This window comes from Gavia stellata, chromosome 21 (assembly GCF_030936135.1).
Source record: "Gavia stellata isolate bGavSte3 chromosome 21, bGavSte3.hap2, whole genome shotgun sequence".
Classification (NCBI taxonomy): Eukaryota; Metazoa; Chordata; class Aves; order Gaviiformes; family Gaviidae; genus Gavia; species Gavia stellata.
Genome location: NC_082614.1, coordinates 9,946,311 through 10,018,399, shown reverse-complemented (window position 1 = coordinate 10,018,399; position 72,089 = coordinate 9,946,311). Strand labels below are relative to the sequence as shown.

The 72,089-nt window shown below is 36.9% G+C and overlaps 1 protein-coding gene across 3 annotated transcripts; it reads left to right on the top strand.

Annotated features, from left to right (window-relative positions):
- Positions 1-13,362: 13,362 nt before the first annotated feature.
- Positions 13,363-63,306, top strand: SFSWAP (splicing factor SWAP). 3 transcript variants are annotated; one of them, XM_059827658.1, is made up of 19 exons: positions 13,363-13,713; positions 16,155-16,324; positions 16,864-17,001; positions 20,132-20,217; positions 24,318-24,543; positions 25,003-25,118; positions 25,971-26,106; positions 28,746-28,983; positions 29,300-29,431; positions 29,798-29,891; positions 32,198-32,375; positions 34,914-35,147; positions 36,714-36,904; positions 48,155-48,420; positions 54,664-54,819; positions 56,143-56,268; positions 59,709-59,879; positions 60,477-60,549; positions 62,877-63,306. In XM_059827658.1, the coding sequence occupies exons 1-19, from the start codon at positions 13,454-13,456 to the stop codon at positions 62,940-62,942; spliced, it is 3,057 nt and encodes a 1,018-aa protein (XP_059683641.1). In that variant the 5' UTR covers positions 13,363-13,453; the 3' UTR covers positions 62,943-63,306. The 3 variants fall into 3 exon arrangements, with proteins under 3 accessions (XP_059683641.1, XP_059683642.1, XP_059683643.1); XM_059827659.1 differs by lacking the exon at positions 54,664-54,819; XM_059827660.1 differs by lacking the exons at positions 13,363-13,713; positions 54,664-54,819 and having other exon boundaries at positions 16,261-16,277.
- Positions 63,307-72,089: the final 8,783 nt, after the last annotated feature.

The following is a 72,089-nucleotide window of genomic DNA, read 5'->3' as shown; positions in this document are numbered from 1 at the left end:
ATAATCCCACATAAAGTACTACAAAATTACAGCAGAATTTCTCTAACATAACAGTTGAGGGAAAAAAAAATCTGTTAACAGTTGGCAGCTACTGTACACGGCTTCCCATTTTTCTGGAAATCCAGCCAAGTTTTCTTCCTCACCATGCAGGGGATTAAAGCCATCATGCTAGAAAGCATGTATTACCAAACACTTAGGAAGAAACAAACATTCGTAGGATTTCTATGCTAAATACAGAACATGTACTAAAACCAAGTATTTGTTTCACGTGGGTAATGTAGAGAATCAATATGAAAGTTTAAACTTTTTTTTTGTTTAGCTAATTCCCGAGCAGTTTCCCAGTGAACTTTAAAAAGGATGAAGCACTGCATTGCGGTAAATACAGTGAAATTTAGAGAAGCATCTTAAACACTCAACCTCACAGGTTAGTTATCAAATTCCATATGCTTTTTCCTCTTCCCAAATATCTAACTTCTGCCCTTCTCTACTCAGGAAAGAGGAGTGAAAACCCCACAGTCCAATGTGCAATGTATATATTAATTCAGTTTGGCTGCTAACAGGCCATTTGCCAAGAAGGCATAAATAAAGTCTCAGGAATATTGCAGCCTGCTGTTCAGACCAGCAGAACTTTCTGGGCACACAGCATGTGAAAAATAGCATAGGAGACCTAAATTTTACTTTTGGACATATAGGAAACTATGATAGAGGATAATCCCTTTTCTGTAGTCTTAGAAGACAGATTTTTTCCTTCTACCATCACTGCACCGAACACGAAATCATCAGTGCCATTGACCTTCTCATTAGCTTCTGCTGGTAGCCCTAAATATTTTTCAGCATCAAATTATTCTGTAACATCTAAATACGCAATATATTCCAATTACAGGACTTCACTGAGCTGTTCAGTCCTTCTGAAATCACTGAGCTCCACTGCCCTTTTCTTAAAGTCGGCCAAAAGGAGTATCAGGGAGTTTATTTTCCCTTTAGCCTGAAGTGGAGCATTGGCACATGGTAGAGGCTCACAGGATATTCAGGCAATTTTGCCAACAGGTGCTTTTCAAAGGCTTCTAACAGCAAGAATGTATGACTCGCACAGCAAAACATTTTACCATTTTCAAACGCCACTGTAAAATTCTAAGTTGTGCTTCTTCCAAAACCTAGGGGTATTACTACCCCAAAAAAATTTTAGTATAAAAAAAGGTTGTCCCATGCCCCTGTCTAAACCACTTTTCTGGTAACAAAGATTCAGGCTGAAAATTTATGCAGGAGTGGAAAATTTCATGCCCAACACTTAAAGCTTGATAGTGTGATGGTTTTGGAAGCTGAAAATTATTTTTCAGGAGAAATTTTTAGGCAGCTTTAAAAGAACAGCTACAAGGCCAATTTAACACTTTTTATTTGTTTTGGAATTTTGGCCAGATCTGAAGTTATTTGTACTCAGATTGTACTCAGGCTCCTCTCAGCAACACCTCAATAACATCAGAGATTTTTGCCTAAGGAAGGAACAAGGTAAAAATGCCAGAATAACTGCACAGAAAGTAATTAAACCCCACACTGCAGTCTCACACTAAGTAGTTGCACTTTGCTCATTCAATACACTGAATCATTTGGGAATTTAATTTTTATTTATTGTGAGTGGGCTTCATCACATCTGCATAAGATATGCTCTTACAGGAGCAAGTGGGTTGTACTGGATTTATAGTAGAAAAACACAAAGACCAGCAAAGGAAAGATGCATTTTAAGACTTTGTGTGTGTGTGTGTGTGTGTGTGTGAATAAACTGCTTATAAAGAAAGACTAAGATCAGATGCAGTGTGGAACTGATGTTGGAAGGGGGATGAAAAGGTTATCATTTTCTGTGTCTTGTGAGATGATCAGGTCTCAGAGAAAGAATAAACTTACCAGACTTCAAAAAAGTCATTAGAGAAGATTATCATACATGAGAAAATCAGAGTGGAGTCATTTCTGGTATTACATTTCTGGCAGCTTGCATTTTAAGACTCATAATAGAAAAAAGTCTTCCTTTGGGATAACAAAGCCTATTTTTTTGCTGAGCATAAACCTTTGAAAAACACTAATAAAATTAGTAATAAAAACACCAAAGAAGTGAACTTTGGGGAAGTCACATCAAGAACACGTTGCTGTGGGGAGAAAGGAAAGTGCTCCTTCACTAGCCTGCCATGACAGAAGCATCACAGGAGAAGTCTTAAATAATCATGCTCAGATTACACATTTGGTAAAGATTTGTGTGGTCAGATCCTGTCTAATGGCAAAACTCTGTGCACTGGTTTCTTAGATAAAGTACTTCTGCAGACAGCTATCCATTTGAGAACACAATGGTATTTGCTTCTTGCATTTCCGAAACACTCTGTTAGACCTTCTCAAGCTTCTTATTGCAGTAACGGTGCCCATGGAAAACAAGGAAAACAACACTGAAGTGCTCCAAGTGAGTGTTTCTGACACGGTTGAAAGTCTGAGTTTCTTTTAATAAGCACTGTTTCTTTTTCCAAACAAATCAGCAGTAACTAGGTAGGAATAAGAGAGTCACCTATAGATTTTTTGTAGTTGTGAGGACTAAGACTGGAAACAAAGCACTCTATTCCTAGACCACATTCCAAAATCACACTGACATTTTGCAGATACAATTAGGCCAATAATTAATTAATGTAGCATGATCCAGAAACAAATCTTATAAAGCCAGCAGGTTGTCAGGAGTCACCCAGAAACCAAACAACCAAAAAAGGGAGAAGCATCTGTGCCCTGCTGCAGTACAAAGATGATCCCATTCCGTCTCTGTTAAATCATGTAGCTTTTCTGAGCACAGTAAATTTGGGTTCCTTCAGCTTTGCTAAGAAAAAGCTAGGTCTGACAGCATTACGGTCATTTTCCAGTGTGGGTTCACTGGTGTCTGAGCGCAAAATGAAGATTTTACCTTTGGAGGTGTTCTAGGATTTCTCTAATCCTGATGTCCTGTTTACACAAATTGGTATAAACTTACGTTTGAGACATCTGGTCTGCTGTCAAAGTTTTCCCATGAAGGCTTTCAAAGCTTTTTAGTCAGCTTCTGTGTTTTAAAAGAAAATATTTTCCAAGTCTTCAGCTTAATGTTTGCATCTTACTTAAAGTTTGCATCTAGTAGTTCTGTGCTGTGCCTAGTTCTTGCCTCTAACCCTCAGTTCAATGATCAAGACTGTCTGATGTTCATTTAGCTCAAACTCGGTCTGTTCCCTAGTCTCCACACTCAAACCAAAGTTCAGTGATCAATTTTCACAAGTCAAACATGGGCGATTATTAATACAGTGTAATCCCTGACAGCCTTCCTCTAGCACTCCTTGCCAAGGCCCTTTAAATCTGCTCTCAGATTATGAGAGCAAGGCAGTCGTACCCTCATGTACATGCAGGTACACACCCATACATGCTATTTAAAATTAAAAGCTTTTCATTGATCCACTTCTTGACAGAAGCGTACAAATGTGATTCACATAGCTGTATTATTGTCCGTCTTGCTCAATGAAATACCACTACTCTTTTGAAGACTGTCATCTCGTCTGCTGGCAAGCATGAGTTCCCAGGAAATGCAACAGGGAGAGAGTAACAAATTGCACTGAAAAGATGGAAAAAACATGAGGACACTTCAAGCAGCGTCAGCTTCCTGCATAACATGTAATTTAAGAAGCCTTGGTAATAAAGAGCAACGCAACCCAAGCTAAAATGCTGGAGAACAAGCAAAACGGTGGCTACAGAGGAAAACTTAAAAATGAACAAAATCCACGTTTTGAGTTTACAGCAGCATAGTCCCCACTATCTAACCATCACTGCCTGCATCCCTAAAGGAGAGACAGACCCTCTTGAAATTATTGGGATCATGTATTCCTCACACTCAGTATGTGTCAGTGGCAAAGATGCATGGCTTCACAGGATCATTCAGGTTAGAAGGGTCATCAGCCCAACCTCCTGTTCAAAGCAGGGTTGCTGTGAAGTCAGACCAGATTACTGAAGGCTTAAGCCAAATCCTTGGGCTGGGTATTGTATGTCTTTCAGATTTTTTTTATGCGAAGATACTTCCCCTTCCACAAATTGAATTTCTGGAAACTGCATGAAGTGAAGCTTGAATAAATCAACTTGTCTGTAAAGTGCCCTGGAAAATAAGAAGTTTGCTATGAAATACCAACCTTGAGCCTCAGGCGGGAGTTCATTACTCCAGATTTTAGGGATCATTGTGTGTAGCTGATTCTATTTTTCCGTGCTTTTATCATTAGGACAAAGATATAAAGCAGTTTTACAATGTAGTGTGTTATGTGCGTAATTAACATTCTCATTTCAGTTTGCATGTTATTGTTGTCCATCCTAACTTGAGTTCCCATCACCAAAATATTGCTGCTTATGCCATAAATTAGATCTCTAAGACATTAATCCTATTTCCCAAGACATATCAAACACCTATATGATGTTATTGCTTTATTTTCCTTTGAAACATGAACCAGCTGCCTGATCCAATATTTCAAACTCTTAAGTTCTTATACAAAAGCCACCAAGGTATTGAATGTAAATTACTTCTACTGGAAGGAACTTCAGGAATGACTGACTGCTGAGCAGCATTTATTTCCTTTCCATGTTAACGTATTTAGGTGTGCTCTCCTTCAGTCTGACACCTATTTAACATGGTAAGATATGACCAAGACTGTGCAGATCAGAACAGAAGCAATACAATGATAATTACTGAGTCTTTCTGCCTTAGGTCCACAGCAGTAGAAACTCTTGGGCTTACTTAAGAAAATAACACAAAGTGATCTTTAACACACATATTGCTTGTAAAGTTTTTCTTTGACCCATCAGCTTATTCAAGAACCACAATGCCAGTGTAATCGAGTTATTCTGAGATGTGATTTAATGTCTTCAGCACAAGTGTACTCCCATAAAAAATGTGAATGAATAAAGATTTAGGATTGCAAACAGTAACAAGCCAAGAAGAAAACATTACCAAAAGTCTTATCCTACAAGTGGATCAGCACAGGCACACAGACTTGCCTGAACAGCTGTACAGATACATAGACCATTTTGGCTGTGTAGAGGCAGATACTAGGCTGAGATCTTTGTCTTTGAAGTTTTTCTGTATTATAAAGCCTACAAAAATAGGAAAAACATCACAAGGCTTGGATTGCTTGTATGCTGAGACTTCAGCTTATCATGCAGATCAATATTGTCTCTTTACTGTATGTGCTTTCCTTTTATGTCAAAACTGCACACAGTAGGGAGATAGCAAATACGCCTTGTCTGTGTGTCTTTACTAATCATACCAGATTTTATTAACTTACTCAGCACTATGAAGCATTTGTTTTGGTTTCTCCTGTACAGGCAAGTTGTATTAACTGAAATGTCTTAGGCAGTTCAGACTTTCAAGCTAAGAAAACCATAACCATTGCATTAGGCAGAGAGGCATCTTTGTAAAGTATCAAGAGATCTTGGAGCAGTTTGCTTCCAGATTTGGTATCTCAGGTTTTTCCCCTCAGACCAATAATGTTCTGAACCTTGCACATAGAATTATACATTACGAAAAGCAGTATCAAAAAAGAAAGAAGCTGTGGGAATTGACATCAATAGAGGAAGACAGCACAACAGGCACAACTCTGAAAAAGAGTCAATGAATTTTAGAATAATAAATTCTAATATAGGATGTCTCTTTCATCACTTAATTAGCATTTTCTACTCTGATGTGTCCCAGATTGAACTATTTGAAATAAATCATTGGATCCAAGTACACATGTTTAAGTACAGGTATCTTTTCCAATTTCATCCACCTTCAGAAATGGATGTTATTATTTCAATCATATATAGCAGAAGTTAAGGTATTTAAGCACACTTCAATGAACAGTGGCAGTGAGCTTTTTTTTATTTTGGATTCCAGTCTTAGATATTGTCATTATGGAAACACTAACAATTTATACGCAGGAGATCCACCATGAAGGGACAACAGCTCCACTGGCTTCCCATGTCTCTCATTTGATCCCAGCCAATGTGTGAATTGGAAAGACAAGAGTTTTGCAAGGGATGATGGCAAGTTGCACTAGAGAAAAAACACATGAAGAAAGTGGCAAGTTACATATGGCTTTACACTGACTGATTTGAAGGTGCAGTGTGTAGCACACTCCGAAAGCACCAGCTGTTGAGTATAAAACACTTGACACTGCTGAGACATTTGGAAGCCAAACATCGAACACTGAAAGAGAAACTTAAGGGTTTTTCATCCAAGAAAATCTGAAGCCTTAGAGGGAAGAATTAATTGGATTTGATTACTTAAACTGGCAATATCAATATGAAGGCACTTCAGCCTTCTTATCCAGCATTTCTGTGAATCATGCAGCCTTACAAAAGACAGTGTTGCTGGAGGTCTTTGCACAATAGTCAGCTTCAAGATGCAAAGAGCCATAAGCAGCAGGCTATTGTCCCTCTGTGCCATGCGGCACTGGGTTAACATGTCTGTCAGTGACTGCTTTCACTCCTGACAAGCTATTAGTCAGCTACATAACTGATAGGTCAACTGTAGTCTGCTTTGATTCATAAGCTGTCTACCCAAAAGGTACCATTTTTTAAAGTTCTATTCTGACTCAGAAATGTTTATTTCAAGAAGCATTTTTAAAATGTTTTAGACTTAGAAATTTTGCTGCAGTAAAAAAGCATGTATGAAATACCACAGTTACAGCAGCTGCTTATTAAGGACCTCACACAAACAAACTTTTAGTCCTAAGCCCATATGATTACATTATTTCATGCACACTATCAAGGGCTTGATAGCAACATTTCTGCCTACAGGCTTGCTAGGCAAGCTGTCCATGTACCAGTTGTTCCTGCAGTCCAGGCAGACTCCATCAGCAGTTCTGAATGTAAACCTTTCAGAAGAAAACTTCTTTCCTCTTCACCCACACACAAGGTGCAGAGATGTTGATTTCTATTTGAGAACAATCAACATTACAGCTCAACCTAGTCAAACTTAATTTTCTATCAAACCGTAGCAAATTACAATTGTATTCACAGCTCACATCCTACAATATGAGACTGAACGTTCTGCTTTCCATTATGGATCAACAAAACCCCCAGTGACGTGAATGGCAGTCTAGCAAGCAGATGACTGGCTGCACAGATGGACTAATAGACTTAAGAAATTGCTATTTTTGAAAATTCACAGGAATTAGAAAGTAATTGTGAGGCAAACAACAACTAAAAAATCTTAACTAAAAGATAGTAAAGCATACTCCAATCTGTTCACAGACAGTTCCAACAAAGGGGGGAAAAAAATTGGTTGTTTATTTTGTCTTTTTACACATTCCTGTGTCTCTTCTTATGGGTTAAAGGAACCAATGAATTAAGTTTATTGACATTCAGTTACCAGCATTAAAAAAAAAACAAGATCACCACCCAGTACAGCCCCCGCAATGGGAGGCTTAAGAGCTCCTCTGATGTCTCCTACCTATGAAGCTTTTCAACATGTTATCTTGAATGACTAATCTTTGGTAAAGCATTTAAAAATTAGGTGTAAATAAAATTAAAATCTTCAAAAAATACTCTGTAGAACAGAAGATCACAGAACATTAAAGGAGCTAATAAACAATACAAACTGCTGCTGCTCCACCTTTTTCCTCCAGGAATGATTAGTAGTCTACCCAGCCCAAATCTTTAGTAATTATTTCCACCCAGGAGTGCAGTATTGATTTCTCTAAAGAACAGAGAGGGCCAGGAGTGCTTTAGCATCACTTGAGAGAGAAGCCTCAAAAAAGCAGTGGCTGCTGAAGAACATTTACTTCATTTGCAAAAAACCTGAATTGTCAGAGCCATGAAGTTTGCAAGTAAGCCCTTCCCTAGCTTCTATGTTCATTTTATCATATAAAATGACAGCCATTAATAATCCGTATTTCCTTGCTGTTATTAGCAATAAGCCTCACAATCCATTAAAGCTACTGAATCTGTCTTGGGTTCTTTAAGCATGCTACTATTATAAATAAATAACAGTGGCTTTAATACAGGGTTACACAAGGGCAGACTTTGACCTTTTGTTATCTGTATATTCCCAATGACGTAACGTACAAAAAAAAAAAAAAAAGCAGAAAGCATTTATTTCTTTGTGTATCAAATGGGGTTCTCTTCAAGCAGCAGATCAATGATCATCAAGGTTGAGTTAGGAATGCTATCATACCGTTAGACAAATGGTACCGCTCATAGGAAAAATAAGTTTATTTTCTTTATGCAGTAAACCTGCTCTGCTATGACCTTCTCTTCTTTTGCAGAGAGGATTCCTCTTAATGGCTAAGTGGACATTAAATACAATTGGCCAGACCATAACACTGGCTTGGCTGCTTTGTTGCATGAAGAATTCAGTGTAAAACCTCCTTGCCATGACAGACATGCCATCAACTTTGAAGGTTGCTCTTAAACACATCAGTGCTGTCTACAAAGTAGCAGTTCATTTTGATTACTTTATCTGCAAGACAGAACATTACTTAAAAAACAAAACCAAAGCAATGTAAGTTACTATCCAGTGATACTATGCTTTGCAAACAAAACCACAACATATTCCTTATGGAACTTCTGTCATGGATTTCCACAGTAACAACAAAAGCAAATCTATGATGAAAGCTGAATGTAAAGAATTTGGTTAATTATAAACTGGTTATATTTTAAGACTATTTCTCTACGAATCTTTCGTGCAGTAACAGAAATTGCTTGTTGCACACTTTAACTGAAAATGTCTCATACACAAGCACTTTTTTGGGGAAAAACTGTAAGAAAACAAAGCTACTGCTCTAAGAGAATTCAAGAGCAAACCCAACATTGATTGTTAGTGCTACTCGTAAGCTTTAATTTACCCTTTTCAAGCACACAGTAATAAAACGCTTTATAAAATACAACAGTGAAGATGGTTTTGAATAAAGAAAAGAGAAAGCAAAAGGAAGGGGAAAGGGACAAGCTTTCTGTATTGTTTTCTGTTTGTATTTAAGTGCATCTTTGCTTCTTACAACCACTCTCCAGAAAGGAGTCCTCTGGCCTAAAGACAGTAACCAAATAAATTGGTCATAGAAATTGGCAAGCTGTGAAATACACACACACAAAAACCCAAAACAAAACAAAAGAAAACAACCCTACCAGAGGATACATGGCATATCTGTGGAACTTGCCAGAATAAGAAAGGTGGTCAATAGATAAAACCACTGTGCTAAAAAGAAGAGAGGGGGTTTTACCTCTATTTTTCGAAGAGAGAGAGGTAAATAGAATCTTTATACAATTCATACAAGAGGTAAGTATCTCTCTGGATATAAAGTGAGCAACTAAGCTATGAATTATAGCAAGCTTATAATTAAAAAGAGCTGGAAATCCTTAACCACTACTCTGCACCCAGTCATTAATGCAGTCAGTTACACACTGCAATCATTAACATACCCATAAATTGTTTACCTAGCTACTGTTATGCAGCAATTCTGTATTTAAAATGTGATTCCAATTCAATTGGATTGGAATTACCATATGTTTTATATGTGGATGCTACAGTAATGGCAGAAGTAACAATAAAATCTGCTCAAAAACTCATGATAATTTAGAGAATATCTTCTTTAAGAGAATAATTATGTACAATTTCAGTGTTCAAGGAAACCTCGCAGGTTCTGTGCATCCTTCCCTAAAGCACACGGCAGCTCTTTTGTTACAAGATACTGCTGAGGTAGAATAAAGAAGTTTGACGGCAGTGCAGGTTCATGCCAAGTTCCATAATGATCAAATGATGACCAAGAAAAAAAAACCTGAGATCTTGGCTCCAGCCTGACTAAGCAGAGCATTTTCTACAACAATAACAAACCTACTTCAATAGTTTGAGAGTGCTAATGTCAAGATCAATATTATGATACGCAAGCTTTCTATTTTTCCTGTAAAAAACATTGTGCTTGTGTTGATCAAGAAAACCCTTTATGGTAGCGCTCTCATACAGTTTTGCCCCCTTATAACCAATACAGAAGACTACAAGCCTGTTCTTTGAATTTATACCAAATACCACTCCCAAATTATAGCTTCTTTATTACTGAAAAATTGCAAGTGTTTCTGTACCGAACTGCTTACCCATCCTGTGCTTTGCTTTCTGCAGGTGTCTAACTCCAGAGTTTCAGATTTCCATGTGCACGGAATAACATTTGACGCGTTCTTTTGGTATACCGAAAATTCCTTTGTATCACTGAAACATGATATAAATCGTATTTTTCTTTAGAATCAGCACTTTTCTTTCAAACCTACTTCAGAACTGAAAAATAATGCACTATTCTACACTTTTAGCTAAAGATAAACTGCAAAACAACACTAGATGACTACAACTACACTTCCATTAAGACAGAGAAAAAAAGACTGGTATTGGCCTAGGAAAGGAAGGCTTGTTTTTACTTGCTTTATTCTTGCTTTCCTACCCACAGCAAAATGAAAATAGAAAAAGTGAGAGGGAGAGAGATGAATTTTGTAAATTTTTCCTGTTACAGCTAGCCACTCTTCATCACAGCTGGGACTATTCAAGGGTCTGAATGAAAGAACATGGGCACCCTACCATATAAAGACCTTAAAACAGAAGCCTATAGTAATTTCAGAGTATTTTTTTCTTATTAGCAGATATTAAAGTTGGATGTGTCTTTAAATGTGGGAAAAAAGCACACCCTATATTATGATTAGCACGAAGTTTCCTTCCCAATGATGATGTACACTAAAAAACATGAAAAAAATGGAAAAAAGATTACTTTTTTACACATACTGGGAAAAAAGAATATTAACTGTCCAAAGGGAGGGATAGATGCTTTTTTATCACAATGCAAATTCGTAATTCACTATGACATGCTCTTTAAACACATTAAAGATCCCTGCATGTAGCCTGCTCATGTTCCTACTTCTTTTCCTCAGGTACTCAGTAATCTGAAAATAACTGTTGTGCTGTAGTCCTGTTGCTCCAGAAACCTCTTTTAATCTCTCTTCTGTTTGCAGGCTAATTACATGTGAACAAATAGCCTAGAACATCACATGCTGTAATAAACAGCAAGATGCTGCCCCAGGCCTCAGATTTCATTTTGTCCCTTCTCAAAAATAGACATGCGGCTCCCCTTTTCCATTTCTTTACATTATTTTCAAACTACCAAACTAACACAAATTAGTTTTTAGTCTTATCCCCTCCTGTTCTTAATAATTCAGTGGGAATATTACAACAGCTGGTTCTTTATTGTTCCTGGGTGTTCTGGTCACCTCTTGGTTCTTCTACAAATGGCTCAGCTGGCTGGAAAATTGCTGTTTGTTCACCTTTATCCATTTCACTATTAAAGAGACCATTAAAATACTCACTCCATCTTTCTGTAATTGCATTCTTTGTAACCAAGATTTCCATTTTTGTCCTTTGTCTGACTCATGCACAGTTCATGTCCTTGTCTCAAATGCCGATATGCCAGTAAAATGGTCTGAAGTTATTTTATTGCACTGCCACTTCAACTGCACAGAGCCATTTTTGTGCCATACCATCTTTTTGCTGAATCATTTGCATTACCAGAAAACCTATGGAATTCGCAAAATCCTTGCCACATATCAACGTTCAATTGCTTTCTTATACTCCCCGCCAAAAAAATGTTTGTTTTTTTCTTGGACTTCTTTCTATTGTTTTCTCCTGTGCTGTTATTCACTCCAAATGTTTCCCAACTCATGTACAATTGTTGCGCAATGTTCAAGCGTGTTCCCACCTGTCTCCTTGGTGTTCAGGTCTGTATTTTGTTTCTTAAAGGTGAGTGTTACACTTAGAACTTCTCTCTTCATTAAAACAACTCAAGAACTATTCTCTTCTTTAAAACAACTCAGTCGTTATTTTTATAAAATAATAAGATACATCTGAGGCATCTAACTTTAGCAGATTTGTTCACTGATAGCTTTGAAATATCAGCTAATTACTGGTTACTTCCACATATTCATTGCAAAGGATACAGATGTTAGCTTTAGTAGATTTTTAACCATCTTTTCTAGGACAGGAAATGGCAGGTGGAACCATATATGCATCACAATTACCTAAAAGCAGCATTATAAAGTTTACTCAGATTTGTAGTTCACTTTGAAAGATACTGTGGAAACCCCATGTATTATTGTTTTCAATTTCAACTTCAGATGAATAAAGCAGCATCCAAGGAAGTTTCTAGAGTCCTCCTTCAGTGAGTTTACATGGTAGCAGGTATTTCTAAATGCTGACACAAGCTACCCATCTCTTCTCCTGTGCTCACGCAGTGCTTTTCTCACACTATTTTACATGTTTCATTCCTTTGTGTACAATGATGCCAGTAAGTCGCTCACACAGGAAAACCCCGGCAGTTCTGCCTATATTCATGGGCATCCAGAACCTCTCCTAACAAAGGCGATGAATTAGTTTCCACTGTGAATTGCAAAACACGATGTGCTTCATTACAAAATTTTATTACAACATACGCAAAATGTTTCTTCATACTTTCTGAAGTGTGACAAAAATAAGAATCCTGAGGTAAAAAGTATTGAAAATTTCAGCCCAGATTACACAATTTTAGCAAAAATAGTCTAATTTATCATTTTTTTCCAAAAATCTTCCTCAGCGCCACAGCCTTTGCCCTCCCCGCCGTGGCTTCCAGGCCCACTTTCCCCTTGAACTTCCCATGCGCAGCCTGAGGTGAATCCCCGCTTTCTGCTTCACCTTCCCACAACTCTGCCCCTTGTGAGAGCCGCCCACCCCGACACATGTTCTGCCGAGCCCCGTGTCCCTCAGTCTCCCCATTTCCTTTGGCTCTATCACTGCCCATCCCGCCGATGACTCCCCGTCGTCAGTCCCCCGTGGGGCTCCTCAGCCGGGTGACAGACACCGGGAGACACGGCTCCCTGTTCCGTGCAGGGCCTCCGCGACCTCCCTCGTTCTCTTGTTAAACTCTGTGTACGCATTTCAGCTGAGGCATACCACATCCAAACCCCATCCCGCCAGCCCCAGGGCCGCGGCAAGACGCGAACAGCCCCGCTCAGACACGCCGAGCGCCTCAGAGCAGTCGCCCCCGCCCGCCCCGCCCCAGCGCCCCCGCCGCTCCTCCCCCTCCCTTGGTGCCGCACTTTCGTCACGCCCGCGGCGTCCGAGTCCCCGCCTGGCAATCGGCCATTGTCGCCAGACGCTGCGCTTCCCCGCCGGTGGCGCGGAGCCGCGCCGCGCCGCGCCCCGTTTCCCTGCGATTTCACACTCAGGCTGCCAAAACCGACGGCGAATCTGCATGCTGTCGGAAGCCAGCCTAGCCTCTGCTCTGCCAGCGGAAGCGGAAGAGTCGCCATTTTGTTTCGGGTGATGGCGACTGTGGTGCTCTGGAGCTGGGAAGTTTAGTGCGGGCCCGGCCTTCGCGGGGACTCGCTTCTCGGACAGTCGTTGTTACTGCGAGTTTCCTCCTCCTCGCTGCATCCCCTGGTGATGTACGGGGGGGTCGGAGGTTCTCGACGGACTGCAGAAGAAGCAGGCCCGCCGCCCCTAATGTTGTTGTCAGGCGGGGGAGCGGTCCCCGGGCCCCCCGGAGGAGGTGGAGGAGGAGGTGGAGGTGGGAATAGCCGTGTGGAGCTGCTGGTGTTCGGCTATGCCTGCAAGCTGTTTCGAGATGATGAGAAGGCTCAGTACCAGGAGCAGGGGCGACACCTTATTCCTTGGATGGGAGACCCCAAGATCATGATCGATAGGTCGGTGTAACACAACCCCCAGACTCTGCTGCGAGATCTCCTGTTATAGCCTCTTTGTGTTCCCCCCCCCCCCCCCTTATGCTGTGGGCAAGTGAGGGCGGGGGATGAGCAAAGGGCTCACTCTGGCAGATGTGTGGGGCTCTTCTTCACTGGCAGAATTGGAGGGCAGCTCCTCCTGGTAGACTGCTTCGAGTGCTGCTTTTGTAACGCTGCAGGGCCGCCCCCCCGGCAGTGGGAACTTGGGGTTCCCTGCTCTGGCAGTGTTGGGAGGTTCCCCTTCTTCTGACAGTCAGTGTGCATTGGGTCTTTCTGCTCCACTTCTTCGGGTACGGTTTACAGGGTGGAGTGGAGTGTGGGAATGATCTGTTCCTTTTCAATGCAAACCACAAACATCATCTTTTCTCACTTGGAAACCAAGGGAGCCTTATTGGACGGGAATACTTATTAGGCACTTTATATGTTCTGTAAGCAAGGAGGGTGCAGGGTGGGGAGTAGAAAGGTATTTATACACTTTAGGGGAAATGGGGTTTTCTTATTTCTCCTGCGTAATCTGGCTGCAGGCTATTGCTAGGATACCCAAAAAGCAGTTCTTGGCCTAATTACTTTTTCTTTGTGCCATGACTCACTGTGTTAGGCAGAATGGCTTTGGTTTTGGGTGCTTGCTTTTCAAGTTTTATGTCGGGGTGACTTTTTTTGGTTGTTTTGCAGACTCATGGCCAGAGTAATAGAATCTGCTTTGATGTTTGTTCTGGTCTCTTAAGTTATTTCAGCAGTGCAGGGTGGGATTTAGAAACAAATTCATTCAGAGTGAATTTTCTGAATATTTTCCTGGAGAGAGGGAAAATGGGAGGTCAGGTTGGGTATATCTGAGTGGAGCACTGAAAGTACAATTTAAGAGTTGTGGCTGACCCTGAAAACCTCAGTGGGAAAGATGGAAAGATTTTGGTTTGAAAAGGATCACATGACATACTATAGATATTTGTTCCCTCAATTTCATCATTGCTTTGGTGCTATACATGATTTTTCTTGTTTTGGCTTGGAAAATTATCGGTAAGGTCTTTTAATTTTCTTCCATAAGACTGGAGAAAAAAAGAAATGCCCTTGCACTACTTTGGGGTTTACTCCATTAATGATTTTTATGATTGAAATTAATTTGTTAAATCAGAATAAACACGAAGACATGAAAAAACAACCATGAATGTTTGTAGCTATGTTTAATTTCTTACTTATGTGAGAAGTGTTATGATGCACACTTCAGATCACTTTTGTGACAGATTTCATTAGTAGGTGGAGGCCATTTTTGTGGTCCTGTGTAATAGTAACCCAGTTTACAGGCGTTACAGAAATTGTTGGGAGCAAAAACTGAGTATGTGCATGTATGTACATATAATACCGAAAAATCTAAATAACATACATTTGTAAGTTAAGGTAGCTTGCAATTACTAATCTTACAAACTCCTTTGGAAGCTGAGATTCTTTCTATCTCCAGCAGCTGGAAGTCTTCATTTTCACCATTTTGAGAAAAGCACATTGCTATGAGAAGATATGAGTTGAAGTTTGCCTGTGGACAGAGCTTGTTTAACCAGACCTACGTGTTTCATTAACTTTTTGCTATAAGAATATTTACTTTCTTTGTTTTTGGTCTAGCAAGTTGGCACAAGTCAAGAGTTGTGTGTGGGAAGACACCTCAGCGGAGTCGAGTTTTACTGTCACTTTACTTTTCAATCAGTTTCTCTTACTGATGCGTAAACATTATCCCAATGCAGTGGTTTTCCTGCAAATAAAATTATTTCTGCTTAGTAGAAAGGAACTGTACGTCATTGATCTTTGCCGTTTTTACGGTGAACCTCCTTAAATTGCATGTATATGTTACTGTTCCTATGTATGTGTGTCTCTCTATCACATAACCCAGAACTTATTTCCTCAGCCAAATGGCTAGGGGCCGAGCCTAGCCATGATTTTACCTCCAATGGACGCAAGTTTCTATGGTGAAGATATCTCCTGAGAGTTCGGGACTAGCAGAAAGAAGCGAGGAAATTTCGACCGTTTGGTTCTTACGGATAGGTATTTATGTATTCGGGTTTGTGTGAATGTAAGCTATTTGACTTTCCAGAAAAACGTATTTTGCAAGTGACATTGATTGGTTGGTTGAAGCACGTACGGTAAGAGCTGTTAAGGAAATGGATCCCACTTAAACTATTAAAGGATACCTTTGCCTTTAATTGTAATAATTTATTAGTTTATTTGAGAGGAATTTAGACTATTAAACAAATTTTCGATAGTTGGTGACAAATGATTAGCAAAATTAAACGTAACTTCTAAAAGGAAATATGCTTTAACGTTTAAGTATTTTTTTTTCATTTTTAATGGGTAAGTATTTAAGTAGTCGCATAAACCCAAGCCCTAAGTTTTTTGCATTGACCAGCTGTTTCATCTTGCAGGTACGATGGGCGTGGTCACCTACATGACCTTTCTGAATATGATGCTGAATATTCCACGTGGAACAGAGATTATCAGTTGTCTGAAGAGGAAGCTAGAATAGAGGCCCTCTGTGATGAAGAGAGGTATTTAGCCTTGCATACGGACTTGCTTGAGGAGGAGGCGAGGCAAGGTATTGCTCAAGGAAACTTCCTGAGTTTAGCATATGTTTAAATAAATAATTATGAAATTAAATTTACTCCTAATTTTATACTCTCTTTTTCTGATGTTATCTTGACAGCACCCAGTGGATTCGAAAAACGGGAGTCTTTGCGTATGTGAGAGGACCTCAGGATAGTTTAAATATAGATCCACACAGAAATTGCCCAGATTCTGAGGGCAGACTGGGATTTCAGACCCAAAAAACCCCCAAAATAAACACATTCTGCTTCATTTTTAGTCTTGTATAAAGGAAATTCTGTGCTTTTGTATGCATAATTACATTAGAATGTTTTAACCCACAGCCTTTATCTCTTCAGGAAGAAATAAATGATCAGCATATGTACGTGCTGTGTTTTTCTATTCAGTTTTTAATGAAAGCTAAAATGATTAGGTGAAAACTTCTCATTTAAAAACTAAAGTAAGAAATACTACCTTTTTTGTTTTTTTTTTTTTTTAATAAATTAGCTTTTAAGTATGTTCTAATGATTGGTAATTGCATTTTTGTTCAAGAGGAGGAATATAAAAGACTGAGTGAAGCTTTGGCAGAGGATGGTACCTATAATGCAGTGGGATTCCGATATGGCAGTGATTATTATGACCCTTCAGAACCCACTGAGGAGGAGGAGCATCAGCCTGCAAAACAAAGAGGTAAGGGGTAAAAATAGCAAGCGTTAATTGAGAGGAAGAACGTAACACCTCTGTGTCTCTCACTTGCAGTTGAAGGTTGAAAATGTGTGTTTCATTAAAATACAAGTAAAAAAATCTCAAAGCATTTCAGCAAAGTCTTTATGGAACTGTGTTACTGAGTTTTTGCAAACTTCGCTTTTGATGTGCTTAAATGTTTTCCTGCTACAGCACAGTCAATACTACAGTAGTCAGGATAGGAAATTTAATTCTGCTGTCTTGCAGATTCTTATTCAGAAAAAACTAGTAATTCATCACATGACTGTCTGTTAACACTATGTTTCTTGGTCAAGAAGGAAGAGATCATTGCAAGCAGAGAGAGAATAGTAATTAACGAGAATATTTTTTTTTAAGTTTGGATTTTGTCATCTTAATTATTATAAACGAGTCTGTCTTCAACCTAGTGTGCCCCTCTCTGCAATCTGAAAAAATTCAGCATTCAGGTTCTTATGTTCCCATCTTTAATTACAATAACTTTGCATTTTTAACATGAAGTCTAAGGAAGCTTTCAAGTGTTATTGAACTATGTCTTAGTAAAGTTAGGATTGTTTAATTAACAATTGGGTTGTCTAACTAGGTATTGGTGGGTTACCGTGGTATGAGATGTGCTTGTTTTGTTTTTTTTTACCAAGGTGTGTGCTACCATGCAGGATCATTTTAGATGCTAAAGCTTATTTAGTGGGTTTTTTTGCTGCTGTGTGTGAGAGGTTGTGTCAGGGCAGTGTCCATGCCATTTGCCTTCTACCAAGGGTTTCTCCTGTACTCTTCAGTACTAATGCTGAATTGCATTGTCTTTTCTGGGGTTTACTTCATTTATTTTATTCCCATTTGTCTGGTAGGTTCCATAACCAAATAGTTTCTAAGTTCTGTTTACATACAGTTTTTGAGTGTTTCTTGTCATAGGGATGTTTTTCATGTTGTGTGGATCTGCATGTATATATAGGGATAAGCCTACTGAAAAATTGGAGGTGATAGAGAAGAACATGTTTGTAGTTTGGCTCCCCCATCTTTCTCTACTGCATAGAAATTAAAAAGGGGAGTGCCCTCTCTCTGTTGGTCACTAGAAAGGCAATCTGCTGAGTGAGTCTGTATTGTAGGAGGCCTTTGCAAAACTGCATGAAAATGTGCCATAATGTTACAGAATCTACCTTTGATCAAGTGTATAAGGAATAAATAAAAATTTCAGTTTCATTTGGTAAGAGAGCTGTTGGGAGTTCAAGTTGTGTCTGGGTTGCTCCACATTATTTTTCTTTCCTAGAACGATGACATATCTAGAATAATGTATTTCAGCCTTAATGAAGCCATATTTTTAGTAGCAATGCTGAAATGAGACAACTTAGTCATTGGCAAAGAGAGATATAACTACCCAGTCTTCCAACAAGTTAATATTTAGTTAATTAATATTTGATGCAGCATGGAAGTGTCATGCTAAGCTATTACAAAATCTTGTGATGTAATGCAAGAATTCTCAGTGCTGCTGACGAGTAGTAGAGATCCTCATAGCAGGTCATTGGAACATTGTCTCAGTTGTGAGCTTTCATACCAAACTCTTTATCTTCTAGAAAATTTTTAGTAATGATGGATAACAAACGGACATTTTCTAGTAACACTTGATAGTACTTGGGGAAAAAGTACTTGGGGCAAAAGTGAGATAAAACATCAGTATTATGTTTTGCTGTAGCTGAACTTTACAGATTTTTAATAGCTTGCTATATGGTAACAATTTCCAATAATACAGGACTATAAATTCTTAACATTGATTTTTTTATAAATCATAGCAGAGTAAAAACCAGCATTGGAAGATGCCCATAACAGTAATGTGAATTACAGGCTGTAGTTCTGTGAACACTTTAAGTGTTAGCTGGAGCTGCTGCCAAAAGAAACCATCCTGTTCTGCTTTGTCTGCTGCTTCTTCCTCCTTTCCTTGATGCTAAAATTTCTGTGTGCCTTTGAGGAGTTAAACTATTTGAGTTCATTTAAAAAAAAAAACAACCCACCAGACAGCAACAAAAAAGTTAACGCTCTTTCTTGCATGGGTAAGAGCATGTACACAGTAATTGCTGTGACATCTCATGCATGATTAGGCTGTTCTGCTGTCTGTGTTCATAGTTCCCATAGCACAAACTGCATGAAAACTTGACTATCTAATTTGTTAGGATAAAGCTGGAATGCATTTTCTCTTAAAGCTAGTAGAATAGATAATGCTAAAAGTTACTTTAGAAAGTAAACTTTCCGCTTCAATTACTATAAAAATTTGTGAAGCAAAATATTTTCAGAGGAATGTTTCTGGTATATAATAAATAACAGAATGTAATACAAGTTTGCCTTAATAAAAGAATAACTGTTTTAGGTGAGTAGTTCATGTGATAAATCTGTTACATATTTGGATATGTTAAACTTGATATAAAAGGAACCATACTAACTTTAGACTGAACTCACAGATGAATGGCATCATCTATTTTAATCAATTGTTAAGGCAACTACTGGTTTATCGCTGTAGGTGATGAAGGTGGATTTAAGCCTCCTTACTGCATTCTCATACAACTTTCATTAGGGTTATGTGGCTAATGAAAATACTTAGGTTTTTTTACATAGGCTGAAACCGTTTATTAACAGGCAGCTGAATTCAGATTAGCCAGATGTATGGGTCTTAACAGCTTTAGAGACATTGGGTATCTGTAGTATTTTAATCATTGTTAGGAAACGATTCACCCAGTGCATTGAAAATGATTCCCCTTAATTTTGTATGGGTTTTCTTGTAAAAACAAAAATATTCATGAAAATGAATGTGTTCTTTTTGATTTGACACTTGTTTGTCTTCAGCACTGTAGTCAGTGCTAAGGTTTATAGACTTCTATTCTTCCTAATACATCTATTAAGACATAATTTATGCAATCTCAAATAAACTACACATAACACCAGGGAGAGGGACCGTATTTAAATGTCTTCAGTGCAAATGCTGATTATAGTTACATTTGAGAAATTCCTTGATTACACATCCTTTTAGATATACTTTATTCTAATAATTTTTGTTAACGTTTGGGTACTTTGACATGTTTTGTCCTATAGTATTTTATTCTGTCATTTCTTGTAGAAGCAGCTCAGACAGAAAATGTAGAAGAAAATGAAGAACCTTTCGTTGCACCTCCGGGACTGAATGTACCTTCTGATGTGGAACTGGTATGTGTGTACATTTAATGCAACCTACATTTCTGTCAATTTTCAAGGAGTTTATGGTGCTTTACTGTTTTGTGGGTTTTTTTCCATTAACTTGAGTGTGTTACATTTTAAAAGATTCTTAAATAGAAGCTTAATTTCAAATGTGCTTTCTGGAATTCTTGAGTTCTGTCAACTCTCTTGAATCTTCTTTTTCACGCTGAAAATATTGCAGTGCTTATGCTAAGTGCATGTATTATCACTTGTGATGTTATTTTAAATAATGCAGAAAAAAGGCAGTTGTTCTTGGAATGTATACGTACTGAGATGTCAAGGTTAACATTCCAAATGAAAGGACCATTAAACCAAAAGATTGCTTCTGTTCAAGATTTTTGTCTGCATTCTTTTTAATTGAGTCCCAATCTGAAGGGGATAGGAAGGATCAAATATAAAGGCTGTGTTTAAGACTAGCCTATTCAAGGAGGAAAGCAATAGTTTTTCTAGCAAATTCTGAAATAACTTGAAAGTATTAGCATATAGAAGCTCTTTCCTTCATGTGATGTTACCAGAATTTTGTACATAGTAAACTGTAAACTTAATTGAAGTTGTGTATTTTTCCTGAAGGGAGCTGCACAGTTGCCTGCTTGAGTACAGTTGTAACCATGAGGATTTTCAACTTATTTCAAGTTTCATAAAAGATACTGGGAAGTCAGATAATATTCTTTCTCCTATACCGTGGTCATGACAGTGTTAATTTCTATTTGGGCTGCCTTCTCAACTTGATAACCTTAGCCAGTAAAGATTCAAAGTACTCTGTTAGGATAACTAATAGTGAACGCAGGGTATTTGTGTAAGAGTGTTTTTCTACTTCATTAGCTTTTAATTGAAAATTTTTATCCTGTTCTGTTTTTTATAGGAAATAAGAGCTCTTTAACAAATCTAATGTGCAACTTTACTTGTTCTAATTTTATTTTCTCTACTTTTCTTTACAATCTTATAACACATTTTGTTAGTGAAGTGCTTCCAAACCTACTTCTAAGTTCAGGGAAGATTTTTATGTGTTATTGCCTTTAAATTATGAGTTATACTTTAGTCTTAGAATGAGAACGTTGAGTTCTCAGGAAGAAGCTGCTTATTTAGCATTTGTATGCAGTTTCCAAAAAGTAACTGCTGGTGAAAGAATGTTTGCTGTTTTAGATAGCTGCTTTGCTTGAATTTTGTCTGAAACTTAAGATATATTTTACATTTAAGTTGCAGAATGCAGTGTGGGGCTTACTTCAGTGATTTCTCAGTCAGCTATTGAACTCTAGTATATTCAAATGAACAGAAAGCAAATTTGGGCATATTTGGTTTTGATTTAAAAAAAAAAAACTGTCTAGACAGCAGCTCTGAAAACAATGTATACTTGACCTTGGGTTGGGAATTTTGAGAATTTTATTTTTTTTAAGCCTTAGTTATTTGTTGGTGTTGTTCTAGTTAAGTTATTCAGTTTTACCATTGCATGTATTTATTCTGTATTTTTTAACTCCATTACTGTGAAGGATAGAAGTCTGGTAAATTACTGGTGGGGTTTTAGAGGCACGTTTTAAAAATACTTCTTACTCTACCCTGTTCCCATTTTAAAGAAAAAATAAAAAAGAGAAATACATCATAAATTCCATTGCCATTATGTCGATCCACAAGTGATTGGAAAAGGTGTACAGATACATTTCTGGTTTGTGAAAATGAGAGTGCTGTTCTACGTCCCTCCTGAGTTTACTGCTAATTGACATTCAAGTTAAAAGACATGGCACTTGTTGATAGTCATGGTGGGAGGAGGACACTTGTAAACTTTGGATCATTTTGGGGAGGAAACTGTAGTGCTTGAAAATAAGATAAAATTTGAGAATCAGCTTGTTAACTTGGAGACTGTTCACAATCTGCAAGATGCAGTTCAATAAAGACAGATAAAAATAGTTCCTGTAATACAGAGCAATCCAAAGTGCAAATGTTAAATGAAGACTAAGTAGTTAGGCAGCACTACTGCAAAGAAAATACAGAGGCTGAGGTGAGCTGTTGAATGTTCAGTGTGTGGCAACTCCAACTGCAGCAGTAATGTCATTCTGGAACTTAAAATAGAAGAGTTGTGTCGAGGATGCAGAAGTCTTCCACTGCTTAAAACTGTTGATGTCAGGGTTGTGGGCAAAGATGACTGTCCTTGACCGTTGCTTTTTAAGTGCATGGATGCTGTGGAAGTGGGCTGTAAGAGGATATTATCAGTTAAACTTAGGAGGAGAGAGATTGAAAATGGCTTTGTTTTTTCCAGATGAGAATATTGAGAGGCAACATAAGACTTAAAATTATTTTCCAGGCTTACTGAAGATTGGAGGATAGTTGCTTAACTTGCAGTAAGGGAGGCTCACTCATGAAAAACTTTTACTTACAATACTTATTAAAGATTGGAACAAAATATCTGACTAGATGATAGCACTTGTATCATTGGAGTATTTTTCAGAAGGGTTTTTTCTCTGCTCTGGCAAGTACTCTTTCAGAAGTTTTAACAGTTCTTCTCAGTGTAAGTGTTTAGTGTTTTTATTAAATGTAATAGCAAACTAGAATATGTATGATATCTGTATCTCTGCCATTTAATGTTTTTCACTTTGTAAAGTTTCTAAAGTTTTGTAGATCAGTGGTGTTAGTAATCTTAAAGTCAATTAAAAGCATATTAATATTCATAGTGCCTGTTTTCCAGAGCTTATAGTGGTATCAGTTTCAAATTCAAGACCAGATAGTAATTTCAGATACAATCTTTTTTTGAGCTTCCTTGCTGATTTGTGGCTTTATTTATGAATCTCTTGGCCTTAAGTATATTTTGTATTTCTGCATGAGAACCGCAGAAAGAGAGAAACTTGATGTATGATTACATAGTAAAACTGGCTATACACAAAATGTTATCAGTTTGTTGAGAACTTCATGGCCTCTAATTAAAATAATCTTTGGTAGTGTTTTAGAAAGACAAGTAGAACTTGAAAAAACTAATTATTTTCAATATTGAACATGTTGTTCTAGTAAAGGATCCAATCGGCTGAAAACAATTTCTAAAAACGTGCTGTTTGATCACATTCAGACTTTTTTCCCTAAATAGAGCACCACTGTCTCGTGTGCTTCCAATCTTCTGAAAAAGATTTTCTGAGGTTTGCAACATATTTCTGTATCTGGACCAATAAAAATGCAAAGATAAATCGTTAGTGTGACACTTCAGTCTTTATAGGCACACAGAGTATGTGTTTCTACAGTTTATTGAGCACAAGACAAAACAGAGCTGTCTGAGTATGCAATTAAAGACAGTGAATGATGAAGTTCATTCATTCTTTAACGATATTCTTGCTCTTTTCTCTTCTTGGGTGTGATGTGGCAGTGCTCCTTGGGTGGGATTTCAGGAGTCGAAATGCATTAATGCTGCTTAACTTTATTAATATTCTTTTTTCTTTTATTGCTGAAGTGTTTAATGACTCTTTATGGGAATATGACAGGACATAGGAATTGCAATTGTTATGTTGGTCTTAAGATGCAACACATTCCTTCCAAGCAAATGCATAGTAACAAGCTTTTCTAGTTAGGTGAACAATATTTGCACATTCAGTGATAACGGAATAAAGGACAGCTGTTGGGAAGAAGACCATACATGTTGAGTCTCCAGAGCACCTTCAGGTATTGTAAGGTAGAGCCAATTTAAATTGACACTGCTGTGTCAAGAAACACATCTGTCTCCAGTCTTGTGCCAGCAGAAGTGTCTATATGGCTATGGAATGTACCTGGCTTAAAAAAATTTTTTTGCTACATCAAACTCAACCAGGATTTGTTCCCCTCTTCAGTTTGCTGTGCAATGACAAAAATAGTTGTGCCAATAGAAGGAGAGGATCTTGCAGAAGGAAATGAATGAGCAGCTCGGGCAGATTGGGACTGTTTTTTTTTTTTAGTGCTGGTATGCTTTCACTAGTTGAAAGTGACTATGAAACTGAGTTGCTAGAGCAAGCTGAGAAGAGGGGCAGGGAACTACTGCTTTTTCTAATTCCCTCTGGAGTTCTAACACACTTTACAAGCTGCTTATGAAAATACAAATATATGTTATTTTACTCCCACAGCCACCAACAGCAAAAATGCATGCGATTATTGAACGAACTGCAAACTTTGTCTGCAAGCAGGGAGCACAGTTTGAGATTATGCTAAAAGCCAAGCAAGCACGCAACTCCCAGTTTGACTTCTTGCGATTTGATCACTACCTCAATCCCTACTACAAATTCATTCAGAAGGCTATGAAAGAGGGACGATACGCTGCTCCTTCTGAAAATAAAGCGGACGAGAAAAAACGTAAGTTGTTGTTTGTTAAATGGATGGCTTCAGATGTGAATCATTGAAACATCCACTGGTCTTTTTTCGTAAATTAGCTGCATCTTTTTGGTGCGTTGCAATGGCAGTGCTGTTATCCTGCAGCTGAGATTGATGTGATGATTCAAAATTTTGCTTAAATTGGAGGAGCTTTTTAAAAGAGAAGATTGTTTTGGGAAACTCTTAGATACAAGAGCTGCTATCATCTTAGAGCTTTTAGAAACACTTGTATAGCTCTAGTCCAACAGAAAGTTGGTCTGTGCACTTAGGTTTTAGTTTTACTGATGGCTAGCAGTATTTTCTTGTATCTGTTTTTGTGAATAAGCAGATTTATGAAAACGGTTGTTTCTTAAGAACAGTTGCTTGTCCTATGCTGTCTTTCTCTCCCAATACAAATCCATAGCAAACTCAAATAAAAATTCAGACATTGCTTTTATGTAGACTCGAGAGTCAAATCTGAGGAAGAAGATGATGACGACGATGATGATGATGGAAATTATCTCCATCCGAGTCTCTTTGCATCTAAAAAATGCAGTAGGCTTGAAGAGCTCATGAAGGTACTTGACCCTATTTAAATTACTTTCTGCCTTGTAAAACATCTGATTCTTGGGCACAAAAATGCTAGTATGCAGGCGTTAAGATCTTTTGTTAACAAAGATTTTATTTTTTTTTCCCCAGACTGTGTCTTAGTAATTTAAGTCTGTTTTGGTAAACTTGCAAGTTACCTTTTCTCTAGTACATAAATTGTTATTTTTCCATTTGTAAGGAATTATATTTCTATTTTTGATGCCCTCTGGTATTGAGGGCATCACTCAAGGATTTATCCCATAGAACCTGTATCGAAGCTGAAAAGATTAAGATACTTAATGCCTTCTGTATATAAGCTGGGAGAGAATGTTTTCTTTTTAGATTTTAGTAGATGAAATGTTGACATGAAGAAATAGTTTCAGTGAATAATATATCAGCAGAATTTACTACTTACTAAATGTAAATTTTGCTGGATGTGTTTGTTATTTTGATTTTCTGAGTTTGATCAGTGATGGAATAATGAAAATGACAGATGGTTGTACACATTTGAGGCTTTCAGAGGAATGACAGTGGTGCTCTCTGGTATTTAGACAAGTCAGGTTCTGTGTCTTATCCCAGCCTTGTAATACCCATTTTTTGTATGTCACGGATTTCTGTTCACATTGAATTAAAGTATCATTTTGTTTTGTTTTCCACTAATTTTCAAAAAGACGTTGATTCTGACGTGAGAGCTACAAAACCAGTAACTTCAGTGTTTGGACAATATTACTGATGCCTATTAACTTAGATAAATTTGCTTTCCAAATTAGGTTGATGATATCATGCTTTAAATATGTACTTCAAATTTTAATCTTTTTTTCTATTCTCAAAATTATTTTAAGCCTTTGAAGGTAGTAGACCCTGATCATCCGCTTGCAGCACTGGTGCGCAAAGCGCAATCAGATAATAACTCATCTACACCACAGACAACAGATGGTGCAGCTGTACAGACATCACAAGCAGAATATTCTTCTGATTGTAAGTGCATTGTGATTAGGCAGCTGGTAGTGTGTCTTGATGAATTGTATGTGGATGCTGGTGGGAGGAAAATACGTTAGCTTCATACTTGATCATTTGTAACAGATATTTATTCTTTTTTAATCTCTTGACTCTTTGAAGGTGCATTCTTCCACTGAGTATCTGTCAAACTGTTAGCTGTTTATGAAAAACAGAAATGGGTTGGAGGGGGTGGGGAGGTGGGAGGCCAAGTCTTCAGTCTGTGAGTGTGGTTAGCACAGTACCCTTAATGTTTGGGGTTTTTTTTTTACATAACTTCCATCAGTTTCTACTAATGAAGCTTAATGAATGCCTTCACTGTTGAATATAAAACTGTCCTATAAAGCAATTCATGAGATTCCCATTAAAATAAAGCTTACTGTATTAAGCAAAATGCAGATGATAAATCTGCTTTGAACAGTTTTGCTGGAGTGTCTAACACTAAGAAAAATCTGCAACGGTAAAATCATGTAAATTGAAGGATCCCACTGAAGTGATAAAACCAGGTTTTAGTATAGTATTCTGTTCTAAAGTTGGAAGTAGTTTACAGTAAATAAATAAGTTTTATTATACAGTCAATTCTTATAATTTTTCATTATTTTACCTTTTATTCTGTGTGCTGGTGCAGTGTAGAAAATAAAATTCAGGAATATGCAAGATTCAAAGTTAAAAATTGATGTTTTAGATTATATTTCTCATTACAATATCTGAGAGGGAGTAGTAACTTTTAAGTTCCACAGTTATAAGAGGCCATTCTGTATTCTATTTTTTTTTTTTCTTGAAAGAACAACAAAAGCAGTGATATATTTAAATTATAAGTGAGCAGTGTGGAAAGTTGTGTGCTCAAATGCTTTTTCTATGCCTGATATTGAAATACCAAGATTTTCTCCTATTTCCAAATTATTATTATTAAATTTTTAATTTTAGATTTTTCTTGAACCATTTCAGATAAATGTAAATACTGTCCTGTATATAACCTCTTTTAAGAATCAACTTTGCTATGAAATTTTTAGCAACATTATCTTAACTTCTCTGGATGTGTCTGGTTTCCATTATCTTTGAAGCTGCTTAATACAGGCTTTGTATAAAGCTCCTGCAAATCTTGTGAATTCTGATACTCAAAAAGGTGAAGTCAAACTTACTTAATGTGCCTCTAATTCTTTTCAGAATTCTGAAAGTGCTTGATTCCTTAAATATAGAAATGTAACTTATTCTTTCCTTTATGGGACTTAACATTTGATGCTACTGAGATATAAGAAAATTTATATTGCAGCCTTTCACTACAGTAGGGTTTCATGATGATATAAATTCATAGGTAGTGTTACTTGATAGTGGTGGTGGTGATGATGGAGTTCTTGGTTTTTTTAGTAATGTTGTTGTTCAGACCTCCCCAAATGATTACAGACATGTTATATGGAGAGGAACATGCATGGAAGAAATTTTTACTGAAAACAGTACCTTAAGAGAACCTTAATAAAACTGAAATAAGATTTCTGTGAACAAATTGAAAATTGCTGGTTGTTTCAAGAAAGACTAAAATCAGAATAAGTATCTCTGTAGAATAATGCTCATCAGTTTTCTGATTACTTTCATGTCAGGCTTGAATCTGAATGTATGTGATGCAAACTGGCAGATTATAATTTAGTAGCAACACAAGTTAAGTTTGCAACTCCTCTCCCTGCCTTTAAAACTTAGCAGATCTTTATTCTTCTCTCCTTAGAGATAACTTATTCTTTGAAGAAAGGAAATACTGCCACACAGGAATGTTTATGAAACATTTAAGAGGATAATTCATTATAATTTAATGCATCGATTAAACTTTGCTTCCAGAAATGTGAACTCTTACTGTAAATCCTTTGAAATATTTTACCTGAATAATTTGTTTATACATCTTTTTGCAGAAAATCTTTAGATTTACAAGAAGTGAGTGCCATTTGAAAGTGTTAAGCTAATTAAAGCATTATAAAATACTGTCCTTAAAGAAAGAAAGCAAGCCATAAGCCTTTGCACTCTAAAGAAAGAAATGTTTCAAGTCGGAGAAGCCTCTAGTGTGGAAAACTTGCTCAAATCAGTTGTTCATTGTATTGGTGTTAAATTGCAAAACCTGTCTACTTTTTGAGGTTTCAGTAAGTGAGTGTGTGTGTATATATATAGCAATATAGTGATTTAATGTATATATAGTGATACTACTGGTTTAATTTCTCCATGTTAATTTTAAATATATGTGCATTTCTTTCTTAATGCATACATTAACTGGGTTAAACTGCCAGGGGTGAATTAGATTAGGAAGAATGATTTTATATTAGGTCATTCTTTAATAGGCCTTCTCTGGTTCACTTCTTTATTCATACCTATTTGGCTTCCCACTGACCTTCAGTACGTTCTGATTCTGTCTCTTAATCTACATATTTCTTATTCATCCTAGGTGCATTAATATGAGCATTCTTTTTTTCCTTTGTTTTTTTCCCCACAAAAAATTAGATACCATTTCATAGTGTGTTGTGTGAATCTGGATTCTCAGTGTGTTTGTACTGATGCAATAATGGTTTGTTGTTTTTTTTTTTTTTATTGGGTGTTTTTCTTCTAACTAGAACATTGTTCTTAAATATGTTTCTTTATAGCAACTGTGGCAGCCATGTATTATAGTTACTATATGCTACCTGACGGAACCTATTGCCTCGCGCCTCCACCTCCGGGAATAGATGTTGCCACCTACTACAATGCGTTGCCTGCAGGGGTGACTGTATCAAGCACTACAGGGGTAGCAACAGTACCACCACCCCCCGGTACTACACCTCCACCTCCCCCAGACACAACCGATAGCAGCAGTGGGTTGACTTCTACCACAACATCTACAAGGTACCACCTATAGATTTGCTTGTTGGTTGGAGGGATCTCTTTCCTTCACTTCAGTATGAAGTATTTAGTAAGGGTTCTATTATTGGTGATTCCTCAGTAACATTCGCTTGTATTTATACAGCTTTGATCACCTCCACTTTGGTCTTTGATATTGTATGTGGTTATCGTTACTCAGCTACTGTGAAGGGTTTGCGTTATTTTAACTGCATAATGAACCCAGAGAGCAAACCTCTATGTAATGTTTTTTGTTAAAACAAGAGTCTGAAAGGTATTTATGTTCTATTTATAAAAACGATGTACTTTTTGATGTTTTCAGCGCAATTGCTCCAGTGGTTGCCATTATACCTCCACCCCCAGATATCCAACCTGTTATTGATAAGCTAGCTGAGTATGTTGCTAGGAATGGGATAAAATTTGAAACCAGTGTTCGTGCCAAGAATGATATCAGGTAAGAGAAAATGTTATTTTAACTTCTGTTTTTAAAGTTGATGTTTTAATTTTTAAATATATTACCAGGACACGCGGGTCTCAAGAAGAGATGTACTATCTTTTTTTTTTTTTCCAATTGAAATTCAAGGACCTACTTAAAGGTAATGCCAAAGCATTATTGCCCAAATCCTCAAAACAACCAACCTAACAAAAGTGTCTCTAGAAAGCATGCTCTGAATGTATACCCTCTGGAAGTTTAGGCATAAGTTACAGTGCTTCCAAACATCAAATAGTGTTCCATCTGCTGGAGAAAATCAGATGGCAAAGGATTGTTGGTATTTACTATGTTCATGTGCATTTTCACATATTTGGTTTTCTTTAACAGATTTGAGTTCCTGCAACCGTGGCACCAGTATAATGCTTATTATGAATTTAAAAAACAGTTCTTCCTTCAAAAAGAGAGCAGTGACAACTGTCAGGTACATGTGTGTTTGTATATACATATATTAAAAATACAATATAAGTGAGAAAAGGACTTGTTTATCTGTTTTGTTACCATGAGATATTTTAAAAATGGAACTCTCTGAATTATGGAGAAATTGTTCAGCAAAGGATGTGAATGCTTTTTTTTTGTTGCTTTTTAGTTTTCTATAGCATTTAAATAAAGATATGTGAGGTGGTGTGATACTTAGTTCTTGCTTTTTAGTATAAGCAGCCGCTCAGTGTGGTTGTAATATAAAATGGCAACCTGAAAATGTTCTGACTTTCTATACAAGGGAGTATATGCTTTGTGGCGGTTTAGAGCTTTGTAGGACTGGGATTAGTGTTGTGTTGTCAGAAAGGTTAGGTATAGCTTTTTAACCGCCATACCTTCTCATATGCCTCATGGTTCTTTGTAGAACAGTAGCACAGTAGCTAAACTAATTTTCTGAGGGAGGTTTTGTTAAAGAAGAGTCCTGTCATGATTGACTGAAACATTATTGGAGCTTCAAAATCTCACATCAGTTTCCTACTTGCTTTGCTTCTTCTAGTCCATGTTATTAGAAGATTATACCCATCCTTGTTTTAAACTATTCTCATGTTAGCTAATCTCATTAGATTGTTCTCTTACTGAAAAGAAAATTGCAAATAGTATCAGAAATACATTATCTGATGTTAACTTTTCATGGGAAAGAGCTATTTTTTTTTTAGGCCCTATGTCATTTGTCATCTCAAGGCTTAGATTGGGCAGCCTTAAACTGAAGAAGGTAGGCCTGTGGGTAAACTCCTCAAAATCGCTTTGTGGAAAATGACGGAATTCAATACTAGTTGCTGTTTGAAACACTTGTGTCTAATATTTTGTTTTAATAGTGAAAAATGTTTTGAAAGCACTATTTTTAAAAATAAACTGTGGTAAATATGATCTTATTCAGTTGATAAATTACATGCAAAATTGTCCTGTACCACAATGCTGACTGTTATTCTAGTATTTCATATTTGCAAACCGGTGGGTTGAATTCATAATATGTACATAATTAATAAGGACTTGATAACATTTATTTTGGGGGGAAATTTTACACTAACTGAAGTGTAATAATAAAGGATTCATTTGAACTGTTCAAATGAGTGCAGCTAAGAAGCAAGCAGAAACTGGTTTAAGTCCCTTGAGGTTATGTGTAGCAATGCATGTTTTCCTACTGCATGGTTTTGTAGATAATGCCATTCTCTTTAATTTTTTAGAATAATGATTTCAATATTATCTTTATGCTTTAGTAATGTACATATAGGCAACTAATGCAATTGATTGTTCTCCTTTTGGCCATTAGAGTTAATAAGAAATTGTACTACTGGCTTCAGTAAATACAGGATGAAGTCCTTGATTTCCTTGTGGTTTTCCCCTCCGAGGATTTTCAGAAATTAGTTCTGTTGGTCAGGGAATGGCTGCAGGGAGCAATGAAAGGATTTCTTCAATACCTGATATTTCAACATTAAGTATACTTAACAGCAGCCAGTGGAAAGCAACCAAACTATTTATTGAGAGAGGTTCATTTAAATGTTAAATTACTTAATGTCATCCCCTGATTCACCATGTAAATATTTTTAATGTTCTACAGTAACCATCTTAAATTTTATACTGTGAGTTTAGAGGTATTCTTGAATGATTCGGTCATGTAATAGTAGAACCAGTAATTCTTTACTCTTGAAAATCTCAGCACATCTGTACTGTATCAATTTAAGGCCACAAAAAACATTGGTAGGCCCAATGTTCTTCAGCAAAATGTTGGACCAAATCAAACACGTTAACCTGTGTTGATCCCTGTAAAACTTCATTTTGTAAAGAAGGTATCATGCAATTGTACATTAGGAAAAAATGCCATAAGCTTTCATTCTGTCGCTGTGAATTAACTTTAATGGATTTTGTCCTGGACCCTGGAGATCAAGACCTAAAAGAATGTACTTTGGAAAAAAAAGTGCATGTTCTTAGGGTCTAATTTGAAAAACATAATTTTCAAAACAGTTGTTGGTGAAAGCGTACCAGCTGAAGAACATTTTCTTCGCTGTAAAATAACACATTCTTATTGTATGTCTGTAGTTTTTGCAGCCTGTGGGTTTACATGAAGCAGTACATTATTTATAAGAAGCAGACTTTTGGTCATGAGTGCTTATTGATGTAAAATTAGCTGTTATGTGATTAGCTGATAACGTGATTTTTTTAAATGGCTGGCAAAATTGCAACTCCACAGATACTGCATTAATTCTTTCATGAGCTACTCAGTTAGTAAGCTTGCACATTTCTTTTGAAAAGGGAGTATCTTCATCTGAAGATGTTCCAGCAGATACTGCCGGTGATACACCAAGTGAGACTCAATTTGCGGATGAACATGCACCTGAAGATGCATCTGAGCCAAGTGCTAAAGGAGTTCCAGGAACTAAAAAGGATGTTCCTCCTTCTAAAACTGTCAGTGATGGTAAATTGGTGAAAGGTATGTTGGCATGATTTGTTGGGCGTGAAAATACTAAAGGCAGGGGGAGAGACAGGGCGAAAGCAGAGGAAAGAGTTTCAACATGCAGAAAATATTTTCACTGGAAGCATCAAAAAAGGACTGAAGTAAGTAATTTTATTGCTTTCATATTTCTCTCTTATCAGACTATCAGGTATTTATGGTCTGACAGAATACATTGTTTTATTTCGGTTTTGTGCAAAGTTGAAGGCTTTCATCAGTGACCCCAGCAGAATCTTATTTTTGTCATTTAAAACTTGACAGTTACAAGCTCTGTGCAAGAAAGAAGTTATTCCTTCTGGATAAAAGCAGTAGTCTTATTTGAAAGCATACATATGGAGGAAGTATGCTAGGCTTATTACTCAGTTGCTTAGTCTTCCCGTGTTGGACATTAGTCATGCTGGAAAAAAAGATCCTTTTCATGTCTAAGTGGAATGTTTTTCCTCTTGCAGTCATAGCAGCAGAGGGACAAAATGGGAGGATCTCATGGAAGCCAGCCCAACAAAGTCGGCTAACCCACTGTTAGTGTCCTGAGTTGGAAAAGCGAATGTTTATACCTGGGAACTGATTTCCTGGCCTATCGGGAAAAGAGATCTTGAAATTTCTTCCGTTCAGTAAAAACTAGAAACTTAAATCTTTTAAGTAGAACTGAAAGCCACTGGGGGAAAAAAAAACCACAAAACGTTCCCATGCCTGGGTACTGCCTTCCTGCCACTTCAGTGGCTTTCTTAATTGCTGATAAGTTTATCAAGTCCCTGTGGTCCCTTGGAATTCTTCTTTTTTCTTGCTCCTCACTACAATTTCTTTCCCTCCACGGGCTGCAAGCTCCAAGCTCTTTGCATGGTTGTCTGGCTGTCCATACTCTGCAGTTTCTTCTTTGGGCACATTGAGTAGCTTCCCCAGGGAAGGAGCAATCTTCCCTGTCTTCAAAGATGCCTTATTAAGAGAATGTAATATGCAACAGAAAATTATATTGTTTCTTGTTGTTATGTTATTAATAAATGGCAAACTGGAGCCCGTGCTTTAATAATAATAATCTGCTCAAATTTAGATGATGGAATGTAACCAATGAGTCATTTCATGACAATCCTGTTCGTATAAACTTATTTTCATTTCCTCTAATATGTTACAAATCCCACTTTCTTGTAAGCTAAATACAGTAGCTGGCTGCAAGACAGACATAACATGCACATTAGATTTTTCTTCTGCCTCTGAGGGAGTAAAATACCATTTTAGGATTTGTTTTGTCCTATGAAGAAGTTGGAAAATCACTATTATAATATCTCTTCTCTTGGAATTCTTTAGTTCTTTACTTCTGAGCCTATTTCCTTACCTCAGAATTACAAGATGCAAAGCTTGTATTTTATAATATTTTTATTTTATATTTTAAAATCATGTATGTAATTTAATTATAGTATTTAAATTTTCCTAACTGAAATCTTATAGAATATATATGCAAAAGGCATCCTGAGAAAGCAAATATTGCAGGAGACCATGTGGTAGTAGGTTGCTTTGCTTGAGACATGTGAGAAATTCCATTCTTTATTCTTAGAAGTTGCATTTTGGATAAATGGTTTAGAGATTAATTCTGTATTTTTTTTTTCAGAAAATGGTTCTCAAAACACATTCCAAGGAAGGTTCTGTGAGGCAAAAGGATTAGTTCAGACTTAAATGTAGTTATTTTTGAAGATCCGTTAATACAACCTAGCTTGAAATGATCCACAATTTCCTTTTTATTGTGGTATTCCATGTTTTTTACAGGCGTTCTTTTTCCTTTGAATGTGCTGGCACAAGTGTGTTGTGCTGTCCTTTTGTGTTGGAGTAGTAGGGTCTGCTTGATAGGAATAGTTGACCACCAGTCTTGCTACAGCAAGACTAGCTATGACATTTGGGGAGAAGTACTTAGTTTTTGCATTTATATCTCCTGTAATGAAATGTTGTTAATGTCCCAAAGTAACTAATTTTCATATAGATGGAAATAAGTCTTTAAATACAGTTCTGTCAGCCTGCCAAATGCTATTGTTGTGCAAACCATCGATTTAGTGTAAAGGAAACATAAGGGGCCATATCATACTGTAGTGTGTTAGATAGGAGCCTGAGCACAGAGCGTTTTCATCTTAAGCCTGGAAGAATAGATTGTTCATTTGGGAAAAGAAGTACTGAAACTAACATACATTTGCCACAGAATATAAAATGATTTATCTCATCTCAGGAAATGTAATTCCTGAGATGATTTAGACTACCTTTGTTTTTCCCTGCTGCTACTGAAGTATTAGAAAAAGACTTTGAGGTAGATTTTTACAGGGCAAATGAAGTTTCCAACATTTGTTAAAAAAAGAACGAAAAAAAAGATTGTGTTGTCCTTTTCCCCAAAATAATTAGCATCATGTAAGGATGATACAAGTCTCTTTTTTTTTTTTTGTGTAGTCTGCATGAGTAATGGATAAAGTCGAGAAATTCAACCTGCTTTCTACTGTATATAGTCTAATGATGTGTAAAATCTTACCCATTCATTCACAGCATCGTTTGCTCCAATAAGCTTTGCAATCAAGGCCAAAGAAAATGACCTTCTTCCTTTGGAGAAAAACCGTGTTAAATTAGATGATGACAGTGATGAGGAGGAAGAAGAGGGCAAGGAAGGCCAAGAGAATGCTAATAATGCTTCAAACCATACTCCAGCTGTTACCACTCCTTGTACTGCTGCTGAAGAGAAAAAACCTCAACTTACACAGGAGGAGTTGGAAGCTAAGCAAGGTATCCCATGTTATGCTGAAAACAAAATCAAAAATTGAGTTGTTCAGGCAAACTACAAAACTGTCATGTGAATAAGTACGGCATTTTAGGTATTTTGAATCTTCACTATGTCATGTTAACAGGAATCAGAATTCTTTTCTTTTCCCACAGTTTCCTGCTTATTATTAAGAATTAAATCTTACTGGTTTCTCAGCTAAAATCAAACTTGTAACACACTGGAGCTGAGTACTTTGCCCTAATGCATGATCTTTCTGGATTTTTATTTTTTCCATTACAACCTCCTTGTAAAACACTAAACTTCTATTTTCCAGATTGCATTAACAGAGCCCAGGAAAAGGCATGTCCACTTCTCATTTTCTTCAGACAACAATGAAAAAAAAAAAAAATAGCTTGAAGCTATTTTTCAGTTATATAGCACTCCCATATAGACTAATATCACCTTGTTGATGTTTTGTTACTCTTACAATGCATAGCCATTAAGTCTTTGTATGGGTTTTTCCTGTTACTGTGTTTATATATGTAAGGGCAGAAGGGTATGCTGTGTGAATTTGAATGAAATGATCTTTCAAAGGGATCAAATTTCCCCCATTCCTCCCCAAGACTGTTTCACAGCAGAGATTGTTTAATAAAGTGGAGATGCTGTCAGTGTTTACCAGCTTAAAAACTTAATATTTCTCTTACAACTATGAGTATGCCACAGGAATTTAATTTTTCATTTTCAGAATGGTTTTTTTGCTCCTAAGTAGCAGACCCTTTCTAAACTTCAGTAGCACGGAGTATGCTATGGTGATAACATATCTAAAGCAAATATGAAATATTTTGTATGATAATAAAGACTAAGTGTAAAACATGTTTGGAAAAAGTTGTGTTGGAAAAACTGCAGTTGAACAAAAAACCAGTTGTCTTGTACATGCACAGAACACAAAAGTGGAAGTGTAAGATGAAAAAGGTTAGACAAAATATCCTTTAGGTGCATAGTTAAATAAATCGGCCTATTCTCTTTCTGTAATCACATAACAATAACTGTTGGTTATAACAATAACTGTTGGTTGTAACAATGGTGAAACAGTTTCTGAAAATTTCTGGAGTGGCCCTTTGTGTAAACATTTTAAGATGTATGTAAATAGGGCTGGAAAATGTAAAGATCAGATCTGTGGAAAGAGCAAAATGGAGAGTTTGCATCACTTTAACAAGTATAAGAAAAAGCTTCTGAGTTTACAGTGCTACTTTTTTAGATAGTTGTAAATAGAAAAGGACAAATATCCTGAATTTTCAGTATTGGATTTTCATGTAATTTTCTTTAAGCTTAAAAATTTTTATTTCACCTATACTGCTTTTCATCAAGCAAATGATATATCTATGAATTAAGATGCTTGGAATTTCGTAATTTCAAGCTGATATGTCCTTATTATGTCTCTGAATGGATGTATTAGAAAGGTTTGAGAATGGTTGGAGGGACTGTTTGGTTGTTTGTGTTGGCGGGGTGGTATGTGTGTTTGTTTCAAGGAAACCTAAGTTCCCCAAGCATGACTCACTCTAACTTTTAGGCTTAATTGTCTTTCTCAGCAAAACAGAAACTAGAGGATAGATTAGCAGCTGCAGCAAGAGAGAAGCTTGCACAGGCCTCCAAAGAATCAAAAGAAAAGCAGCTACAAGCAGAGCGTAAAAGGAAAGCTGCACTGTTCTTGCAGACCCTGAAAAACCCTCTGGCAGAGGCAGAAACTGAGAAAATTGAAGAGAATTCCTTCAATAATGAGGTAAGCAGAAAATAAATTTCTTTTTATCATAAAGCTAGCAGAAAACTTACCTATAGAGTATGAATCTGACAGTATGTTATGAAGTTGACTGAAGAGCTGGAAGCTTTTCTAAATGGGGAGAAATTTGAATTTTAAACACTGTTAGTCTTTTTCAGTTATCTTACATATGTCTCTCATCTGTCATTAAAGAACTCATAGAGAAATATGATGCATAATTCAGAGGTCAGTTAGCCAGTTACAGAAAGGAAAATGAGCTTGCAAGTTTAACTCTGTACTAGTGGTCCATGAATTAGAATGCTTACCTTTTCAAGAGTACTTGGGTATCCATTGTGATATTTACTTATTTAATGTGTATTTTGCTTTTAGTAGACATCTTGAAGTTCAGAAACAATTCACAGGCAACTGAGCTTACTTTAAGACTTACTTTGCAACTCTTCTACTGGGTTTTGTTGTTTGATTTTTATTAATTTAACTGGCATGAAACTGAGACGAATAGTTAGTGAATTGATCTATGTGTTTTAAGGTTTCTAGCTGGGACATCCTTAATCAAGAAGACAGATACATAGGTGGGAGAAAACTAGGTTGCTCTTCATCATCTTTGTGTTAGTTGAGTATTTCATGTAAAGTCCTTAAAAGCTTAGAATGTTAGGATGTTTTTCCCTCTCTTTTAGGCCCAAGTTTAGTATGGGAGTTATAAAAGATTTTGGTTTATTATAAGGATATGATTTTTAAAATAAAGCTAAATTTACAGCTAGTGGCAGAAAATTCAAACAAATATATGTATGCATGTTATTCACTGGGCATAGTCAATGAAGAGTCAAAAAACTCATTGAAATGATTGAGGGGGCTAACTATTCTGCTAGCTGTCTTCCAGAGAACTGGAAGACACACAGGCACACTGCCTGTGCCTACTTGATCATGAAATGACATATTTCATTGGGTTTGTTCAGCAGAATCTCTTGTTTTGGAGAGTAGAAGCAAGTATCTTTCTGTAGCAAATCGATTTGGAGTGTTAGTATTCCTGCATTTCTTCAAAGAACAATTTTTGATAGTTGCATTAGAAATTTGAACCCTCTGCTGCTTTTCTAGAAAACTACTAGGAAATAGTCATGTGGCACACTGCTTTCCATCTCTCTTCTGCCTTGTAATTCTCTTGTCCATTTGTACCCATTTTCATTGTTTGGATAGTCAACCACAATAGATAATACTAGGGTAATATCTGTTTGAGGACTTTCAGAAGCTCTGTTTTGAGTAGGTCATCATGATATTGCACTCTTAGGCCAAGTCTAAGAGTAACGTGGATATTGATGATGACTTAATATTAGATTTTAGGAACACAATAAAATTGCTGATAAGTTCCCTTGCCATTTGGCTGTTTGGACAGTTGCTTCCAAAGGAAATGAAAAACTAATTTCTCATAGCCGTACGTTGGATTACTAGAATTTATCACAAAGGAGAAAGAGGATTTATCATGCAGAAGTAACGGCTAACCAGTTAGTTGGCATTATCTCCTGCAGCAAACAGAACTATTACTAGTCAGTCTGTTGATGAGTAGTTATGATAAAAATATCTCTTCTAGAAATCAGTTTTATAAGGCTTAGAATTTTGAGTAAGCAAGATTAAAGAGGAATCTTAGGCCAAAAGACTTTAGTCATGAAACTTCAGTAATGAAATATAAAACCAATTCTAAAAACCTGTATTGATCAAAGCCACACATTAGCTTTTTTCCTACTAATAAACAAAAAACGCTGTTTAAATTAGCTAAGAAATAATGTGTTTCACATAAACCCTTTCTGATTTCAATAAACTAACTACAATTTTAAAATCCTAAATGAGGGATTTGAATTTATTATATAAGAAAATCCTTCAAGTATTGATTTGTTCATGCATCATAGCACTGTCCTGAAGCTTTTCTCTCTATCTGCAGGTTTTGCCAGCAAAGCTGTGTTCTCTGTGGAAGAGTCACTTTCCCAATTACATTGTGTATTTTCCATTTAAGTTCCTAATTGCTTAACTTCATCCACAGAGGAGAATAGGCTATTTTTGTACTTCGTTTCTGTTCTTTCTTTTATCTTTTCCCCTTGTTCCAGCTTTTTCACTGAGCCACTCTCTCTTTCTGCCAGTATAGTGCTTGTCCTAGCTTAGGAAGTGATAATTTTACTTCCAGGAGTGTCTCTTACTTTTATTCAGCCTAAGCATCATTTTATCATAAACACATCGCAGTCCAGTGTGATCTGATGCATTCATGCTAAAAGACAGGGGAGTCTGTGTTTCCAGCACCTGTACAGACACCTCCAACAAGTCCAGACAATCTCTTTTCTTAATGGAAGAAAAACTGTCAAAATCCATTTTCAACAAAGTCACCTTAGACTTACGTCTTCACTGCAATAGCTGTAAACAGCTGTGGGGAAAAAGTAGGAATGGGATTTGGTGTAGACTATGTAGTTTTCTGAAACTTAACCTAAATAGGGCCAGAAACTTACACAGCTTGGGGTATTGTTGCAGGATCCTTCATAAGCCAGATTGAAGGTCCTGTGTTTGTCTACATACGCTGCAGTCAGACCTTTCGTGCACATTGCAAATACAAATATTGTTAGGAAGTAGAACCTCAGTTTCCTGGTTTTGGAATTATATTGCTTCCAGAAAAGCCAATAAATCACTGTTGGTTGCACTAATCAAACAAAACTTCATTTCTGGATACTGATAGAAAATCTCAGATATTGATTGTGACAGACTGGTTACAAGAATGAATGACATGGCTTTCCATCTATTCCTTTCCCACAGAAAGAATTCCAGTACCTAACAAGTAATTCATTGCTCAGTTCTTGTTTTTTCCAAATAGATGTTCCCAGAGAACAGACAGTTGAAAGAGACATACCTGCAGTTTAGGTGATCCATATCAGCATAGAGTAGCAGATATGTGAATTGAGTGTGGTCACATCCCAAAAGAGATCTTGTTTGGGATGCTTATTGCTACTGCTGCCGAATTTTCCCTGACTGGCAGAAGTGTTCAGTACTTTTTTCCAGTTATACATTGAAGAGTGAATGCGAAGACAATGACAATGCAAAACTCCCCAGACTTGCAGTTCTGTTCTCCTTCTCAAGGGGATTTGTCAAGGACATAGATACTTTTAAGCTAAGGTTCTTTTGATATTTTTCTTTAAGAGAATGTCTGAAATAACCAGTAACTCTTCAGTGACAGCTGACTCTCTTTCAGAAGAGCAGATGAGTGTCCTCACTCACATCTGAACTTACTGAAGTCCTAAGCTGAATTTACTAAAAAGCAAGTGAACTTTTCAACAAAAAATGCACCCTAATCCCACTTCTCAGTAAATTTCCTTGCTAAAAACTTCTTTTTCCTTCTCCCACATATGTATAGTTTCAGAGGAGACATCTCTTTTTCTCACACAAAAAAATTCCATATATTTAAGAATTTTAAAGCAACCAGTTTCACTGCTTCTACCCAATGAAACGGTTTGGAGATGCTTTCTTTATAGAAGTGTTTATTTAGAATTTCAAATATATATGTAAATGTTACTGATGTGGCCTTGCTTTTTGAAATTAAATTGACTTTTGTATTGGGAATGATAGTACTGTATTAATGAACAGTCTAAAATGCCATCCTGTCTTTGGAAATAATACTCCTCCTAAGTGTAGTTTGCTTATTGACACGCTTCTATATGTTTATATAGATATATACATATAGATTTTTGCATATAAAAGTTTATTTTGAAATGTGAATATTTTTCAAGCTGTTTTCTTTCCATTTGCCCTGTTTGAAAAAGCTTCCATCTACATTTGTTCCAATGCGTAATCTGCCTTTTGCTCTACTTGCCTGGTTTGCCTATTCATAGCAGCCTATTTGATTCAAAAAATTTCATTGGGAAAAGATAAGTGAAATCATATTGCGGATTTGCTAACCTCTGTTGTATATACACTGAGAATCCAGTAAGCTGCATTGTGCTGTCTAAATCAGCTTATAAATAAATACATAGCACAGAGGGGGTTTTAAGCTTTTTTTAGTCATGTTTTAGAAACAAAAAGATGCATTTAAATACACCGATTGCAAAAGTAACAAGTAACTACAGTGGCTGTAATTTAAAAAAAAAAAAGTCTTTAAAAAAAGTCAGGAGAGAGATATGTAAAATTAGTTTTATAGTTTGGTCAGTGGAACTAATTGGGGAAATTTCAGAAAACAAAGAAAAAAAATTAAAATATTTAAGTCCACCAAAAATGTCACTTAACGTACTACATCTCCCTTTTTGGGGGAAGGAGCATCCAATGAGGAGTCCAGGAAACAAAGTCTCATATGCAGTGGTCATAGAGTTAATGTAGTGGAGTGATTTTTGTAGCTTAAAATGTGTCTCAAAAAACGGAATAATGACAGATGTATAATAAGGCATGAAGAAGAGTTGAGAATGTCCATGAGATGCATAATTCCCATGAGATTGCCCCTGCCTAATAGCTGTAGAGAAACTAGTAATGCTATTGATGTGTATACACAGTGTACATTTGTGCTGAAAACATTCTTAAAACACTGTGTAGAAATGCATTAAACGAGCAAAGCTTTTTTGACCTCTGTCAGACTTTCCTGATTTGTAGTATTTCTTGAAAGAAATGCTGGTACTGAATATATATTATACCTTTGAACAAAACTGATTCCACTAACTGCACATAAAGGACAGTCAATACCACAGACCATAGCTCTTTTGGCTTCAGGTGAATCTTAAAAAATAGTCAGATCTACTTTTTCCATAGCCGAATTGTTTCTTCGACATGGTTTCCTGTTTTTCCTTAAAGTTAAATCAAGTAAGAGGAACAAAAGGCTGAAAAACAAGCTTGAGCAATGAAGCAGCGCAGCTTTTCACAAATGGCTCCTCACCATTCTTGTGTGCATTACAACAGTACAGTTATGCATGACATTTCCTCAAACTAGTACTTGGAAAACATGTAGCTTGTCTCAGTTTCCAAAAGTGATCAGCTTACGGTAACATTGTAGCTAGTGAAGTCTTTGCCCTTTTTCAGGACGGGGTAAACAGTAACTGGGTAGCATCTCACTTCTTGTGTTTACATATATAATTCACATAGACACTTTTGTAATAAGAAAATCAGGCGAGCTGGCACATCTGTCTGGTAGTGTTTCAGTAAGGAGAAAGCTATCATTCTGCAACAGGCATAGGTTCTTTGGCCTGCAATAGCAAACAACCTGTAGTTTTAAAAACTGCAGTTCTTCTAGATATGCAGAGCTGGAGTACGCCAGGTTATCTGGAGTGTTGTGTTGAAGTGCCTTTTTATTTTTAAACAAATAAGGTGTTTCATGATCTGAAATGCAAACCTTCTACCAAAATCATTAAAATTAATTTAAATTTTAAAAATTAAGATGACATTTATATATAAGTAAAATAAAGGCTAGTTGTGCATGTTCATATATATGTATGTTTAACAAAACCTGAATTAAGTAGATTAGACATTGGGAGAGCTTATGTTAAGATGGTATGTTTGGTTTGTTTTGTTTCACTCCCTCCCGCTCCCCTGCAGTTTATTAAATCAAATACGCTGGTTATTGGCACAAGTTGAATTCTGAATACAAGCATCACTGTTGGTAGTAGGCCTTGGTACAGTACACTTGGTATAGTACGCCTGTAACATTTTTGCCACCTTTTTCAGAGGTTAAAATGTTGTTTGTCTGCCAATGTTCCAGTTCAAAATAGTTGATTATCCCTGACCGTGTCCATCTGAGCGGCGTTGTTCTTAGGTGCATCTGGGAGCAAAAGGTTGAAAAAGAGAAAGGAAAAGAATCTGTTATGGAGCCGTGGTTCTCCATCTGTGTGCAGCCAAGCCGCACAGAAGAAAATTGGCATGGTTCAGTGTATTGCCGGTGAATGCTTGCTTAATGTTTTTGTTAACAGTGGTTAATAACGGTATCAGGTTATAGGAGTCTTGCAGAGGAAAATCTAAGCTGCCAAACCATTGCTTCCAGCAAAAAGTTTTGGTAAATGTAATTTGTGTAGGTAAAGTCCTCTCCCTGCTGTCCCTGTCAAAGGAAGGCCTGCAAACCTGCATTCTTGGTAATTTAATTGATAAAGCGTCTCCCAGAATCTGCTGGTGTTGGTAATACCTGACAAAAATAGGAGAAGGGGCCAGCGTTGGTGGCTGGCTAGACAAGGCACAATGTATTTGACTTTTTCAAAGAAGTTACTTGATGAAGTGACAGGTGCTCTGCAAGTGTGGTACAGTCCGATTTTTGTCTGCAGGGCATGATTTAAATAATAGTGTGTCTGATGAGTTTCTAATACAGATTATTCTGCTAATCTCTCATATTTTATCCTATGTCAGAAATGCTTTAGGGGTGATAGTACTTTGATATGCATGTAAAACACAGTTGGTTATACCCAAACTGGTACCTGTATAAACCTTAGTATCTGATTTAAACAAGGAGAGAAATCCATGATCATAATGCTGCAAAAACAGACAAGCACATGATTTGAAAGTAACTATTTTAATGGCTTGTCCCAAATGTCATCTGCCATTGTGCTCTGAATATAAAGATTCTATAGCACAAAGCAAAACTTAACTTCTTTTGGCTCTTTCATCTTCCCTGTTTTGAAGCCTGTTTTATCATTTGTGTCTTTAGATGGCTTGTCCTTACTTTTGTCCTGTATGTAACAATTCTTTTTTTTCCTGTGGAAAGTAGTCTGTTTATCAGTGAAATAGAAGTTTGCCATGTTTAAAAATATGCTATTCAAGTTTTGCCAAGTATAACAGGGTTATCAACAACTGTAGATAGTGTATGTCTTTCACACTTAACTGCTGTAGTTGATCCTGCTTTTTTTAGCAATGGACTGCAGATACTACTGCATGCCTCTTTGGAATAATAATGTATAACATAATTTTATGTTTGCATATTTTCTTAATGTTAATTTGTAAGCAAAATGTAGTAGTCTAATGAATACCATCCAAGAATTCAGGGCCATTCATTTCTTACTTTACTTTTTTTTTTCAGAATATAGGTATCTGTATTTTCTGTTTAGCATGGAAGGGGGGTGTTTTGGTTTTTTTTGTTTGTGAATTTCCCTTATTTGCCTTTTCAAAGAGACAGATAAAAACATAAAACAAAATGTCACATACTAATGTAGCATTTGGGGGGTGGATAGCTTGCTGGCATTTGGAACTTTTTTTATTGCAAGAACCCTACTATCAAAAACTACATGAGTTGTAATTCCTCATACTGTAAATACTTTAATTAATATTTAATAGGGGGAAAAAAGCTAAATATCAGGAACTGCCATCTTAATTGGTAGGTGAGGGAGCTAAGCATGTTCTATGCCTTGATTTTTATTCTTCAGAGTACTCAAAATACAAAGCCATATTGATCCATGCAACAGACTCATAACCACTAATTTCTTTACAGTTGGCCCTTCAAAATTGAGAATGCAAAATTCTGTCTGTTTTTGAAGAACTTAACGCTGTCAGTGTACTGTTAATAGCTACATTTCAGTGCAGCAGCTAAACCCTGATGAAACTGTTGAGTCTTTGAGTACTGAGTATTTAACTTGTTCTATAGGAACTTAATCCATTGGAAATGTTTTTTATCACTTCTATTTAATCATTTTGGGCCAATTTATTGAGACTAGGACTGACAAACTCTTCTAAAAACAGTAACCGCTTGCTTTGATGCACAGAGCAATCATACACTTCCATTGTTGGTAGACAGTTGCTTATTAATTCTCAGTCAAGGAATGCTTCACCATAAGGTTTGGGGAACCTGCGGTAAAAAAGGTACAGTGGTAGAAAAGAATCTGGAGAATTTTCAGATTTTAATGAAGTAAAAGAATTGTTGATTTAACTCTTACAGTTCTGACATTCTTCACTCTTTCCAATTTTGATCTAACACAGGATTCAAATTACTGCAAAATTCAGCTATTCAGAACAGAAGAAATGTTAGCCAGTTGTAAAAGTGCTAGTAACGTTATTGATAATGTTCTTTACCTGTTCATTGTGTTTGTACCAGGAACAATGCTGATGTTTTGGTATGTTGCAGTAAGCACCTTTTGGTTCGCTTCTAATGTTGGCTTTATGTATTGATTAAGTAGTGTAACCCCAGAATAACTAATGTGTGTTCTGGTCTTATGAATACTGCAAATATGCAAATGTCTTGTGATGAACTGAAGTGCTCATTACTGTTCTCATGTAGCTATAAATTCTTCCTGATACAGAGCTCTTTCCTAACTCATTCCTACTAAACAAGAGTTGTTGAATCATCTTTGTTTTCCAAAAATGTATCTCTGAAACAATTTTTTACCAAGTGTTTACTGTAGGAAGCGTTATTTTAGTAGGATTTGCTTCAGTCATGCAAATAAAATGCTGAAGAACAACTCTGCCAGTGAAACTGTCTGACAACTGTAGCGTTTGATAAGGGCCAAAAAATGCACTGTTACCTAAAATGGACAAAGAAGTGAGATTCAGTGAATACCAGCTGGATGTTTGCAGGGTAACAACTTAGAAGAGCTCTCAAAAAATTTAAATCTCTCATCCCTTGAGATGCATAATAAAATTCATCAGGTAACCAGTTTGTTGCCATGCTTTCCAAAACTGTGTTCTACTGCCCTGCAGATTTGCGAAATCTTGGTCAGTAAAACAGAGTGTTTCTGCCTTTTGGAAATGTTTAGTAATCTCCCAGTATCTGTGTTTGCTTTGATCCACTCCACACACCACCACCACCACCCGCGCCCCCCCCCACCCCACCCCACCCCCCCCCGCATTTGTGCCTCCAATTTTAGTTCCTATTACCTTCGTTTGCCGGGATCAGCTTTCACTAGTAAAAACACAAATGACTGACAGCTGCTTCTGTTTGCCAGACAATAAGACAGTTTACTTTTTTCCAAATATTTTTATTCAGCAGCATTATTTATACACTGAGAAATTTTCTTTGTGGCCTGGCAACTTGCTGGCATTAAGCTCTTTCACTGAGCTCTATGCTCCGATGGTGAATCAGGTCATTTTGCTGGTGATGAGGAAATCAGCACATTTGTTCACAGTTGATTGTGCCGTTGTGACCTGGCAACTATCATCTGAGCTCCTGGTTGCCGTGGTGTATTGTGTAGGTTTGGACAGGTAGGTGACTTCTCCCTCTGCGTTAGCTGTTGTCTTGCACTCCAGAACTTGCATATTCACATGGGGGTAGCTACAGTTTACTTCTGTGTGGCTTTCCAAACATGATTCATTAGTAACCTGAAGCAGTGGTGTCTGAATTTACAGCCAGCCAACCTGTAGCTGTGCTTTTCTCGGAGATATCTGGACAGTGCTGTCACTCTTTAGCGTAAGCATCCTGAAAGTCAAGGAAAGCCCACGTTTTCAGCATCTGATGATTTTGGTGGATACCTAGGGGTGCTTAGCGTTGTGGGGTTCTTCGTTCTGACTGCTGAGAGAATCTCTACATGTGAGCTAAAAATAAATGTGTCATTCATTTATTAACTTCCTTTTTGGTAGTGGTATGATAGCTTGTGTTTTATGTGACCAAATGAACTTGGGCACTGAAAACGGTTGTTTTTTTTCTTCCCTCTCTTTTTTCCCTCTTAACTCTACTTCGCCTACAGCTATTTTGTTTCAGGCTATTAGAGGTGTCTACTTCAAGGCAAACTGGTCTATTACATATTCAGTAGGGTTCAAGGCGAAGACTAAGATACCATATAAAGGGATGAATAACATTGTCAAGGAACAAAAGTCAGCTGCGGTGGTCTCAGGAAACTGAAGTTTGGGGATTGGGTGTCTGCAATTACACGTGGATTGTGAAGTTAGTGAAATTGGAAATGGGCCTCTGGTAAACCAGTCACTCAAATGATCATGCGGTAAAATGTTTATAAACCTTGAAGCAAACTACTTCAGTACTGCTTTATTGCTATTTTTGTAAATACTGTGATAGCAGTTATCAGTTAAAGTTCAGAAAAGTGTCATGGCTCTCTAACTTGAAGCAAAGCTGGATTTCCGATTATTCAAATGTGGTCAATTAATGCCTTGACACATTCACAGTAGGAGAAAGGTAAAAAGAAGGGAAAAGATCACCTGTTTCTAATTTGGTTACTTCAGGTTTTAATGTATTACTTTTTATTCTGATCACGGTAAGCATCCTTGTATTAAACGGTGAAAGTGTGAGACGAGGTGGAGCAGAAATTATGACAGAGGCAAACTGATTTCTCCAGTTGTCTTGAAATGGCAGCTGTGGGAATGACAGGCTTTGAAACAAGGAGCATATCTATAGTGCCTGACTTGAATTGTTCTAAACAAGGTATTGAGCAGAATTCTCTCAGGTACAAACTGATAATTTAAAAACTTCTTGGAGTATGGTACGTTTTGCTTAACTGACTGCAGTCAGAATTACTTACTGAGCATGAATTGTGCATAGACCTGTTCTCTCTTTGAGATTAATAATTTTTGTGATCATTCCAGTATTTTATGTGCAAAACATTTATTTCACAAAGTACAGAAGTAATTTCTATTGGCACTAATTCATTTCACTGTTTTCTTTCAGGCTGTAATCTAAACAGCACAGTTCAAGGGTGAAAATGACACTAAAACTTAACTTTGAATGTCAGTAGTTCCTAATTGTATTTTCAGATTTATCCTTTTTTAAATAAAAGGGATAAATAGATGGAAAGATATCTGATAGTACCCATTTTTTAGAACACATTTCTTCTAACAACTAAAGATGAAAACTTCAAACTATGTCCTAGTTAAGCTGACAGTCTTAGCGTGCATATCCCAACTTGCATATGTATCTTTGGGGAACTGTATAGGCCTCTGTTAATTGCTACTAGATGCGTGTTTTTGAAGATGTCAGCCTTACTTACGCGTGCTTTACGTAATACCAATGCAGCACTGTGAGGTTTTAAAGCATTCATGGGAGGTTAGACTGTTAACAACTACTTTCTTAAGATGGATGTATTTCTCACACATTTTCATGGGTAAAAAAATGTAAGGTGATTGTTAGTTATTTTCCTTGCTGTTGTTATCCAGCATTTCTGAAAAAAAACCTATATTGTATATTGGCAAGACTACCAAGCAGGGTATCTTAAGTTTCTTTGCCAGAATGTGCACGTATGTGGCATGCACAGGAGTAGCTGTAGCCCTCTGCTTAGTATAAAGGCCTAGAGATGCTTACATGTTTTCCACACTTACAGGCCTTCCTCAACTTAAAAATTTGCATGCAACTTTGAAAACTGAATACTGTTCTTTGTTTACCTTTGATTTCAGAGTGTGACTAGTATACCATGTCCTGTGACTGCAGTCAGAACTTTACCCACCTTAGAAGTTAAACAAGCAGAAAGGCCTTCAAGCAAAAGCAAAGATCCTCCTAGGGATGAAGAAAAAGAAAAGAAAAGAAAAAAACACAAGAAAAGATCTCGGACAAGATCTCGATCACCATTCAAGTATCATTCATCATCTAAGTCCAGATCTAGATCACATTCAAAAGCAAAGCACTCACTTCCCACTGCCTATAGAACTGTCAGGCATTCAAGGTGGGTTTGGAAACCAAACATACTCTTTAGAGTTCTGTGTGGGCTAACACTTAAAACATTTTTGCACTTCTTCCATTATATAAGCGTCTTCGTACCCATTACAAGGGGTGTAGTCACCTTGAAGACAGTAAATAAATATCATCAAATGTGGAAGGTCTTTTGAAAATAGTTTTAATGAAATAATCATTAATTTCTAATTACATAGTGCAAAATTTGTACCAGTAAATGCTTTTTCACTCTGGTCTGAAATACCTGGCGGTAATATGTACGAATGTGATTATAGCAGGAAGAGAACTTACTAATAAGTCTGTGGCTGTTGCTGGAGACAACAGACAAGATAAGAAATAGAGGTAGAGAACTGTGTGTTTGAACAGCAAAGCTCAGAAGGAAAGAAAGCAGTTAGGTAGCATGTGAAAAAATATGATGGATGAATGGCAGGAGAAGATACAACAGGAATCCAAGAAGGTTGAAAACAGTTGACAAGGAAGGGAGACCACAGAAGAATGTAGCCCAGTGCAGTTAGCTCTGTATTTAATCACCAATGAAGTTAAATTCACTATATTAATTATCCAGCTATAAGATGATACATATTCTGTTATGCTAATATTGTTAAATACATCCAAGACATTTGGGTCTAAACATCTTTAAAATTTCCTTTCTGTAAAATTTGTCATATCTGAATGCCCTGCCACATAGGAGTTGTTGTGGTGAGTCAGAAGGGCTTATTCTTGAGGTTGCATTCTCTGGATCGTGCTACAGAACAGTGTTTAAGTAACTTGTAGTTCAAATGAATTGTGCATATAAATACTACCACAGCTTTATATGATTGTGATACATGCAAAATCGTACATTCCTTTATCTTTGTGGCCGTGCCTATGACATATGTTTTTTTCCTGAAAAGCAGCTTCTAGCCCTTTATGGCAGTGTGACAAAACTCATATTTTCCTTGTGCATTTTTTTGTTTGTTTGACAAAGTGTCTAACTACACTAGTATGAGTAAGTGTTAACACATTACAACTTTTTATTTTATACTAGATTTTTAAGGTTAAATACAGTACTTTGCTGAAGACATCTCTGCTATTCAGAGATGCAGGGAATTAAATGAGCATAAATTGGGGTGAAAGTTTCAGTCTGACATGCTGCTTATTTGACTGCCTTTGACAATAGCTGGTCACGATGCTCTATGTTATAAGGCACATTCCAAAATACTGTGTGCCATTCCTTTTCTGTGCTTACCAGCGTATGAAGGGAATGATGCTGAATGAAGCTTTCCTTGTTTAAGAAGTGAATGCAAGTCTTCTCAGAGTTAAGGATATCTTGGGGAAAAGTCTCCTCAGGTGAATTGCTCATCTTTTCAACTCCCTGTCAAACCATATCTTCGCTTGAACCTCCCACATCACTTCGTCCAAGCTATGTTGCATATATTTATCCATGATTTTACTGATACATGGTAAAACCAAGGAGAAACATCATAGTAATGCTAAAAAAAAATTACATCGTCTTCTGTGGTACCTTGAAAAGGACAAAGAATCATCTGAGGAGATCCTTACCAGTACCTGGGTGTGCTACTCAATAGGATAAAGATAATCCTGCATGTTGCATGAGTTTGCATCGGGCAGTAACCAGATTAATGGGAACTTGCAAGTTCAGTTTGAGATATACTAAAATATGTTTTCATTGACTTCAGGGAGATAAGATACCTGGTCCTTTATAGAGGCTTGAATACTTTCAGCAACTGGTCTACAGTCGGTTCTGCTGATGAAAAGATAACAGTCTGCTGCAGTCTACCACATACATAGTGGATAGTCTCATTATGTTTTGGTTGTTTTGGTGGTTTTTTTGATGGCCATAGTTCAGCTGGTGGAGAAATTACACAAAAATCACCACAAATAGTTAATCTACTGGAGCGAATCTTTGTGTGCCAACTTGAGTGTGCCTCCTGGCACAAATCAAATAACAGATGTATAAAAGCCTTAACATCGTGAATCAACACGACACCTGATGAAATCTGGTTGGATATTTCCTAGATCAGCTGTTGAATTCTACAGCCTGATAAGTCCAATAAGCTTGATGCTGGCTGGCTGAATTTTAAAATTGTTTCAGAACAACTGCACCCCATCTAGCAGTGAAAATATTTTGCACATTATAAAACTTGACAGAAGTCAGAGCTGAACAGGAAAGGGCTTTCCATTCAGCCTGTCTTTCTGTTCTGCGAGTACCAGTTTAAACAAAGGTCTCTGGAGGGTCTCTCTCCCATTCAGAAACCGATTGTTTCTGGGAACTTAAGGCAGTATCATCAGTGCTGAGTGGGTGCCCATTCCCTTTGAGCTTTTTGCGGACCTTATGAAATGCTTGTAGTGGCAGTTATATCAGGTGGGAGACCTGTTATATCAGGTGGGAGACCTGTACCTTCCTATCTATAGCATTTCACAAGAACATGGCTAAATCTAAACTTCTGCCCAAGGACCTCTTGTAATTCAACTGTAATGAATACCTTTCTCCTGCATCTGATACTTAATATAGTGACTGTATTGGTTTACTTTAATGTAGTCAGTAAAGACAAGCAAGTCTTATGCAGGATGCATCAAGTGTCTCCTCATCTGGAAGATGATGTTGTTCTGTTTGGCCTCACCTAGAGTACTGCGTCCAGTTTTGTGCATCCGTTAGAATGAATTAGACCAGCTGGAGGAAGTTTAGAGGGAATTACCAAGAATTTTCAGAATTAAAAAAGAGAGACTTGAAATGACTGTTTTGGAAGACTGAAGGAAGATGAAATGAGTCTTCATGTACGCCAAAAAAGAGGGAATAGAACATTCTTCTTTGGTCCTTGGGGTTTGGACAATAAGTAATGGGTTTAAATTGATAACAGAGAGACTAGAAAGCTTTTCATAGTGTCTCAGTGGGTAAAGGTAGTTAATACAGCTTGTGAATCCTCCATTGTGGGAAATCTCTGTATCAAGAATTATAGTTTGGAGAATATTGAATAGTCTTCTTTCTTGAAGTCTTTTCTGGCTCTGCGTTTCTAATTAATGTCCACGTGGTCTCACATTGTACAAGAAATGGTGATGATTGAAGGTTTGCTTTATTGAAGGTTTTTGCTACGCCTTAATGTACTCAGGGTATTTCCAAAATGAAAGCTCTTGCTCCTGAAACCAGAAAATGTGTAGAGTACTCCAGAGTGGGAGACTGATTCATAAGCCAGTCAGATACCGATGTGTTTTGTCTCTCAAATGTTTAGGCAAAAATAATGCCTTGTCTTAGTAATTGCCAAAAAAAGGCAAATGTTGTTACCTAGCTAGAAGTTATGACTGTTTTTCTCTTTTTTTATTTATTTATATATTTATTGTTGATTCAGAGAACACTATTTCCATGCATTGTCTTGTCATATTCAAAACATGGCACCTTTCACATCTCTTTGCTCTTCAGTTTTCCCAGTGCTTCACCTAGAACAATATTTTTTTCCTAGATTCCCGAAACATTGGCTGTTACAGCTTACTGCTGAGTGAATAGTTGTGTAAAGAGTCATACCCTCCTGGGATAAAGTGTAAACTATTTGTAGAGGTTAATGAGTTCATCTTGTATTAAGTGTGTGTCACTTAGAGATAGTCTTTATTGTGTGGACATCGATGTTAAATTATACTGAACATCCCTATTTTGAGTAACTGCTTTATTTGAATGTCTCAGTCTAATGTTGCATGTTTGAGATTTTGTTGCCTTACTTTATTCTGTTCAAAATGTATATTCTAACCTACAAATCTCAATACAAAGTGATTATTGATGCTTTATTTTTACCTCAGAGTGGACTGAAAAAAGCTGAAATTTTCCCTTTCTGTAGTAACTGCTGCTCCAGTTCCTGTTAATCAAATAATTCAGAATAACAAACAAGATCTTTGTCTTAATAAACAAACTTTCATAACTTTCTTAGAGAGTAGCTTAGTAGGTTTGAAGTATCTGCACAGTGAAAACAAGTAGTTTGGATTTTAAGTTCTTTATTATATTTAAATTAACTGTGACAGCCAAAGGAAGAGCTGTGCTTCTTTCATAATTTTTCGTTAGGCTATATTGCATTCAGATGATAATGAATTGTAATCTCTAAATTGTAATAACGACCACTCAACACATGCCCTGTATGTAGGGAACAGTCTTAAAGCCTTAGGTTTTGTGAGGTTTCCATATAGACATTAGTTGAGCTTCTGTTTAAAAACACTTTGAGTAGTTACTATTTAATGGTATAAGTTGTTTCAAAAAGTAAGATTAAAAATCACCTTTACCATATAACTTACTATGACAAGTTAATAGGGAATGAGATGTGGGAAGTGAAGTTAAACACAGAAATTTGCAGTAACTTTCTTTGCTCTTTTTTCAAGTGATGGTCAGTATACTTTTCAAGCTCTTCCTTTTTGGTTTGTGTATCTTTTTTTTTTTCTTTTCCAAAATGCATATTGTGCTTAGAAATCCTACAGATGAACTTTGCAATATACTTCTCTGTATGCCATTTTATATCTCTTGTTTATTATTAATTTTTGCATTGTTAGAGGTCTAGAGGCTCTGCTTCATTTAAAAATAGTCTTTGGTGGTAAGATACAATTTTTTTTTGTACTGTTGCATTTTTTTATATTTTCTAATGCATCTTCAGCAGCATTAAAGTTGAAAAATTCTGTTCAAATAACATGCAGTTGATTCAAAGCATGTTTTGGATATTCATTTTTCTGGGTAGCACAACCAAACCTGTTTTACAGAAACAAGTTTAAAAAATTGTAGCTACATAAGCAACTCAGACATATTGGCTTAATTGTGGCATGTGGTGTGCTAAAAGAATTCTCTGCATAAATGCATGTTGTATTCTAGAACAAAATTTCTGTACCAGAATTATTCCCATAAAGCACCTGGTATCATACAGTTTTAATTTTAGGCCAGCATGATAGATTAAACAAACATCATGGAAACAGTAAACCATGTCCAAAAGTGCTGTAAGATATTGCAGTGTAGATTGCTTTGGAGCTGTTAGTCCCAAAGAGATAATTAGTTATTACAAATAAGTACTTATTGTCAAAGATGGGGCACATTTGTTAGATCTATCTTGGAAAACAAACAGCCTTTGGTACCTTTCAGGCATCTGTAGTAAATGCTTCATCAGTGTCTTTTTCTCTAATCGACTTCAAAGCACCATTAAAAAGTTTGATGTGAAATGTACCTGACAGTGGTGTTCTTTAAAGAAGTGTAGGTTGTCAGTCACTGGAGTTGTCAGTGTGCTGTTCTAGCTGAGAAGTTAGGTTTCACAGCTGGTTGGCAGTAAGTGTAAATAATGGCGATGTTCATCTGAATCCTGTTCTCTACCAATAGATTTTTGTAGTGCATGATCTAAGCTAATGATGTATTTGTGTATGTGACTGGGGGGGGTGTATGTGAGAGGAGAGGAAGGGAAGCAGAGGCACTCATTACGTACTGAATGATTTAGTGATTTAGTTAGATGAAATTTGGATGTTCATTTTGAACTAGAGTAGAGATGGAAAATCTAAACTTCTTTTTGATATTGATCATTTCTCTTTATAGTGTCTAGTAATAGTAGTACTAAACCACATAATTTATCCAGTTAATGAGTTATAAACAGTGATTAGTAGTAGCACACTTTATTAACAGGTTACTTTTCAATAAGTTTGGATAGGGTACACCTCTGTGTGTGTTAGACTTTTTGCCTCAATATTAGGAATTTAAGAGACTTGGAAGTAGCTGCTTTGTAAAAAAAGTTGGTTGGGGTTTTTTTCTCCTTCTGAACTGGTTTTCTTATTGCTGAGGCAGTGTCTATTCATGTAGTTTTAATTCCTATTTTGTAACGAGACATGCCAAGCTTCATAACCCTTTGAACTTCTGGGATGCTACTAAACACAAGTGATATTGACTTTAAAGGAATAGAGTGCCTTTTGAAATAAGTCTAATGGAAGTAATAATTGATGTATTGCAGTAAAACTGTTAAGCTGTTTTTAATTGTTTGAAGCTAATGGCCAAAGTTCTTAATATGTGGTGATTGGAACTATGTTGTAAAACCACAAACGTCAGTTCATAAAAATGAAGCTAATGCCTTTTTCTTTCTGATTGTTTGGACTTTTTTTAGGCTGGTCCATATAGGCATGTTTCACTAAGGTTCAGCTTTTGGTTAAGGGCCTGAGCCTTTTCAGGATTCTAGTTAATACCAAAACTAGCACATTTTATTCTGAATGTGAAGTGTGTGCCTCCGTATCACAGACTCACAGCATCCACAGGGACACTGAGCATGGAGCCGAGTCTGAGCAGCTCATCAATGGCAGCAGCAACAGAGCGGGAAAATTATCAGGCAACTTCGACAACGAAAAGATTTGACTGCTGGAGCTCTTTTGAGGGAAATCCTGGTAAAATGTCAAGGTGTCTGACTGACCCCAAACTTTATAATCTGTTGGTTTTTTTCCTTTTTTAATCCTTCTGAATGGCCTGGTAAAGATCAGATTTCTAAGTGACAAAGCAGTTAATTTGCAACACTTAACTGCCATTGTAATTACTTTTTTTCATTTTCAGTTGATCTCTTTTGTGGTAGGTGTAAGAGAAGTGGCTCGGGAATGTGTGTGTATATATATGATATATATGGTGTCAGTCTGCAGAAGATCAATGATTTCACAAATGGCTTGTCATTTAGTCACTGCAAGTTAGGTATATTCAAGAACATACATGTTTGGTATACATGGAATGACATACCTATAGTAAATAAATAAGAAAGGCTTTAAAATAAATAAACAAATAGAAGTAAAATCATTAGAACTATATATTTTAGTGATAACAAAACTAGCTGTTACTATGAGGAATTTTGGGCGGCTTTGGGGCTTGTTTTTTCCTTTCTTTTTTCCAAGCTGGGTCCCTGAATTGCCCCCTTCTCCATCTTTCCCCCCTCCTCTCTATCTCTCAGGACTTTTCTCATTCCATTTATTTTGTTATTAAGAAATACTGAGGTTTTACTTGCACATCCACTTAATTCCAAATCATAGAGAAAAAGAGTTAAGCTCTTAAGTTGATCTCTGATCTTAACTGGGCATGCTTTCTTTTTTCCTCTTTCTCTTTCTCGCTCTCAGTTTTCTAGGAAAAATATCTCAAGTTGAAGTGCTAGTGCCGAACAATGCCGATCATGGGTTGTTGGTCACTTGCACAGGTGAAAATACTGGCTGTGCTACGATTGTTCTGCATCATCAGGGACAAAATTTCCTGGACTTGTCAGTGTTGGAGATGCTCTGAAAGCAAAAACTTGTATTTATCTCTGTAATGCAGCAGTTCTAAAACATACCACTAATTTGAGAAGACAAGGTCAGGCCTGACAGTCCCAGGCTTCAAGCCAAATTGGACTTCTGCATACCAGTGTTAGTAAAATCTGTTGCCACAAAAGGTGACTGGACTAAAGTAAAACTTTCCCGCTTACTAATACAGAAGTTGACATTAGCACACAATAGCAAAAAATAATTGCTTTTTTCCCCCCTCCCGTTGGGAATGAAAAGCAATGGATAACTACATCCTAAATGTCTTGGATGGGTAAGAAATTTTTACGCAGCTGACAAGTCTTGGAGACTAAATACCCCATGTCAGTATAAAATAGGCATTTGAAAGGTGTTGTATTTGTGTTTGGTGACAGCACAATTCCACTGAAATAAAAGTAGTGAAATAAGTAACAAAAAGCAAACTTTTGGATGTTTTTTTCCTGCTCAGGTCACGATCAAGGTCACCTAGGAGAAGGGCTCACACACCAGAAAGGCGGAGAGATGAAAGAAGTGTTCCAACAGCTTATCGCATTAGTAATAGTCCTGGAAATAGTAGGAAATGCCCACGTTCCAAGTAAGTATACCCCGTCCTGGAGAAGGTTATGTCCTGGCATCGTAAGAGACTTTAGACATTGCCTGATGTGTTGTATACTGCCTAGGTAGAACTTCCGTATTTTTTATGTTCTGGAGCTTTATTTTAATAGACAAATACTTCTGTGGAGGAAAAAAAACAATAGAAGCACTCGTTCTTCTTCCCCCATTCTTGCATATGTTTGAACACTAAATGTACAACCAAATCTGTGAACATGAATATGCTACTATCTCCTAGCTGTGAGAGTTCAGATTTTATTTGGAGTTTTGTATTTCCTTCTTGTTGGGTTGTTTTCTCATGCTCTGCTTGTGCAAGCTATATGACCTTTGCCTAGAGGCCATATAGTGGTATTATGTTATTTCTGCTGGTATTGCTTGACATCTCATCGCATCTGCACAAATAAGGGGAAACTCCAGTTTAGCAAATGGTATGCTTTACATTTATCAATTATTTTACTGGCAGAGTGGAATGTGAAATATGAATCAGGAGTTGCCTTTTTTGAGAGCACCTTGCATATAGTCTCTCTGAACCTATGATAAAATGGCATACCAACCATTATTTCAGCTCACCAAATGCAGAAGAAAAACATCTGCAAAGTGTGTGCCCAGAAGGCTTTGAAATGTTTTGTGTCTCTAATGTTTTGTGGCATGTTGTGTCTTCAACATGCAAGGAAGTGAAAATTTTTCATGCTTGTATATGTATACCTAAAGTGTACACAAAACCCAATACATTGAGGTTACTAAACTGAGCATACAGAATTTTTCTTCTCAGCGATGAAGATTTACTCTTTAACCTGTTTCTTCATATTTCTCATGGAAGAAGCAGCAAAGAGATCACTTTCAACTTTATTAAAAATTTTCTATTGTTTCTTAAGATAACTTTCCATCCCTTGACAGCCTCTAATTAATTGATGTGTGGTATGTATAATTGAGAACTTCATCAGTATACTTCAACTGATTCAGTTTTTCGCATTCATCAACTCGAGATAATAGAGGCTTCTGTGGAATTCAGCATGCAAATTTGGTTAAGTAGAAAAGATATGGAAGCTTAAAATGTTTTTCTTCCTATAAACGCACACAAGAATTTTTTCACAGCCCTGTGCTATTTTTAATGCAGTATTGGTGTGTCTGCTGCTTGACCATTCAGTATTTTAAGTTATAAATTATTTTTAGAGTTATGCTACTCCAAGTGGTAGATGATGATGACAATTCTGAAACAAAACAGATTCCTCTTTAAACAATATCGTTAATATAGGTGGAAATTGTAAACTTCTGTTAGGCCTCAAACAGGAAAATGGAACACTACACAATAAAATACGGCAGTAAGCACAAAAAATGTAGACTGAAGAAAGAATACTGTAGTTAAACATAGATGAGGCTATTTTGCAGCTCTGATTGCAGAAAACCTACTGTTTCAGCCCTGCTATGACTGACATGTTAAATTTTCAAGTAAAAATGTAGATGCTGTGATGGATCAGTTTTCATCTTCACTTACGGAGTAGATTCTTCGCAGTGGTGTAATGGAAGCAAGGTTTGGGTTCAAGGTCTGTTAAAAGCTAATTAGTTTACTTGGGCTTTCTGTGAGTGAGTAATGTATATTTTCCCTGATAGCTGAGAGCAGATTTCAGTCTTACATGGCAGCAGTCAGCAGAGTGGTTTTTATTAACCATAGTTACACTAAGAGTAGGCAAGCTTTAGAATCCAGTACTGTGAGAGGACTGAAAATTAGAATTAATAAATACTGCAGTGTTTTAAACTTGCTCGGGGCATTAATCTGATCTCAGTCGTGATGCTGAATAGCTAGCATTGCTTGTAAATTTTTAGGTATATTTCCAGAAGAAAATATGTAAAAACTAGGAAGCTATGCTTTACTTTGTCTTGTTTGTGAATTACTGCCCCACCGCTTGTAGAATGAGGTATACTTCAGAATAAATGTAACAATTGTTTTTTCTTCTGCTTATCCTGTACCTCAATTGCCATCATAGTTGCTTTAAAAAGAAGTCTAATGTAAATGTTTTAATCTGACTGCAGTGAATTATTTTCCCTAGAGAATATGCATAGTTCTTTTATGCTAGCTTTTATACCTAGAAAAATACTAAAAAATGAACCTAGTTTTAGCAAATGGGCTGTTCTAAAAATAGAAAATTGATAGATGCATTCGTTCAGCTGTTTTGATGTTTGTTCATCGTAATCTGAGATGAAAACCACCAAAAAAGCTTACTGTAAAATAAATTCATCTTGCATGATGAATGTTTGCTGAGATTTTCAAGATTTAAGTATGGAATACATTTACAGCTTGATTACATTATGATGTTTTAAGAAACTGAGCAATTACAGTACATAATTACCTAGTCAAGGAATAACCAACTTTGTAGGTGACGTTTTTTATATAGTCATGAAAATGTTAGAGACCAGTAGAGCTGTGGGGTTTTTCTTCTGCCACCTAATGATTATTTATGCAAGAAAAGTGCAAGGAGGCTTTGCATTTTTAAGTCTTGAATGTTAAATTCTATGTAAAAATCAGATATTTGTATGATAAATTCTAAGCATCAGAGGTGTACAGTATTTATATGGGAATTTAATATGTTATAGCGTAGCTGCTTTTAAAGTAGCAAATTCCTAAGAAAATCAAAATAAAGGAACCAGTAATGTGATACTTAAAAGATGGCTCAAAGTTTTACAGTGCTTTAAGATGTTCTAGAAGCTTCAGTACATGCTAGAGAGAAATGCCTACAATGAGGTATTGCCTAACTCTAATTAAGGCATTACTCTAGTAATTCTAAGTACAGTAATATCAATACTGGTATGTGAATCATACAGACGTAAATTCATAACCATGTATAAAGATTTTGATAGTTCCGTCTCTAGTATATTACTAATTGAATTCTCTTTGAACTTAATATTGCACGAGGCGGCTTCCTCTGTTTTCCCCTTCTGTCTGTAATGAATACAACAGCTACCTGTAAGTCCTTTGTTCCGGTTCTCGGTGGCAAACATTTGTATATCTAATTTCCAAGTCATAAACGGTTTGCACTTAAAACATGTTGCTAGGTCTAGGTTTGTCTGAGTGGCATACAAGAGCTTGTTTATAATTTTGAGCAAAGTTATTCTGCACATCTCCAATGAAATACTTTTCATTGTCATCCTTCAAATACTGGCCAGTAATGCCTGTGTACCCACAAAGCAGCATTCCAAGTGACAATCTCAGGTACTAGTAGTTGCCTAATGTAATATGTTAAAAAGAGCTTCTGAGAAAGTATTTTGCACAACCATAGGAGTGCATTATTAGGGTAAGACTGAATGCATGAGAAGTATCCTGCCGAAGAGGGCTACAGAAGCTTTTAGAAGTGCAAAAAGTGATTTCAGCTGAGCTAGTGTAATATTGCTTTAAATATCTTTCAACAAAATATTTTCTTCTCGCAGAAGTCCCCATGAAAAGAAGAAGAAGAGGCGGTCTAGATCACGTACCAAGTCCAAAGCTAGGTCTCCGTCACCATCCATGTCACCAGGCAAACCATCCACACACAAAAATTCTGTACATTCAGCTAGTGTCTCTCCTGTGGAGAGCAGGGAATCCAGCCAGGAACGCTCCAGGTAATAGGCTCTTTTACTGTAATACTGCAGTGCTGATGTCTCTTGACTGTGAGTCTGTCTTTTGACCTAACTTGTATGGTGAGGAACTCTGTGGTTGTGTGATGTGCGCATATTAAAAATAGAAGACACTGGGAGGACAGCACTATGTGCATCAGTTTAATGAAGACATTGGAACTCTGTTGGCTACTGGAGTAAGCTTCTCAATGTACTGTTACAGTAAAACTGGTGCAGAAAATTCTGCAACCGAATTCTAAGTTAGAAATCGGAAACTCTCACTAAATGGGGTAACTCTTTGAAGTAGAATTTTAATAGAGTGGTTTGAATTGTAATGGGTGTGCAAGGTTCATAATTAAATTATTTCTACAGAATATTCAACAGTCCTATGTTAAAAATTCCTAAGCTGCTGTTCAGATTTCTCCGTATCAGTTGTACAACTGACTCTTCTGACTGTGATTTATCATGGCTTCTAGCTGAATGAGAGAACTGTTGTCTGACATATGAGACACTTGTACAATAAAACCCGAAATCGTGATGGTGAGTGAAATACATTTTTAAAACATTTACTATAAATTTCTAATTCTAATTTTACTTTTTTAGGGGAGTTTCTCAGGAAAAAGATGGCCAAATCTCTTCAGCAATTGTGTCTTCAGTGCAGAGTAAAATCACTCAGGTACAAATAAACAAATTCAGAGTATGTTGCCTAATTAAGTGCGTCCATCACATCGTTTTCTTCTCTTACTACCTTGCACAATTCTGAGCTTTGCATGTGATGTAGAGACATGTTCATTGTCATTCTTCATCTGTTTGCTTATGAGAAAAACAATTTTGTTGCTTCTCTAGCTACTGTCAAGTTTAATCAAGCCTCTAAAGACCAAGCTAAATTCATTATGCTGCAGTATATCCGCTGTTAAGATATGAAAGTCCACATTATGCTACAATATCCCAGTTACCAATAGCAGGTATTACTGAGAGCCTGTCTTACCATGTGGTGCTCTTAACAAGTTTCATGGAAGAAAGAAGGAGGAGAAATACCTTGGCAAAGGCTAAGTTTGTAGTGTTGGCAGAAGAGGAAAAATATGTCCTCTTGTGAACTGAAGTGTATGCCTTACATTAAGCAGTATCTTCAACTCAGTAATCTTACCCTTGTTGCTGTTTATGTCTCTGAAGTATTGTTATGATTTCATTGATATATTCAAGTTTGCTGTGAATCATGGCATATCAGTTATGTGCCTCTGTATGCTGTGCAATAATCCAAATGCATTCAGCTTCTCTAACGTGGTTTTAAGATACCCAACCTCCGTCAAAATAGTTCCATTCCTTCTTTAAAAGCTACTGCATGGTCTCACTCTTTAAAATTTTTAATTTCACTCATCCTCTTAAAGTCTTCATGCATATTTAACTTTCTTTCAATTGAATATGCCAAGTTTAGAGGAGGAAAGCTTTTAATTATGCTTTGGAAAAATTGCAATATAAAATCAGAGTTGCTTTTTATATTCTCATTTTTTTCAATGGATAGATTATTCTTTCAATAAATTAATGTTGTTCAAAGATTTAGTTCCGCTAGGGAAATGGTGGTAGTTGGGAATTAATACTAGTAGACTAGTACCTTACATACCGTGTTTGATCCCTTTTTGATGAGAAACCCAAAACAAGAATATTCAGGAAAATAGAAAAGAGCAAGTACAGGCACCAGAGAAAGAAAATGGACTACTAACACCATAGCACTTCTTAGGCTACCAGACAAATGCATGGAAATTCCTGGTGTGAGAAATGAGATGTGAACTACATCATGGTCTTCAAAGTAGAGTAAGCATCCCACCCTTTAAAAATATATACCCTTCAGACAAAGGTAATTGTTTCATACATCTTGGTTTAAATACTGCTTATGGCATAGCATTTGCTAGTTTAATATTAGTCTGCTTGCTTGACTTGCAGCTGTAAGAGGAGGAAAGATTACTATATTAAAATACAGTTCTTAGTTACTGTTCGCAAAAAGTAGAAAAGGGGAATGAAACTTTTTTAAATCTGCACAATATTTCCCAACATAGATTAGTTTAGCATCCTTTTATCTTTAAAGGCCCAAAGAAATGTAATTTACCTAATTATTAGTAAGATTATTTTGCTGCCAGTGTGCTGCCTGACCCTGACCAATACAGTATCTTTTCTCATTCAGATCCTTCCATCTATAAAGTGGAATAATGATGCTGAATTCCCCTATGAAGTGTTTTGAGAGCTTCAGATGAAAAATGCTTTAAAAGAACTAAGGATTTTAATTCATTTATATTGCATTTATGGAGAAATGTTTTAAGTAACTTGAATTCATTACTGATACACACTTTTTATTTTGTGATCATTTTTTGCAACCCAATTATTCGATGCCATTTATATGGAATTTCATTTCCTTTCATAATGCTGTTCCTACTGGATACTCAAACAAGACTGAGAGTTGCTATTTGGTTTCACAATAGTCTTAATGTTTCAGTCACTCTGTCATGTGAAAATACCACTACTATGTAGATTTTTGGTTCAGGTTTACAAAGCAAACAAAAAAAGCTTTCTGTTACGGAGTAATTGTTAGCACTCTCTCTTCTTACCAGCTCTCTCTCTTTTTTCTTTTTTTTTTTTTCTTTTTTAAACCTTCAGTGGTTAGTAGTTGTGTATTCATTAAACTTCTTGTGAACGTACAGTCATAGTTTCTTTCCATTGCAATTGACATGATTTCTGTGTTGTTTTTGTATAGAAACTGCTCTAAATATTTGTGCAGAGCACTTTGTTAGCATTGTAGTAAAAACAGACCTCAGTTGCTGTCATAGGAACTTTCTCCAAATTATTTCACTCATTTAGCCTAGTCACTGTTAATATCTGATGGTCATTAATCTAAGTATTTTGTCTGACTGGAGCATAAGCTAACCCTTTCATGCAGGTTTTTGCAATCACACGCTTTATCTCTGTTCAAAGCCCAGATATGTCTGACCATTTTCCTTTTATTTTCTACAGGATCTTATGGCCAAAGTGAGAGCAATGCTTGCAGCTTCCAAAAACATACAAACTAGTGCCTCCTGAGACATGTTTGTTGAACTGACCATCAAGAAATTGTGTGAAAAAAGAACAATATAAAAAAAACTGCCTCATCTCAAACGTACAGCTGAGCTTAGCTCACTTGGTTCACAACTCGTCTAATATTACCAGAACTCAAGAAGCTAAAAACCGGTCTTTCTGTACAGAAGCGTCTCCTTGAAATTTCATTAAACTTTTGCAGCCAGAATATCTTTGGGAAGTTTTTGGTTTTTGTAAATTGATTTTTTTGACTAATTCTTCGGTAACATTTTATGATCAGCGGTCTATATGTGTATATTTGTAAATACCATGTTTCTGTGAAAGAAGTATTACACAATAATAAAGAAGGAAACATCTTTCATTAGCTAGAGTTTTTGTGGAGTCCTTAATTGTTTGTAGTTGACTTCAGTTACAGATTAATTTTCTTTTTCTTTAGTACTTTCTGCTTTTTAAAATAACAACTGTCCAGCCTGCCTGACCACCATAAGCTGAGAAACACTTTTTGATCTTCCTTCATGCACAGATCTTTCTAAGAAGAATGCTTGTTTGCTTGGATGTTAGTAGTGGACAGTTTAGACAAGGGACATGATTTTCTGTCCATCATTCAGAAAGACCTCTGAGCCTCCATTTGAGGAGTTAACCCTTTGAAGTCAATAACTAATGGTCAGTAGCCCCTTTGTCTTAATGTGCCTTGCTCTCCCTAGTTAGCTACAGAAAAGAGAGTATATTTTTTGTGGTCATTCAACAGGCATACTTTACAGAAATCCAGCATTGTTCAGTTTTAACATCTTTCATACAGTTGAGAAAGATGCTTACTAACTTATGTTTTACTGATATATACCAGTTAACACTTTTCAAATAGCTTGTGACCTCAGTATGATTGCACGTTTGTTTATTATGCATTCTTCATTGTACACTGAGACAACTTAATTTATTAATTGAAATATTCTTAAAATGAGTACAAAAAGGCATGTGTGAATTTTTCCCCAAGCCTGCTTTAACTACCAGGTTTTGTAATAGTTGGTGTATTCAAAATGTGCCCTTACTGGCAGTTACCTGATTCCATAAAGAGTGGAATCAGGGCTTTTAATGACCCCTGAAAAACTGTGATCTATAATCGGAAAGATTATGGTTCTAGTGACTGATGTCCTAAATTTTCTCAAATTTTATAGAGAGTAGGTGGAGGTTGGAGACAGATTAAAGAAATTAATGTGGTAAAGTTCATGCTTACTCACAGACTAGTTGGTAAGTTAACTACATTAGAACTACACAGATTAATAACTCCAATGCAAAATCTTTTTGTTCGAAGCAAGGGGAGGAGAAACAATGTGTTGATACAAGCTTTGAGTAACATGATGGTCAAAATGGTAGTTGGTATGCCACTTGCTGGTACTCACTTGGCATGAGAGAAAAATATTTAACCCATTGGAAACAATAATCAATCAGGTTTCTTTTCCATTTTTGGCCAGTAATAATTAGCAGAGTTTACACTCCCACAAACAATATAAAATGCTGTGTCTGATGCAGAGAAATTTCATTGTGCACATAAATTGTGATGAAACAGAGCCATCTAAATGGTAATGTAGAATCATGTTATCCACCATTTACCTAATTATTTCAAAGTTACTTGTAATGTTTTGACTAGGGAAAAAATAACTTTCAACCAGTTCAAAAGAGGTAAGATTTTCTCTGTACATGTTGATGAAACAATACTAGTAGAGACAGAGGTAAAAAAGGACACAAAGTAAATTTCGTAGGCAGCTGTTGTAGGTTGTTGTGCAGTGTTAAATTTACAGCAGCTTTATTTTTCCCTCCTAAATGGAGTTAAAAGTCTCACCATGGTTAAACAATTGGCAGCTTGGATGCCAGTTGTTTGTCATGTAATAGGAAAAAAGCCCAACTCTGATAAAATAGCAGCAGAACAAGCTGCCCAGTCTGCTTTGCAGATTTATTCTCTTTGGGAAGGTTGTGCTTTAATAACTTCTTAAAATATTTTCCCTCCCTGTGAGCAAGTCTTTTTTCTTTTTTTTTTTTCTTTTTTTCTTTTTTTTTTTTTTTAAATTCTTATTCCCTTTTGTGGTATGAAGTGAGATGGAGCGTTTAGCTCCAGGAAAATTTAGATTAAACTGCATTTTTGTATGCTTTTTATTGTTTACTGGGGTTTGTTTGCATTTAGCACTCTCTCATGGGTAGTTGCATTCTCCAGAATTTAAAAAGTAGCAGTGGTTTTATTGTGTTATTTTTTCTCTTTCCAACCAGAATGGACATTTTCACCATATTAAAGGGGCTTGAATTGCTTTGCCAGAATAATTCCTTTGTATGTATTCACATTTAGAAATTGATGCTGCTTTTTTGGTCTGTCTTCACAGGCACTAGGTGTGTTGTAACGGCTTGTAAATACAGCATGGAGCTTGTGATATGATCCCTAAAATTTCTGGTGTCTGATATATCAGAATGTGTAGCCAATATCAGGAAAGTGTCTTAAGAACTTGAAACTGGAAAATTTTCAAATTTCTATTTTCCAGGTAGCGATTTTCAGTGCAACCCCTGGAAGAGGCTTCTCTGTGGAGCCAGTTATAGGACCCTGCCTAAGCATCTGGGATCACAGGCAGCAGGCCTGGGATTTGCAGCAAAGGGGAATGGGACTGCATCTCACACCCCACCTCCCATCCACAAAGACTGGAAAACTCAATTCCTTGTGATGTATCACCTGGCTGTATTGCCAGAATCTTGTGTCTGATGGCAAATACATGAGGTTGCTACAACGGGGAGTTAAGAAATTGGGAGAGCTCCAGCTGGAAGAAAGTGGGCTTTGAGCAGTCATGAGCAAGGTACTGGGGGAGCTCTGAGTTAGCAGCACTTTCAATTTTTCAAATTTCTCACTTTTGTGGAAACAATATAATGTGAGGTTACTTTGCTGTAAATTTGGTCAAATACAGTAATTTAAGCAACTCTTCAGCTGTAGGCACTTTGAATTATTTCCTCTGCGTGCGTGTAACAAACCAGAAGGACTTGGAATATTAACGATAACTTTCCAAAGTGCTTTGGAAGGGCCTTCTTCTCTGTAATGTGCTAGCCAGTCTTTCCTCATTGTCTTAGGACAGATAATAGTTTTGAAGATTAAAAAAAAAAAATTAAATTGTCAGTTTATACAACAAAACTTTATTATTCTGTGTTCGTGGAGAGTAGCCTTATCTCAAAAAAAAAAAAAAAAAAATGCCACTGACAGTAGGAGCTGCTCAAGAGGTATCAGCTTTATGCAACAAAGCTAATAAATAGGACAAAGGCATTGCTACAGCAAAGGTAGTGCATAGCCTTAAGTTCTCCACCTTTCTTTGTCAAATGGAGGTGAAATAGGTAAGTGTTAGGTGCTTGTATAAATCTGTCCTCCAATCCCTGTTACCAGTTTCCTTCAGAGCATATTTCTCAGTACAGACTTCATCAGCTTTGCTCAGTCTGCCCAACTAGGTGTAATCTTCGTAGGTCAAGAGGTGGATTCATAGTAACTTGTACTAAAGATGCTCTAATTTGAATTAATTAGATGTGTTCGACAGCTTCTTACTTGTCTCTTCAGTCAGCTGGTGGGTAACCTGTTAATAATAAAAAAGTTAAAATCATTTGGCCCTCTCAGTATATACTTTTTGGTTTTCTGCAGGTGAAGAGACCTTGCTTCCACTTGTAGGGCAGCTTCTGTCGAACTGAGTTAACGGTTTGACAGTGAGCAATTTGGCTCTGTCAACAAGCTGACAGCCATGGAGATGTATCTGCGGTCTCTTGGCATTGATCATGATTTCACATCTATTGTCACTTGTAACTCTTTGTGTCATAACATTTTGTTTGACACCAATTATTTTGGAACATACACGTTCTCACTTGTAAACTTCATGCATTAGAGACAATCAAAACCATACTCTCCATTTTTCAATGGGGAAACAAATGATAACATTTAGAATTCATGTTTTCTTGCATTTAAGGCAATGTCTATTATCTTTTGTGAAGAAATTTTATTGGGAAATCCTATTTAATTAAATTTATACTTAATTAAATTGTGTTTATCATCTACTCCTCTTCTCCCATCCCTACCCAGCAACTAATTTTATGAAGCAAAGAAGTAAAAGACCTGTGGATTGAGGTTAGTAAAATGCAAAAACATCTTCACTGATTCTTTTCTTTTGCCTCATGATCTGAAAGCATGCAATACAGCATTGCACTGGTCTAACATCCTTATTTTCATCTCATAAATTAACTTGGCTGTAACTTTATGAAAATTTGTTTGAAATTCTCCTAAATGCAGCTCTTAAAAGTTGAAAGCTCAGTGTTTGAATTTTTTTTCTGTTGTGATTTAAATATGAACATGTTCTGAATATTTTGCTTTGCTTTTAGACAGATCCTTTCAGCACCAAAAGCGTAGTTCGGGTAAGTATTACATATAAAAGGAAAGGCTCTATTGGAGCAGCTGGTTGGAAACTAATTAACGTGCAGGCAGGTATTAGGTTTCAGTCTTTCTGGTGGCCAGCTGGTGTGGTATTGCTTTTGTTACTCTGTTTGAACCGTTGAGGGATTCTTGATAATTCTTGATGCAAAGCATGTCTTTGATTTTTGCCTTAATTGTCCCTGCTCTGGATTACACAGGGGGTGAATATAGGTACAGAAATACCCTACTGGATTTTGTATAGTATTAAATCAAGTCCTGACTGTTTATAACAAATGCACTTTTACCTTCCAGTGAACTTGAAACTTCCCTGGTATTACTTTAATATCTTTAATTTGAATGAAGATGATAATCTCTTGGCAACAATTAGTCCTGAGCACGTAGCATGACAAACATTACAAAAAGCTCTGCTAGACCATTTTAAAAGTGATGGTGATAATCTGCCATTTCTGGATCACTGCCATACTCTCCTCGGGAGACGTGCTCTGACTTGTTTTTTCTGATAAGGACAAAATGGCTGCACATTTAGATGCATGCTGACAAACTCATTTTTCTCTTTAGACTGAGTATTAAAATGTTGATCTCTAAATAGAAAAGTGTGATGACTTCTTGATGATGTTTGACAGTGTTATAAATACAGCTGCGTGGTAGGGTAAGAGAGATCCCAGTATGCAAGACTGGAGAAGGGCAGATGCCGACTTCCCCAGATGACATAGAGTAGCAGATATGATGTGTTACATCAGTGAAGCTGGTGTGATTTGGGGATCCAAGCTTTTCCTTGTCCTGTTTCTTGTAAAATAAATTCTAAGGATGTGTTCTTCCAGGGAGAAGCCCCGTATATGCTCCTATTTCCTCTATTAAAAAGTAGGAGGATTCAGGGTTTCTTGTTAAAATGCAATCCAAGGATGTTTATCTGCAACTTTATTTATTAGGATATGGTAGCCTTGGTGATTGTTAAATTACTGCTTTCACTTGTTATAACAGCTTTTTCCTTCAGAAATGCCAAAGCTTGGGAAAAACCTAACCGTAACAGGTCAGAGGGTTTGGCATCACAAGGAAGGACTCTAAGGTAATCTGTAATCTCTGCTCCTCCTTTCTGAAGCTCTAATAATCAAATTAATTTTCTTCTCCCAGTGAATACTCAACACAGAGTGAAAAGGCAGCTACTCCAGAGATGTATTTCTGCAGGAAACTCTGTCTTACTGCAGGAAATCTTACTGCCTTGGATTCTTATGGTAAAATATGTGGGATTTAAGCGTGATGGTATAATAATGACAGACAGAGGAATAAGGTTCTTTAGATGCCCCAATCTATTGTTTTATATTCCCAGAACAAAACATTTCATGTATTTGCATAATAAGAAGCCACCAGTTTACTCAGTTGAATCATGAATTGTGAAAGCCTTTGAGTTTGTAAGTTAATAGTTTACTCAGAATTGCCATTGCAAAGAGAAAATAGACGATCATTATTCTTTTGTGCGGGTCCCTTATCTGTTTGGGTTCACACTGTCCCTGTGAGTTGTGCTGCAATTTATTAGTGGGAAGATATTTCCAGCTCATTTGTGTTCTCTCTGTCAGGGCCCTGAATGCAGTAATAGACCTTAACGGTCCTCACCAGCCTTGCGTGGGACCTTCACGCACAGCCTCTGACTGGAGAGTACCTTTCAGCTCAGCGCCTTCGCTCTCTGCTAAGCTGGTTGTAGGTATGTCCGTCTCCAGGTGCATCACAGCTATGCCTGTGCCTGACTATGGACCCTGTTGACCTGGACCTTGACCCACAGGCTGACTTCCCGGCTTGACCTCAGAGCTGCCTTGTCACCACACGCCTGTCTGGCCATCTGGACGCTGGGCTGATCCCAGCTGCCGTGCCTGGGCCTGCCCTGCTTGCTCGGGGACCGTGGGGCTGTGCCTGGGCTGGGGAGGTCCCTGCCCTGCCACCTGCATTATTGCGCTGAGCTCCCATCTCCCGTCCTTCAGGGAGCGGTTGGCCCTCACTGCTCCCTGGGTCTTGTTGCTCGAGTCTATCTCACTGGCTGTTGGCATTGTCCAGAGAGGTTGTGGAGTCTCCATCCCTGGAGACAGACAAAACCTGACTGCACGTGGCCCTAGGCACCCTGCTCGTCTTCCTTTGAGCCGAGGGCTGGGATGAGATGATCTCCAGAGGTCTCTGCCAACCTCAGCTATTCTGTGGTTCGTGTTTGCTAACACTCCAAGACTGGTTATCTTAATCACGATAGAAACAGACGGCTTTGCTTCCACTCTGCATACGCTAGGTGAGGCTGTCCCCTGTGTCTCTGGAACAGCTTTGCAGAGGTATATTAAGTCCAAAGGTGAATGCCCTCCATCTTACTGCAATAGGCAATAGAAATTGTCTCAAAGACTGAACAAGCTAGTATACTAAAGTAGCTTTTCTTGAACTCCTTCCCCTTTGTAAAAGATACATTTAAAAATATGATAATATGCTATGTGATCTGGGAAACCTTGTAGCTGAACATTGGCAGCCTCGTGATCCAATTAAAACACTCCCTGAACCCACACATCCCATTGCCAAAAACTTCCTATGCTTCAAACCTTTGTACATCACATAACAATTTGTCTTCAGTTGCATCTTCTGTTCATGCTTCTTGAACGGGTGTAAGCTTGTCTAATGTTTTTTAATCAGGAAATGGTAGAAATTGACAGCCTCAAGCTGTCATTGTGCACAAAAACATTATGAGACATGTATCTATTAATCCTGCAGAAGGAGCACGTTAAATTCCCGCTGTTCGTAATCTCCCGTTGGAACCAATATTGGCTAATGACTTTAATGGTATCGCACTTGGCAAAAATTAAACACATCTTTCATCCTTTCCTAAAGCTATTTCTATTTTAAGGCATTGTAGATAAGGAGACAAAGTGGACAAAGAGTGATACTGTATGTTGAATATAAGAGAATACTGTAAAAATGAGTGAGCTATTCTGGCAAATCTGATGGCATTTGTCCAGTGTTTCTTAACTGGTAAAGAGACATTCACTCAGTTCTGACAACCTAATGATTTTGATGACACTGTGATAGTTTTTTGAGCATGGGTACAATAAGCAGTGTTGAAAAGCTGTTGTTCTCATACTGTGACAGTGAAAATTAGCTGGATTTTAAGGCCAGTGCAACTTTGCCGACAAATGAAGTCTCAAATCTATACAGGCAGAAGCAATTCTGTGTTTCCTTCCCAGGATAATGACTGCTTTATATGGAGCTGAGGATAACAGGCAGTGTGCAATCAGACTGCTTGCTACAGAAATGATTGAGCTGCTGGCCTTCAAAATAATTGAACTTGCTTCTTCTTTTTGACAATCCTCCAAGCCCAACATAGAAATTATGATTTAGGAAAGCTAGGAATATGCTTTCTGTAACATCTAAGTTAGGTAGGTCCTTTTCTGTAGAGGGCAAATGGGTTGAATGCCATTTTATAAGTAGGGGTTTGATTTAATTGTCTGTGTCTCTATTTGAAGCAATATGCAGTTTACTCTTTCCAGTGGGTAAGTGGGTGACATCTCACAGAGAGACAGAAATAGATACAGCTATTGAGGATGTGCATGGGTGAGAGACCTCTGCTCTATGGACTGGCTGCTCATGATGAGGCAGGGGAGAGCTTAGATTGCCCAGCTGCTCAGTTTAGAGAGTCGCTGTCTTGCTGCATATAGTGAGCTGAAGTTTGCACCATCACAGGCACTCTGAAATGTCACTGAAAGTTAGGTTTTATATCTTGCTAACTTCTCAATATTTTCTTGTGACAATGCAGAAGAGCACGAATGTGATGGTCTTATTCAAGCCACAAGGAAACACAAGATACCAACTATTCTATAAAGAAAGAATAATCTTTGCCCTTATGCTTTAAGAATATGCAGATACAGGAAATACTACTATTTATCCTTAAATAACGGTTATGTTGTGGGAAATCTCCTTCCATCAGTAGCCTGTCTGCATGGGAAGAGAGAATAGAATATATTCTAAATATCAATTAAAATAGTGTACAGAGTTAAAAATGGCAAGAATAGATTCAAATGGGTGTTACAGATTGCATGTGGAGACTTGATCAGGTTCAGGCAAATATAGCTTAGATCCCGCAGCTGGCGTCATTTGGGAAGTCAGACCCTAGGTAAAATTGAAACAACTAGGATGATGTCCAGTTTCAACTACAGTTCAAGATTATTCCATTACTGGGCTTTTTCTTTTTTTTTTTTCTTTTTTAATATTGTAAAAGCAAGGTCAGTATCTAACAATAGAAGATGTATTTCTGTATTTCATTGTGTTTGGCTCAGACTTACTGATGTTCTTTCTCATTTGGGAGTGAAGAAGTGGAACAGTACTATGATTTAATGTGTTCACAGGTTCGAGAACTGAGTTGTGAAAAACTGAGTCATAAGAAATTAACAACTTGGCTGGGACATCATCTAAACAATAACAGGTGATTCACAATGGATTGAAATGTCAAACCGAGTCTTTATTTATGTACACAGTACATCTAAAACTAGTGGTAGGTGCATGGGGACCTCTGCATGCAGAGCCCGCCTGGGGAGCTGAGTCTCCATTGCCAAAGCCCACAGTGTCAGAATGGTCTGTAGCTATGGCTGAAGGTAACGCACTTGGCTGCTGCTTGTCATGCTTCAATGATGTCCCTTCCCATTTCACCTTGCTGGCGATCTGGAAAACATCTTGTGAAGTCTGAAAATAATGACAGGTTT

Coding starts and splice junctions, on each gene's coding strand:
- SFSWAP (XM_059827658.1), top strand. CDS start 13,454: ATGTACGGGGGGGTCGGAGGTTCTCGACGGACTGCAGAAGAAGCAGGC. Junction 28,984..29,299: donor TCTACCACAACATCTACAAG/GTACCACCTATA, acceptor TGATGTTTTCAG/CGCAATTGCTCCAGTGGTTG. Junction 48,421..54,663: donor AGAACTGTCAGGCATTCAAG/GTGGGTTTGGAA, acceptor TCCGTATCACAG/ACTCACAGCATCCACAGGGA.